This window comes from Somniosus microcephalus, chromosome 22 (assembly GCF_052327205.1).
Source record: "Somniosus microcephalus isolate GS21.2 chromosome 22, FLI_Smic_1.0, whole genome shotgun sequence".
Lineage (NCBI taxonomy): Eukaryota > Metazoa > Chordata > Chondrichthyes > Squaliformes > Somniosidae > Somniosus > Somniosus microcephalus.
Window position 1 is genome coordinate 2,441,397 of NC_141008.1, and position 71,348 is coordinate 2,512,744.

General features: G+C 51.2%; 1 protein-coding gene across 1 annotated transcript; it reads right to left on the bottom strand.

Moving 5' to 3' along the window:
- Positions 1-26,494: 26,494 nt before the first annotated feature.
- LOC147101990 (uncharacterized) lies at positions 26,495-55,044 on the bottom strand. The gene is made up of 16 exons (XM_085965063.1): positions 54,818-55,044; positions 54,111-54,289; positions 53,831-53,928; positions 53,622-53,755; positions 53,350-53,539; positions 52,974-53,121; positions 52,752-52,824; positions 52,002-52,115; positions 32,640-32,818; positions 29,370-29,467; positions 29,161-29,294; positions 28,889-29,078; positions 28,522-28,669; positions 28,290-28,362; positions 27,539-27,649; positions 26,495-27,466 (listed from the first exon to the last, which is right to left on the bottom strand). Exons 1-16 carry the CDS (start codon positions 55,038-55,040, stop codon positions 27,315-27,317), a joined length of 2,244 nt encoding a protein of 747 aa, XP_085821189.1. The 5' UTR covers positions 55,041-55,044; the 3' UTR covers positions 26,495-27,314.
- Positions 55,045-71,348: the final 16,304 nt, after the last annotated feature.

Below are 71,348 nucleotides of genomic sequence, written 5' to 3' on the forward strand. Positions count from 1 at the left end.
CGTATAAATACAACTTCTGTATTTCCTTGCCGTTGTATACAACATGCACACTTATTTTCCCTCTGGGGTATACTTTCTGCCCCGTATATGTCTTCAAGATAATGGATGTGTCTTTCAAAGGTATATGCGGAAATAGCCGCTCGTAATCCCGTTGACTCATGACGGTCAGAGCTGATCCTGTATCTAGCTCCATTTTGACTGGGGACCCCGCTATCGTGAGGGTAACCCAAATGGTCATGTAATCTTCTTTGGCAATTACATTATGTAATTTGAGACAGCTTAGTCTCTTGTTTCCGGAGTCGCTATCGCTCTTCTGGTCTTCGGAGCTACTGTCCGTCATCATTTGTACCTTTCTGTACTTTTCCTTATTGACCTTTTTACTGTCAGCGGATTTCTTTCCAGATCTGCATACACGTGCAATGTGTCCCATCTTTCCGCATTGCCTGCATGCTTTGTCCTTGAACCAGCAGTCCTTCTGGTCATGGGTGGATCTGCCGCAGCGATAACATCTCTCGAAACCCCATGTCATTTCATGGGTGCCAAAGTCCTGTGGCTTTTGCTGTATCTCTGCAGCTCCTCTTGCTGCTGCTTCGTATGATACAGCCACACTGAAAGCCTTGTCCAGTGTCAAATCTTTCTCAGAAAGTAATCTTTTCTGTGTTCCTTCACTTAGGAGACCGCAGACGAATTTGTCTCGTAGAAAATCTGCCAGTCCTGCCCCGAATTGGCAGTGCTTTGACAGCTTTCGTAATTCGGTGAGGTAATCAGCGTTTCTTTCATTCTTGTGCTGATTCCTCCTGAAGAATTTGAATCGTTCCGCTATCAGCAGCGGTGTTGCGTTTAAGTGCTCCTGTAAGGTATCAACAATCTCCTTAAAATTCTTGTCCATCGGTTTGGCTGGAGTGATCAAGTTTCATAACAGCCCGTATGTCCTTGCGCCCATCAGATTTAGAAGTACCGATGCCTTTTTATCATCCGCTACTTCATTCGCCTTGCAATATACCTCCACTCTTTCCACATATGTGGTCCAATCTTCTATATCACTATCGAAAGCAGTAATATTGCCAGTCTTCGGCATCTTGAAAATCTAAAATGGTGCTTCCCGCGCTTTTCCTCCATCCCGATGGAGTTAAGATGGTGCCTCCCACGCTTTACCGCCGCTGCCGCTGCTGCCAACGCTGTTCTCCGCGGTTCCCGTTGCGACTTGCAGCTTTTCGCGGTATTTCTATTTTTTTTTTAATATATCGCTTCAATAGTTTCTCCGTTACTTGGAGAACCGTTCCCGTCGTGGAGCGGACCCTCTGGGACTTTCCCCTCCCTCTGCTCGGTCTGAACACCGACCTGCTTTGCAGCACCGGCCGCGCCCTTAGTGCTCCACCCTCTCTCTCTCTTTGCTTCTGCTTCCCGACACGCTGCCCGGCCCCATTGCAGAGCCACCCGATCGAGCTCGAGCCCGCCACAGCCCAGGAAGGATCAGTGCACTACCTGCCACCAGCACGTTTAGCTGGTGAAACCACAGTTTTGTTTTTTTTCTTGCTTCTGGCTTCGACCTTCGTCTGAGGAATCGATCTCCTTGAGGTGCTGCCGAATTGCAGGTAAGTTCGTTTCTAACTCGTCGCCACTGTTAGATCTGTGTGTTAATGGAGACACGGAATGCAGGAGTTGATTTAACAAGTGTTTACTGAACAAAGTCTGGAGGTGAACTAACTACACAAGATGCTATACAGGCTTATATACCCAAGTGGTCACTACTGGTACTACAGTATACAGGGGCTTCAAAAACATAGTTCCTCTTAAAGTTACATACACTACACTTTCACCCTTATTTTTCCTTTGGGGTAGACTTTTTGCCCCGTATATGTCTTCAAGACAATCTGTGTAGCTTTCAAGGGTATGTGTGAAAATAGCCGCTTGTAGTCTCTTTGATTTATGACTGTTAGAGCTGACCCTGTGTCCAATTCCATTTCCACTTGGACTCCATCTATCTTGAGTGTAACCCAGATAGTCTGGTGATCCTCCATTTCGGTTACATTATGTAGTTTCAGACAACCCAGCTCCTTGCTTCCAGAGTCTGTGTCACTTTTCTGTTCGTCTGAACCACTGTCCATCACCTGGTGTACCTTTTTATATTTCTCCTGTGGAGATTTCTTACTGTTGGTTTTCTTCCCAGACCTGCAGACTCTTGCTATGTGTCCTGCTTTCCCACACTGTCTGCACACTTGGTCCTTAACCAATAATCTTTCTGGTCATGTGTTGTTCTGCCGGTACTACAGTATACAGGAGCTGTAAAACGTAGTTCTGACTTGAAGCACATACACTACAACATCCACCTGTAGATGTTCAGAAAGATGTTCTCCTTCCCTCCTTCCAAACAGTTGGTTGTTTTCTGTTAATGGTGGTTTCTCTCCCCTCGCTCCCTCTCCTGAAGTGGAGGCCAATTTGGGGAGGCAGTGATGGAAAAGGCCTGTCCCCTGGTTGATGATGTTTGTTGGCCTCCTTTCTCCTTCTCCTCCTCTGTCCTCTCTCTCCAGGCACCCCAGTTGTTACGATGATGATGGTGGAGTTGGTGGTGGTGGTCTTTCATTGTCCTCCTCTTCCTGGTCAGGAGACCACCACTTTCCACTCTCCTCCTTCTCCTGGTCTGGCTTCTCCTTCTCCTTCTGCTTGCTGAGGCAGCTGCACAGCCAGCAATGCTGAGAATGAGGTCTGAACAGGAGGGCTACGTCAGACTCAAATACAGAAGCCTGCTAGGGCCTTTTATACAGGGGTGGTCACTGCCGGTACTGCAGTCTTAGCCAGTTCTTCCCTTAAAGGTACATACACAACACGTCCCAACTGGTCTGTGCCGGGGTTTGTGCTCCACACGAGCCTCCTCCCACCTTCCTTCCTCTAACCCTATCAACAGATCCTTCTGCTCCTTCCACCCTCGGCTACTTATCCAGCTTCCCCTTAAATGCATCAAAGAGTTGGGAAGACCAATGCAGGGGTTTTCCCATCCTAGAAGCTATCCTGCTTTATTCATTGCCCTTCTGAGAAGATGAAAGAGTTTGGTGAGAGTACGCGATGCTGGGAATAGTACCTGACCAATCCTTCCACCAACTGTGGTGAGGGGCACTGATTGCATTGTTTGTTCTCTCCACAGGATGGCGCTGCTTCACCTGTTGCCAGTCACCTGTCTCTCTGGGATATTGTCCATTGGATGGGCTGCAGGTGGCTCTTTGGTCCTTGTTGATAGTTTCCTTGTTACACAAGATCAGATCAGCAATCATTTTACACTTCAAAAAGAAAACGAAAGTCTTGTGTTTCTACAGCAGTTTTCAAGGCCTCAGGACGTCCCAAAGCGCTTTACAGCCAATGAAGTACATTTGAAGTGTAGTCACTGTTGTAATGTAAGAAACGCGGCAGCCCATTGTGCACAGCAAGATCCCCCAAACAGCATCGAGATAATAAGCAGATAAAGGGGGTGAAATTCGGTGCCTTTGTGCCGTCTGTTAGCGCAAACTACATGACCATTTGACAATGCAGCACTCACTCAGTACTGTCCCTCTGACAATGCAGCGCTCCCTCAGTACTGTCCCTCTGACAATGCAGCGCTCCCACAGTACTGCCGCTCATAGTGCGGCAGTCCCTCATTACTGCCCCTCCAACAGTGCAGAGATTCCTCAGTACTGCCCCTCACAGTGCGGCAGTCCCTCAGTACTGCCCCTCCGACAGTGCAGCGCTCCCTCAGTACTGCCCCTCCGACAGTGCTGCACTCACTCACTACTGCCCCTCTGACAGTGCTCCCTCAGTACTGCCCCTCCGAGAGTGCAGCGCTCCCTCAGTACTGCCCCTCCGACAGTGCTGCACTCACTCACTACTGCCCCTCTGACAGTGCTCCCTCAGTACTGCCCCTCCGACAGTGCAGCACTCCCTCAGTACTGCCCCTCCGACAGTGCTGCACTCACTCACTACTGCCCCTCTGACAGTGCTCCCTCAGTACTGCCCCTCCGAAAGTGCAGCGCTCCCTCAGTACTGCCCCTCACAGTGCAGCAGTCCCTCAGTACTGCCCCTCCGACAGTGCAGCGCTCCCACAGTACAGCCCCTCCGACAGTTCTGCACTCACTCACTACTGCCCCCCTGACAGTGCTCCCTCAGTAGTGCCCCTCCGACAGTGCAGCGCTCCCTCAGTACTGGCCATCCGACAGTGCAGTGCTCCCTCAGTACTGATCCTCCCATAGTGCAGCTCTCCCTCGGTACTGCCCCTCCGACCGTGTAGCGCTCCCTCAGTATTGGCCATCCGACAGTGCAGCGCTCCCGCGGTACTGCCCCTCCGACAGTGCAGTGCTCACTCAGTACTACCCCTCAGACAGTGCGGCCATCCATCAGTACTGCCCCTCCGACAGTGCAGCACTCACTCGGTACTGCCCCTCTGACAGTGCAGCGCTCCCTCAGTACTGCCCCTCCAACAGTGCAGCATTCCCTCAGTACTGCCGCTCCGACAGTGCAGCGCTCCCTCAGTACTGCCGCTCCGACAGTGCAGCACTCCCTCCGTACTGGCCCTCCAACAGTGCAGCGCCCCCTCAGTACTGCCCCTTCGAAAGTGCAGTGCTCCCTCAGTACTGCCCCTCCGACAGTGCAGCGCTCCCTCAGTACTGCCCCTCATAGTGCGGCAGTCCCTCAGTACTGCCCTTCCAACAGTACAGCGATCCCTCAGTACTGCCCCTCACAGTGCGGCAGTCCCTCAGTACTGCCCCTCCGACAGTGCAGCGCTCCCTCAGTACTGCCCCTCTGACAGTGCTGCACTCACTCACTACTGCCCCTCTGACAGTGCTCCCTCAGTACTGCCCCTCCGAAAGTGCAGCGCTCCCTCATTACTGCCCCTCACAGTGCGGCAGTCCCTCAGTACTGCCCCTCCGACAGTGCAGCGCTCCCACAGTACAGCCCCTCCGACAGTGCTGCACTCACTCACTACTGCCCCTCTGACAGTGCTCCCTCAGTACTGCCCCTCCGACAGTGCAGCACTTCCTCAGTACTGGCCATCCGACAGTGCAGTGCTCCCTCAGTACTGATCCTCCCACAGTGCAGCTCTCCATCGGTACTGTCCCTCCGACCGTATAGCGCTCCCTCAGTATTGGCCATCCGACAGTGCAGCGCTCCCGCGGTACTGCCCCTCTGACACTGCAGTGCTCACTCAGTACTGCCCCTCCGACAGTGCAGTGCTCCCTCAGTACTGCCGCTCTGACAGTGCAGCGCACCCTCAGTACTGCCCCTCCAACAGTGCAGCACTCCCTCAGTGCTGCCCCTCCGACAGTGCAGCGCTCCCTCAGTACTGCCGCTCTGACAGTGCAGCACTCCCTCCGTACTGGCCCTCCAACATTGCAGCGCCCCCTCAGTTCTGCCCCTTCGAAACTGCAGTGCTCCCTCAATACTGCCCCTCCAACAGTACAGCGATCCCTCAGTACTGCCCCTCACAGTGCGGCAGTCCCTCAGTACTGCCCCTCCGACAGAGCAGCGCTCCCTCAGTACTGTCCCACCGACAGTGCTGCACTCATTCACTACTGCCCCTCTGACAGTGCTCCCTCAGTACTGCCCCTCCAAAAGTGCAGCGCTCCCTCAGTACTGCCCCTCACAGTGCGGCAGTCCCTCAGTACTGCCCCTCCGACAGTGCAGCGCTCCCTCAGAACTGCCCCTCTGACAGTGCTGCACTCACTCACTACTGCCCCTCTGGCAGTGCTCGCTCAGTACAGCCCCTCCGACAGTGCAGAGCTCCCTCAGTACTGGCCCTCCGACAGTGCAGTGCTCCCTCAGTACTGATCCTCCCACAGTGCAGCTCTCCCTCGGTACTGCCCCTCCGACCGTGCAGCGCTCCCTCAGTATTGGCCATCCGACAGTGCAGCGCTCCCGCAGTACTGCCCCTCCGACACTGCAGTGCTCACTCAGTACTGCCCCTCCGACAATGCGGCCCTCCATCAGTACTGCCCCTCCAACAGTGCAGCACTCACTCAGTACTGACCCTCTGACAGTGCAGCGCTCCCTCAGTACTGCCCCTCCGACAGTGCAGCACTCCCTCCGTACTGGCCCTCCAACAGTGCAGCGCTCCCTCAGTACTGCCCATCCGACTGTGCTGCGCTCCTCAGTACTGCGCCTCCTACAGTGCAGCGCTCCCTCAGTACTGCCCCTCTGACAGTGGAGTGTTGTCTGGTGAAGGGATGTCTGGGGAAGGGGGGACTGGTGAAGTGGGATCTGGAAACTTAGAAACATAGAAAATAGGAGTAGGAGTAGGCCATTCCGCCCCTCGAGCCCGACTGCGGAGGAATGCAAGGTCGATTTATCAACATCATCCGGCCCGGAAAGAAGCAGCGTCTGACCCTGTGTGAGGTGGAGGTCTTTGGCCAGCCTCTCTTTATAATACAGGCCTGTTAAAGGCAGCTACATCCCCCATGATGACTATCGAACACTCCCTCAGTGCCTGACCTCAAATCACAAATAATCTCCATGTGATAAATCTTGTTCCTGTCAAAGTTCTCCATTGTAGATTCTTACATCCACATAGATTCATAGCATCACAGAATGATACGGAGCAGGAGGAGGCCACTCGGCCCATCGTGCCTGTGCCAGCTCTTTGAAAGATCGATCCAATTCATCCCACTGCCCTGCTCTTTCCCCAGAGCACTGCAGATTTCTCCTTTTCAAGTACTTATCCAATTCCCTTTTGAAAGTTACTATTATACATTGATTACAGTTAGAATGGACGTTTCCTAAGTAAACACGTCACGCTATAGAAACATAGAAACATAGAAGATAGGAGCAGGAGTAGGCCATTCGGCCCCTCGAGCCTGCTCCACCATTCAATGAGATCATGGCTGATCATCCAAACTCAGTACCCTGTCCCTGCTTTCTCCCCATACCCCTTGATCCCGTTAGCCTCAAAAAATATATCCAACTCCTTCTTGAATATATTTAATGAATTGGCCTCTACTGCCTTCTGTGGTAGAGAATTCCACAGGTTCACTACTCTCTGGGTGAAGAAATTCCTCCACATCTCAGTCCTAAATGGCTTACCAGTTATCCTTAGACTGTGACCCCTGGTTCTGGACTCCCCAACCATCGGGAACATCCTTCCTGCATCTAGTCTGTCTAGTCCTGTTAGAATTTTATAAGTTTCAATGAGATCCCCTCTCATTCTTCTAAACTCCAGCAAATATAAGCCCAATCGACCCAATCTCTCCTCATACTTCATTCCTGCCATCCCAGGTATCCGTCTGCTAAATCTTCGCTGCACTCTGTCCATGGCAAGAACATTCTTCTTCAGATACGGCGACCAAAACTGCACACAATATTCAAGGTGTGGTCTCACCAAGGCCCTGTACAACTGCAGCAAGACATCCTTGATCCTGTACTCAAATGCTCTCACTACAAAGGCCAACATACCATTTGCCTTCTTAACCGCCTGCTGCACCTGCATGCTTACCTTCAGCGACTGGTGCACAAGGACACCCAGGTCTCGTTGCACTTCCCCTTCTCCCAATCTATTGCCGTTCAGATAATAATTTTGCAACTAAAGTGGATAACCTCGCATTCAGCCACATTATATTGCATCTGCCATGCATCTGCACAATCACCCTGGTCCAAATCATACTGGTGTTTCTCTGCATCCTCCTCACAGCACACACGCCCACCCAGCTTTGTGTCATCTGCAAACTTGAAGATATTACATCCAGTTCCCTCGTCTAGATCATTTAATATATATTATGAATAGCTGGGGTCCTAGGACTGATCCCTGCGGTACCCCACTAGTCACTACCAGTCACTCAGAAAAAGACCCGTTTATTCCAACTCTTTGCTTCCTGTCTGCCAACCAGTTCTCTATCCAAGTAAGTACCTTACCACCAATCCCGTGTGCTTTAACTTTACATGCTAATCTCTTATGCGGGACCTTATCGAAAGGGGAGGGAGTCCTGGTGGAGTGGGTCTGTGGGAGGGGGTCTGGGGGAGGGTGTCTGGGGGAGGGGATCTGGGGAGGGGGGCCTGGGGAGGGGGGTCTGGGGGAGGGGGTCTGTGTAGGGGGTCTGGGGGAAGGGGGTCTGGTGGAAGGGGTTCTCGGGAGGGGATTCGGGGGAGGGGGTCTGGGGAAGGGGGTCTGGTGGAAGGGGGTCTGAGGAGGGGTTTCGGGGGAGGGGGTCAGGGGAAGGGGGTCTGGGGAGGGGGTCTGGTGATGGGGTCTGGTGGAGGGTGTCTGGGGACGGGGTCTGGGGAGGGGGTCTGGGGAGGGGGTCTGGGCGCTAGGGGAGGGTTCTGGAGCAGGGGACGGTTCTCAAGTGGACCATCTGGTGGAGGGGGTGGATTCTGTTTCCACTGTCTGGATGGTGGAGACTGTAATGAAGGTTCCCCTTGCTTCAGGCGGCCTGACCAGAGGACAGAGCAGGAATTTGGTAGAAATCAGCTCCGCCATATTTCCCAGCCTCTATCGCTCCGCTAGTGCCACAAATCAGGGAGTTGCAAGATGGAAATCTATCTATCTATCTAATCTACTAAAAAAGATGTGTGGCCCAGTTCCTTGAAGGGTTAACCTGAGATTTAATCCTGCTGTTGAGGGGAATTTAGTGTTCCTGTACAGGTGTCCTTGTACAGGAGACACAGAACGCTAGCATGCAGGTACAACAAGCAATAAGAAAGGCAAATGGCACGTTGGCCTTTATTGCAAGGGGGTTGGAGTACAAGAGGAAGGAAGTCTTACTTCAATTGTACAGGGCCTCGGTGAGACCACACCTGGAGTACTGGGCACAGTTTTGGTCTCCTTATCGAAGGACGGATATACATGCTTTAGAGGCGGTGCAATGAATGTTCACTAGATTGATTCCTGGGATGAGAGGGCTGTCCTATGAGGAGAGATTGTGTAGAATGGGCCGATACGTTCTGGAGTTTAGAAGAATGAGAGGTGATCTCATTGAAACATACAAGATTCTGAGGGGGTGGACAGGGTAAATGCTGAGAGGTTGTTTCCCCCTGTTATCGTTCACAACCGTTCACTATTGTTACACTGTTGTTATCATTGTTTACACTGTTGTTATCACTACACAAGGTTACCTCTTGCCACGCACACTGTTATACCTGGGCTGACCTCAGCTGACTCCGCCCATGGCTCCGCCTGCTTGCCCAGGTATAAAGGTGACCGCTTGGCTAGTATTCTTCCTTGTTGGAACCGATCACCCACGAGGGTGGGCTCTGTTATTTAGCCAATAAAAACCTATAGTTACTACCTTAACTCATCGCTTTTCATGGACTGAATTGATAGGTATATCAGGGGGATTGACAGGGTGGATGCTGAGAGATTGTTTCCCCTGGCTGGAGTGTCTAGAACTAGGGGTCACAGTCTCAGGATAAGGGGTCAGCCATTTTAGACTGAGATGAGGAGGAATTTCTTCACTCAGAGGGTTGTGAATCTTTGGAATTCTCTGCCCCAGAGGGCTGTGGATGCTGAGTCTTTGAGTATATTCAAGGCTGAGATGATAGATTTTTGGACTCATGGGGAATCCAGGGATATGGGGATCGGGGGGGAAAGTGGAGTTGAGGTTGAAGATCAGCCATGATCTTATTGAATGGCAGAGCAGGCTCGAGTGGCCGAAGGGCCGACTCCTGCTCCTAATTCTTATGTTCTTATGTTTTCCCACAGAAGAAAATGTGGCCCTGAGGGGGACTGCGACCCAATCTGGCACAGCTCACTCCGGAGAGGCATCTCGAGCCATTGACGGCCATGTAGCCATGGATTGGAGTAAGGATTCGTGCTCACACACCCCAGAAATGGTTGCCCCGTGGTGGAGACTGGATTTAAAGCAGAAGTACCTGGTGTCTTCAGTTATCATCACTAACAGAGCAGACTGCTGCTCGGGACGGCTCTCAGGAGCCCAGATTCACATCGTCAACTCGCTGGAGGAGAAAGGAAATTCCACCACACTGTAACTATCCCGCAGCGAGCGCCGGGACTGTTAAAGCTGGGCATTAGTGGAATGTGTTGTATGGTTGTTCAGGAAGTTTAATCGTGACTGATGTATTGAAGAGTCCATATCCCGTTCCAGGAGCCCGTTGTGTTATTACATCGATCGATCTCTGAAACTCAAATTTTAGCTGGAATCTGTATTGTAAACTCCCAGACCCTGTCTACGGCAAAATGCATTTTAAATCTACTGTAGTAACAGCTTGCATTTGTATAGCACCTGTAACATCGCAAAACCTCCCAAAGCACTTCACAGGAGCGATTATCAAACAATGTAGGTGAGCGAGTACAGGGGCGATGGGTGAACGGGACTTGGTGCGAGTTGCGACATGGGGAAGCAGAGTGTTGGATGAGCTGAAGTTTACAGAGAATGGGAGTGCGGACAGGAGAGCGGAGGAATAGTCACATCTGGAGTTAACACAGACAGCAGATGAACTGAGGCAGCTTCTTAATACGAGGTACAGCTGTAGGTGCTACTGATAGATCTGACAGTACAGTATGTCAAATAACGTTAGTTTAGAAAACAGTTACCGCAGATATGGGCTTTATGAGGGGAGGGGGAGAGGAGAAAGTGAGGAAGTGGAGGATGACAGAAAAAATCAGGGGAGAGAGAGAGAAAGGTTTAGGGGAGCGAGGGGGAGAGAGGGTAGAGGACGAGCGAGGGGGAGAGAGGGAAGAGGATGAGCAAGGGGGAGAGAGGGAAGAGGACGAGCGAGGGGGAGAGAGGGGAGAGGACGAGCGAGGGGGAGAGAGGGAAGAGGACGAGCGAGGGGGAGAGAGGGAAGAGGACGAGCGAGGGGGAGAGAGAGAAGAGGAGGAGTGAGGGGGAGAGAGGGAAGAGGGCGAGTGAGGGGGAGAGAGGGGAGAGGACGAGCGAGGGGGAGAGAGGGGAGAGGACGAGCGAGGGGGAGAGAGGGGACAGGACGAGCGAGGGGGAGAGAGGGGAGAGGATGAGCGAGGGGGAGAGAGGGTAGAGAACGAGCGAGGGGGAGAGAGGGAAGAGGACGAGCGAGGGGGAGAGAGGGAAGAGGACGAGCGAGGGGGAGAGAGGGAAGAGGACGAGCGAGGGGGAGAGAGGGAAGAGGACGAGCGAGGGGAAAGAGGGAAGACGATGAGCGAGGGGGAGAGAGGGAAGAGGACAGGCGAGGGGGAGAGAGGGAAGAGGTTGAGCGAGGGGAAGAGAGGGAAGAGGACGAGCGAGCGAGAGAGAGGGAAGAGGACGAGCGAGGGCGAGAGAGGGAAGAGGACGAGCGAGGGGGAGGGAAGAGGACGAGTGAGGGGGAGAGAGGGAAGAGGACGAGCGAGGGGGAGAGGGGGAAGTGGACGAGCGAGGGGGAGAGAGGGAAGAGGATGAGCAAGGGGGGAGAGGGAAGAGGAAGATCAAGGGGGAGAGAGGGAAGAGGACGAGCGAGGGGGAGAGAGGGAAGAGGACGAGCGAGGGGGAGAGACGGAAGAGGACAAGCGAGGGGGAGAGAGGGAAGAGGACGAGCAAGCGGGAGAGAGGGAAGAGGACGAGCTAGGGCGAGAGAGGGAAGAGGACGAGCGAGGGAGAGAGAGGGAAGAGGTTGAGCGAGGGGAAGAGAGGGAAGAGGACGAGCGAGCGGGAGAGAGGGAAGAGGACGAGCGAGGGCGAGAGAGGGAAGAGGACGAGCGAGGGGGAGGGAAGAGGACGAGTGAGGGGGAGAGAGGGAAGAGGACAAGCGAGGGGGAGAGGGGGAAGAGGACGAGCGAGGGGGAGAGAGGGAAGAGGATGAGCGAGGGGGGGAGAGGGAAGAGGACGATCAAGGGGGAGAGAGGGAAGAGGACGAGCGAGGGGGAGAGAGGGAAGAGGACGAGCGAGGGAGAGAGAGGGAAGAGGACGAGCGAGGGGGAGAGAGGGAAGAGGACGAGCAAGCGGGAGAGAGGGAAGAGGACGAGCTAGGGCGAGAGAGGGAAGAGGACGAGCGAGGGGGAGAGAGTGAAGAGGATGAGCGAGGGGGAGAGAGGGAAGAGGACGAGCGAGGGGGAGAGGGGGAAGAGGACGAGCGAGGGGGAGAAGGGGAAGAGGACGAGTTGGCGAGCATGAGAAGGGGAGAGAGGGAGGGGAGGAGATGAAGTGAGAGTTTCCATCAACATAATCTCTCAATGGAGGGAAGGAATTTTCTCAATGCTGCTGGGAGACAGGTCAGGGCGAAGAGCAGTGGAGCAGTAATATTTTTTGGGGTCGGGGTGGGCGTGTGGACAGTAGGGCTCGGTAGAAAGAGTAAAAACACTTAGTTACTCTCCTTTACCAAGGTGTCCAGCATAATCCAGCAAATGTATTGGAGCAGTGCCACCCTGGGGCAAATATTGAAACTGCCGGGAAACTTCGAATAAACAGGGTATCATCAGTTGATTGACGGGCAAGTAAGGTTGGGCGGGGGGAGGGCACTTTAATGAGTCACATCACGTTACCCTTAGAGTAACACCTACAGGCGCAATGCCAATAGAATGCTGTGGCCACCTGTTTTTGTTCATAGATTAGATCGATAGTTAGATTTCCATCTTCCAACATTTGGGGCACTAGCAGGACGATAGAGGGTGGGAAATCTGCCTTAACTGATTTATATCAAACTCCTGCTCTGTCCTCTGGTCATACCGTACCAACTCTTCTGCCAGTGGAAACAGTTTCTCCCTATTTACTCTATCTAAACCCTTCAAGGTTTTGATGCGCTATCAATTCTAATAAGAGGCTGAGCAGAGTTCAGAACGACAGGCTTTTATTAACTACTGAATTGCACTTCAGACAGATCAGGACTATGCCTCTAGTGGACGACCGAATGCCAGGAGCTGCCATGTGGCCGTCCTTATACTCGGTAGCCGGGGGCGGAGTCAGCTGAGGCATAGTCAGGCATAACAGTGAAACAAGAGTGAACGACAGCAACAACAACAACAACAACAAGTGAACACAGTGAACTACAGTGGTTTACCACATTCACCACTCGTTTAAAATTAAGTCCGGCGGGGTGAAGTGTATCAAAAGTTCGAGTAGGCGAGTCTGTCGGGAGGCCTCGTTTGCCGTCGAGATCTTCGTGGTGACGGTTGCGATGGTACAGCTTCCAACGACGTGTCTTGAGCGGGGTCGGGCACCGGTGTATCGTCCCCTTTGGTGTCGGGTGGGCGAGCGGTCTCCGGCTGGTCCTGGGGTCGCGGCATGCCATCTACTGGGGTGGAATGGACAGGGGTGAGAATTTGGTCAACTGAGTTTTGGGCCGTGTCGAAGGGGGTCGTGGTGGAGGGCAATGGTGACGGGTCAGTGGACCCCGAGGGTGCCAGATCTCTAATGGAGACTATCCTCCCGCCCGTCCAAGTATGCCACGTAGGCGTACTGGGGACTGGCATGGAGGAGGTGAACCTTTTCTACCAGGGGAGCCGTTTTGTGGGACCTTACATGCTTCCTCAGCAGGACGGGCCCTGGGGACATCAGCCAGTGTGGTAGTGAGGTACCGGATGTGGACCTCCGGGGAAAAACGAACATTCGCTCATGGGGAGTGGTGTTGGTGGCCGTACACAGCAGTGACCGGATGGAGTGGAGCGCATCAGGTAGGACATCCTGCCAACGGGAGGTCGGAAGGCCCCTAGATTTTAAGGACCTTCCAGACCGTCGCGTTCTCTCTTTCAACCTGTCCGTTCCCCCGGGGGTTGTAGCTGGTGGTCCGGCTTGAGGCAATACCTCTCATGAGCAGGTACTGACGGAGTTCGTCGCTCATGAAGGACGAGCCCCGGTCGCTATGAATATAGCTGGGAAAACCGAACAGAGCAAAGAGGTTGTGCAGGCACTTAATGACCGTAGCGGTGGTCGTGTCCGGGCAGGGGTTGGCGAAAGGGAAACGGGAGTACTCATCAACTATGTTGAGGAAGTACACATTACGGTCAGAGGAGGGGAGGGGCCCTTTAAAGTCGACACTCAGGCGCTCTAAAGGGCGGGTGGCCTTGATCAGGTTTGCTCTGTCAGGCGTATAGAAGCGCGGCTTGCACTCTGCACAGACTGGGCAGCTCCTGCTCATGGTCCTGTCCTCCTCGATGGAGTAAGGCAGGTTGCGGCCTTTAATGAAATGGAAGAACCTGGTGACCCCCGGGTGGCAGAGGTCGTTGTGGAGGTCCCGTAGTCTATCGATCTGCGCGGTGGCGCATGTGCCTCGCGATAGAGCGTCTGAGGGTTCGTTGAGTTTCCCGGGCCGGTACAAGATGTCGTAATTGTAGGTGGAAAGTTCGATTCTCCACCTCAAAATCTTGTCATTTTTGATTTTGCCCCTCTGCTTGTTGTTGAACATGAAAGCGACTGAACGTTGGTCAGTAAGCAGGGTAAATCGTTTTCTAGCCAGGTAGTGCTGCCAGTGGCGCAGCGCCTCCACAATGGCCTGGGCCTCTTTTTCCACAGAGGAGTGTCTGAGTTCGGAGCCCTGGAGGGTTCGTGAAAAAAAGGCCACGGATCTTCCCGCCTGGTTAAGGGTAGCGGCCAGGGCAAAGTCGGATGCATCGCTCTCCACCTGGAAGGGGATGGACTCGTCTACCGAGTGCATGGTGGCCTTGGCAATGTCATCCTTTATACGGTGAAAGGCTGAGCGGGCCTCCGCCGTCAGGGGGAAGGAAGTGGACTTGATAAGTGGACGGGCTTTGTCCGCATAATGAGGGACCCACTGGGCGTAATAGGAAAAGAAGCCCAGGCACCTTTTGAGGGCCTTGAGACAGTGGGGCAGGGGAAGTTCCATCAATGGGCGCATCCGGTCAGGGTCAGGGCCGATGACTCCGTGTTCCACCACGCAACCAAGGATAACGAGGCGGGCTGTGCGGAATATGCACTTTTCCTTGTTGTACGTGAGGTTTAGGAGTTGGGCCGTGCGAAGGAACTTATCAAGATTGGCGTCATGGTCCTGCAGGTCATGGCCGCAGATGGTCACGTTGTCCAGGTAGGGAAACGTGGCCTGTAACGCATTCTCGTCGACCATCCGGTCCATCTCCCTCTGGAAGACGGAGACACCGTTGGTGACGCCGAAAGGAACCCTGAGGAAGTGAAAAAGACGGCCATTTGCCTCGAAGGCTGTGTACTGGCGGTCCTCAGGGCGGATAGGGATTTGGTGGTATGCTGCCTTGAGGTCAATGGTCGAGAAAACGCGGTATTGTGCTATCTTATTAACCATGTCGGCTATGCGGGGGAGAGGGTATGCGTCCAACTGGGTGTACTTGTTGATAGTCTGGCTGTAGTCGATGACCAGGCGCTGCTTGTTGCCAGTCTTAGCGACTACCACCTGAGCTCGCCAGGGGCTGGTACTATCCTCAATAATCCCCTCTTTCAGGAGCCGCGTCACCTCAGATCTTATGAAGGATCTGTCCCCGGTGCTGTATCAACTGCTCTTTGTGGCGATAGGCTTGCAGTCGCGGGTGAGGTTGGCGAACAGAGGGGGGGGTGTGATTTTGAGGGTGGAGAGACTACAGGTGGGGCGCGGCGGGCAATTTAAAAACTGCTGGTTGCAGACAGTGAGCGGGGGAAGAGGTCCACCGTATGTCAAGGTGATACTCTTAAAGTGACAATGAAAGTCCAACCCCAGCAGAATGGCAGTGCAGAGCTGTGGCAGGACGAATAGCTTTACATTTTTATAAACGCAGCCCTTCACCGAGAGGGTCACTACGCAGTAGCCGCCGACGTCTGCTGAGTGAGATTTTGAGGCCATGGAGATCCGATGGCGCGTTGGCCGGACCGAGAGGGAATAATGCCGTACCGTATCAGGGTGTATGAAGCTCTCCGTGCTCCCGGAATCAAAAAGGCAAGTTGTGGCGCGGCCATTTACCTGGATGTCCATCTTGGACCTGGCTAGCTGATGGGGTCTGGATTGATCCAGCATAATGGAGGCCGCTGTGGAGTCGGGAGCGTCGCTGTAGGTGGGTGAGTCGGGGGCCCGTTGGCAAAATGGCGGCGTCAGAGAGGAAGGGCAAAATGGCGGCGCCCATGACGATCCCGATCCCCACGAGGCTGGAGGAAGGCAAGATGGCCGCTCCCACGAATCGCACGCGACGCTGCTGGAGGTAGGGGTCTTCTGACTTCTGCAGACGCCAGCGTAGTGTCCCTTCTTACCGCAGGCAGAGCAGACCGCGTTTTTCGCCGGGCAGCGCGCCCTGGGGTGTTTGGTTTGGCCACAGAAGTAACATTTCTGGCTCGGGTGGGACATCGCTGCAGCAGTTGAGGCCGGGGCCCGTGGCGGCGCCGCGTCCCTAGATGGCGGCGGCTGCGGCGTCCATGAAGCGGCCGCGCGGTCCGGGGAGTAGGCCTCCATGTTCCGGTGGGCTACGTCCAACAAAAGGGTGAGTGAAATCGCCTTCTTCAGGTCGAGCTCGCTACTTTCCAGCAGTCGCTGCCGCGTGTGAGTGGACCTGAGGCCCGCAACGAGGGCGTCACGGATGAGCTCCTCCGTATGTTCCGTGGCTGATACTTGCTTGCATTCGCAGGCTCGGCCGAGTTCCTTCAGCGCCCGTATGTATGCTTCTGTGGGTTCCCCGGGCTGTTGTTTGCGGGACCCCAGGAGATGTCTTGCGTAAACATAGTTGACCGGGCGTGCATATTGCTCCTTCAACATGTCGAGAGCCCCCGGTAGCTCGTAGCGTCCCGGATAAGGGCAAAAGCTCGGTGGTTTATTTTAGAATTCAGCACCCTGAGCTTGTCGGCGTCGGTGGCGACGGTCGCGCCGGATGCAGCCAGAAAGGACTCGAAACAGTTCAGCCAGTGCGAGAACTTAGCAGTCGAGTCCGGTTCTTGCGGGTCGAGTTCCAGGCACTTGATCTTAAGTATCTGCAGCATCGTTATTTTTTTTTTTCAGTAGTTAATAAAATTGATGCGCTATCAATTCTAATAAGAGGCTGAGCAGAGTTCAGAACGACAGGCTTTTATTAACTACTGAATAGCACTTCAGACAGATCAGGACTATGCCTCTAGTGGACGACCGAATGCCAGGAGCTGCCATGTGGCCGTCCTTATACTCGGTAGCCGGGGGCGGAGTCAGCTGAGGCATAGTCAGGCATAACAGTGAAACAAGAGTGAACGACAACAACAACAACAACAACAAGTGAACACAGTGAACTACAGTGGTTTACCACAGTTTGGAACACCTCTATTAAATTTCCCTTTAACCTTCTGTGCACTAGTGAGAACAATCCCAGATTCTCCACATAACTGACGTTCCTCATTCCTGGTACCATTCTAGTAAATCTCCTCCACACCTTCTCCAAGACCTGGACATCATTCCTAAAATGTGGTCCCCACTATGTTTATTGACTTTCCCCGAGCTCCCTTTATTAGGACCAGAGGGTTTGTTACCAGGAATCCTTTGCAGCCACAGGCCAGGACTAATAATCCAGAGGGCGTGAGCTCAAATACCACCGTGACACTGAGAATTTGAATTAAATTTGAAATAAAAAGCTGGGATCAGTAAAAGTGACCATGAAACTGTCGGATTGTCATAAAAACGCAACTGGTTCACTAATGTCCTTTAGGGAAGGGAACCTGCCGTCCTTACCCGGTCTGGGCCTTCGTGTGATTCCAGTACCACACCAACATGGTTAACTCTCCCACTCACTGCCTCCCCAGCCCCGCTCTCCACTCACCGCCTCCCCAGGCCTGCTCTCCGCCCACTGCCTCCCCAGCCCCGCTCTCCACTCACCGCCTCCCCAGCCCCGCTCTCCACTCACTGCCTCCCTAGCCCTGCTCCCCACTCACTGCCTCCCCAGCCCCGCTCTCCACTCACTGCCTCCCCAACCCCGCTCTCCACTCACTGCCTCCCCAGCCCCGCTCTCCACTCACTGCCTCCCCAGCCCCGCTCTCCACTCACTGCCTCCCCAGCCCCGCTCCCCACTCACTGCCTCCCCAGCCCCGCTCCCCACTCACTGCCTCCCCAGCCCAGCTCTCCACTCACTGCCTCCCCAGCCCCGCTCTCCACTCACTGCCTCCCCAGGCCCGCTCTCCACTCACTGCCTCCCCAGCCCCGCTCTCCACTCACTGCCTCCCCAGCCCCGCTCTCCACTCACTGCCTCCCCAGCCCCGCTCTCCACTCACTGCCTCCCCAGCCCCGCTCTCCGCTCACTGCCTCCCCAGCCCCGCTCCCCACTCACTGCCTCCCCAGCCCCGCTCTCCACTCACTGCCTCCCCAGCCCCGCTCTCCACTCACTGCCTCCCCAGCCCCGCTCCCCACTCACTGCCTCCCCAGCCCCGCTCTCCACTCACTGCCTCCCCAGCCCCGCTCTCCACTCACTGCCTCCCCAGCCCCGCTCTCCGCTCACTGCCTCCCCAGCCCCGCTCTCCACTCACTGCCTCCCCAGCCCCGCTCTCCACTCACTGCCTCCCCAGCCCCGCTCTCCGATCACTGCCTCCCCAGCCCCGCTCTCCAATCACCGCCTCCCCAGCCCCGCTCTCCACTCACTGCCTCCCCAGCCCCGCTCTCCACTCACTGCCTCCCCAGCCCCGCTCTCCACTCACTGCCTCCCCAGCCCCGCTCTCCACTCACCGCCTCCCCAGCCCCGCTCTCCACTCACCGCCTCCCCAGCCCCGCTCTCCACTCACTGCCTCCCCAGCCCCGCTCTCCACTCACTGCCTCCCCAGCCCCGCTCTCCACTCACTGCCTCCCCAGCCCCGCTCTCCACTCACCGCCTCCCCAGCCCCGCTCTCCACTCACTGCCTCCCCAGCCCCGCACCCCACTCACTGCCTCCCCAGCCCTGCTCTCCACTCACTGACTCCCCAGCCCCGCTCTCCACTCACTGCCTCCCCAGCCCCGCTCTCCACTCACTGCCTCCCCAGCCCTGCTCTCCACTCACTGCCTCCCCAGCCCCGCTCTCCACTCACCGCCTCCCCAGCCCCGCTCTCCACTCACTGCCTCCCCAGCCCCGCTCTCCACTCACCGCCTCCCCAGCCCCGCTCTCCACTCACTGCCTCCCCAGCCCTGCTCTCCACTCACTGCCTCCCCAGCCCTGCTCTCCACTCACTGCCTCCGCAGCCCTGCTCTCCACTCACTGCCTCCCCAGCCCTGCTCTCCACTCACTGCCTCCCCAGCCCCGCTCTCCACTCAGTGCCTCCCCAGCCCTGCTCTCCACTCACTGCCTCCCCAGCCCTGCTCTCCACTCACTGCCTCCCCAGCCCTGCTCTCCACTCACTGCCTCCCCAGCCCTGCTCTCCACTCACTGCCTCCCCAGCCCCGCTCCCCACTCACTGCCTCCAAATCAAAGGTGTTGCCATGGGTACCAGCATGGTTCCTAGCTATGCCCGCCTTTTCATGGGATATGTGGAACACTCTTTGTTCCAGTCCGACTCGGGTCCCCTCCCTCACCTCTTTTTCCAGTACATTGATGACTGTATCGTTGCTGTTTCCTGCTCTCGCCCTGAACTAGATAATTTCATTCACTTTGCTTCCAATTTCCACCCTTCCCTCACCTTCACATGGTCCATCTCCGACTCTTCCCTTCCCTTCCTCGACTTCTCCGTCTCCATCTCTGGGGATAGGCTACTGACAAACATTCACTATAAGCCCACTGACTCCCACAGCTACCTGGACTACACTTCCTCCCACCCCGCTTCCTTTAAGGACTCTATTCCATTCTCCCAGTTTCTCCGTCTCTGCCGCATCTGCTCTGACGATGCCACCTTCCATACCAGTGCTTCTGACATGTCTTCCTTTTACCTCTACTGAGGATTCCCCTCTACAGTGGTTGACACGGCCCTTCACCGTGACCGTTCTGTCTCCCACACTTCTGCCTTCACCCCTGCCCCTCCCTCCCAGAACCACGATAGAGTTCCCCTTGTCCTCACCTTTCACCCCACCAGCCTCCACATTCAACGGATCATCCTCCACCATTTCCGCCACCTCCAGCATGATCCCACCGCCAAATGCATCTTCTGCTCACCTCCCCTTTCAGAATTCTGCAGGGACCACTCCATCTGTGACACCCTAGTCCACTCCTCTATCACCCCCCAACACCCCTTCACCCGGCACCTTCCCGTGCAAGCGCAGGAGATGCAACACATGCCCTGATACCTCCGCCCTTCCCACTGTCCAGGGCCCCAAACACCCCTTCCAGGTGAAGCAGCGATTTAGTTGTACTTCTTGCCATTTAGTGAACTGTATTCGCTGCTCACAATGTGGTCTCCTCTGCATTGGGGAGACCAAACGCAGATTGGGTGACCGCATTGGGGAACACCTCCGTTCAGTCCGTAAGGGTGACCCCGAGCTTCCGGTCGCCTGTCACTTTAATTCACTGCCCCACTCCCACTCAGACCTCACCGTCCTCGGCCTCTTGCATTGTTCCACGGAAGCTCAGCGTAAGCTCGAGGAACAGCACCTCATCTTCCGATTAGGCACTTTACAACCTTCCGGACTCAACATCGAGTTCAACAATTTCAGATCATAACCCCAGCCCCGATCATATATATATTTATTATCCACACTTTTTGTTTGTGCCTCCTGTTCTTCTCTCCCACATGGCCGCTGTCTTTCATTCTACCAGCGCAATTTATACTTCATCTCGAGCCATCCTTTGTTTCTTAACCTGCCCCATTACCATCTCCTCTTGCCTTGAATATCTCTGAATGTCTCTTAACCTCTCCGGCCTTCTATCCTATCACAGACATTCCCTTTTGTTCTTTCATCCCCTCCCCCATTTCCCAGCCCCTCCCCTTGCTTAAAAATCTGTTCCATTTCCTGCTTTTTTCCAGTTCTGACGAAAGGTCATCGACCTGAAACATTAACTCTGTTTCTCTCTTCACAGATGCTGCCTGACCTGCTGAGTATCTCATAGATACATAGATACATAGAAGATAGGAGCAGGAGTAGGCCATTCGGCCCTTCGTGCCTGCTCCGCCATTCGATGAGATCATGGCTGATCCTTTAATTCAGTATCCCGTCCCCGCCTTCTCTCCGTAACCCTTAAACCCTTTTGCCCGTAGAAATATATCTAATTCCCTCTTAAATATATTTAATGAGCTGGCGTACACTGCCCTCTGTGGCAATGAGTTCCACAGGTTCACCACTCTCTGAGTGAAGAAATTCCCCTTCATCTCTGTCCTAAATGGTTTAGCCCTTATCCTTAAATTATGTCCTCTAGTTCTGTTCTCACCCGCCAAGGGAAACATTCCTTCTGCATCCAGTCTGTCTAGACCTGTCAGAATTTTATACACTTCTATGAGGTCCCCTCTCAATCTTCTAAACTCCAGTGTGTACATCCCTAAACTACATAGTCTCTCCTCATAGGTCATTCCCGCCATTCCTGGTATCAGCCTGGTGAATCGCCGCTGCACCCCCTCCATGGCAAGAACATCCTTCCTCAGATGAGGCGACCAAAACTGTACACAGTACTCGAGGTGTGGTCTCACCAGTGCCCTGTACAGCTGCAGCAAGGTATCCCTGTTCCTGTATTCTAACCCTTTTGCTATGAAGGCCAGCATACCGTTTGCCTTCTTGACCGCCTGTTGCACCTGCATGCTCGCCTTCAGTGACTGGTGTACAAGAACACCCAGGTCTCTCTGTACTTCCCCTTCTCCCAATCTATTGCCATTTAAATAATAATTTGCCCTCCCGTTCCTGCACCCAAGGTGTATAACTTCGCACTTGTCCACATTATAGTGCATCTGCCATTTATCCGCCCAATCGCCCAGTCTGTCCAAATCGCTCTGGAGCTTCCTGGTCTCTTCCTCTGAGCCCACCCCACCTCCTAGTTTAGTGTCGTCTGCAAATTTGGAAATGCTGCATCCGACTCCCTGATCCAGGTCATTAATGTAAATTGTGAACAGCTGGGGGCCCAGGACAGATCCCTGTGGTACCCCACTTGTTACTGCCTGCCATTCAGAAAATGAGCCGTTTATTCCAACTCTCTGTTTTCTATCTGACAGCCAGTTCCCTATCCACGCCAAAACTTTCCCCTTTATCCCATGAGCCTCAATTTTCCATGCTAATCTTTTATGTGGGACCTTATCGAAGGCCTTTTGGAAGTCCAGGTACACCACATCTACTGGCTCTCCCCCATCTATTCTACCAGTTACTCCCTCAAAAAATTCCAATAGATTAGTCAAGCACGATTTACCCTTTGTAAATCCATGTTGACTCTGTCCTATCCTGTCCCCATTTGCTAAGTGCTCCGCTATTTCATCCTTAATGATGGACTCCAGCATTTTGCCCACAACTGATGTAAGGCTTACAGGTCTGTAATTACCTGCTTTTTCCCTACCCCCCTTTTTGAATAGTGGGGTAACGTTAGCTACCCTCCAATCCATCGGCACTGTTCCCGAGTCTAATGAATTCTGAAAAATCATCCTTAGTGCATCCGCTATCTCTAGGGCCACCTCCTTCAGTACCCTAGGATGCATGTTATCAGGCCCTGGGGATTTGTCCACCTTCAATCCCTTTAGCTTCCTTAACACCATATCCTTAGAGATATTGATTTGCGTCAGTTCCTCCTTTGCCAATGTCCCTATTTTTCCCGATATCCCAGGGAGGTTTTTTGTGTCTTCCTTCGTAAAGACTGACCCAAAGTATGCATTTAGTTGATCTGCCATTTCCTTATTTCCCATTATATATTCCCCCGTATCTGACTGCAATGGACCAACTTTGGTTTTCACCAGTCTTTTCCTTTTGATATATTTATAAAAGCTTTTGGAGTTAGTTTTTATATTTTCCGCCAGCTTGTTTTCGTAAGCTATTTTGCCCCTCTTGATCATGCCCTTTGCCCTCCTTTGCTCTATCTTAAACTGTTCCCAATCTTCCGCTCTGGCGCTTTTTTTGGCTATTTTATACGCCCTATCTTTGGATTTTATGCTGTCTCTAATTTCCCCTGTTATCCACGGTTGAGTCACCTTTTTAGATTTCCTTTTATGCCAGATTGGTATAAACAATTTTTGCAATTTTGTCATTCTATCTTTAAATGTTTGCCATTGTTTATCTACCTCCAGTCCTCTCAGGAACGTTGTCCAATCAGACCTACTCAGTTCCCGTCTCATGGCATCATAATTCCCCTTGTTTAAATTCAGGACCTTAGTCTCTGAGTCAATTTCTTCGCTCTCCATTTCGAGTGAGAAATCGATCATGTTATGATCGCTCTGACCCAAGGGTCCCCGTACAACAAGATTACTGATTAGTCCCTTCTCATTGCACAGTACCCAGTCCAATATAGCCTGTTCCCGAGTTGGTTCCTCGACATATTGATCCAGATAACCATCCCTTAAACACTCAAGGAATTCCTCCTCCTCATTATTTTTACTGATTAGGCTAGTCCAATCTATATGTAAGTTAAACTCACCTATGATGACAGCTGTGCTCTTATTGCACGCTTCTCTAATTTCCCTCGTGATGCCCTCCCTAACCTCTATTTTACTATTTGGAGGCCTATATACCACTCCTATTAATGTTTTTCGCCCCTCGCTATTTCTTAGCTCCACCCATATAGATTCTGTATTAACTGAGTTAATATCCTTCCTTTCAATTGCATTTATCCCCTCTTTTACTAGCAATGCTACCTCTCCTCCCTTTCTTTTTTGTCGATCCTTCCTAAATACTGAATACCCCTGTATGTTAAGCTCCCAGCCCTGCTCACCCTGCAACCATGTTTCCGTAATCCCAATTAGATCATAATTATTAACCTCTATTTCCACAGCTAATTCATCTACCTTGTTCCTGATGCTTCTCGCATTAAGGTATAAAACCCTCAGGCTTTTTTTATGCTCACATTTTTTATGAATTAGTTTGGCCCTTTGTTTTTTGTTCCTCACCCTTTTACCATTTATTTCTGTCTGCCTTTCACTTTCCTCTATTTCACTACATAGCTTTCTAGCCCCCTGCCATACTAGTTTAAATGCTCCCGAACTGCTTTATCAAAAATTACCCCGAGAACATCAGTTCCATCTCTGCACAGGTGTAGACCGTCCCTTTTGTATAGCTCACACCTACCACAAAACTGGTTCCAATACCTCAAAAATTTAAAACCCTCCCTCTTACACCACTGCTCAAGCCACGTATTTAGCCTAACTATCCTGTTCTCTGTACTCTTACTAGCACGTGGCACTGGTAGTAATCCAGAGATTACTACCTTCGAGGTCCTACTTTTTAGCTTGGCTCCTAACTCCCTAAATTCTACTTGTAGGACCTCTTCCCTTTTTTTATCTCCAGCATTGTCTGTTTTTATTTCAGATTTCCAGCATCTGCAGTATTTTCTTTTTGTCTGGTTGACTCTTAACTGCCCTCTGAAGTAGCCCAGCGAGCCCTCAGTTTGGATCAAACTGCACAGCAATGGTTCAAGAAGAAGGCCCACCGCCACCTTCTCAGGACAAGGGACGGCCAATAAACATCGGCCTTGCCAGTGACGCCCACAGCCAGAGAATGGATTTTCTTAAAAATCTGGAACGCCAGGTGCATTTGACTGCTGATAGTGCTTAACGTCATCTCTTTCAGATGTGGAACGATCGGCTCAAGTTTACATATAAAAACATTCTCTTTTTCCTGCAATGGAATGGAGGGTCAATATGTGTTTATCGTCATCCCACGAAATAGAAAAATTCTGACCCTTTGTGAGGTTGAGGTCTATGGGTCGAAGGTCCCAGTGAGCGGACATTGTTAAAGTGAATCATTTCTGGTACGTCCCATTTTTATTGTTCATCGTATTACATTTATCCTTTGTGTCCAATTCAACAACTTGCCTTGATATAGTGCCTTTAATGAAGATAATCATCCCATGGCTCATTGCAGAATCAAACCAATGTTCACTTAGCCAAAGTAGATCATATTAGGAGGGGGACTGAAAGCTTGGTCAAAGAGGTAAAGTATCAGATTGCCTCAGTCTTCAGCACCTCAGTCAGAAGGTCGTGGATTCAAGTCCCACTCCAGAGTCGAGAGCCCATAATACAAGCTAACACATCAGTACAGTACTGAGGGAGCACCGCACTGTCAGATGGTCAGTACAGAGGGAGTGCCGCACTGTCGGCGAGTCAGTACAGAGGGAGCGCCGCACTGTGGGAAGGGGCAGCACTGAGGGAATGCTGCATTGTCGGAAGGGGGAATACAGAGGGAGTGCCGCACTGTCGGCGAGTCAGTACTGAGGGAGTGCTGCACTGTCGGAGGTTCAGTACAGAGGGAGCGCCGCACTGTGGGAAGGGGCAGCACTGAGGGAATGCTGCATTGTCGGAAGGGGGAATACAGAGGGAGTGCCGCACTGTCGGCGAGTCAGTACTGAGGGAGTGCTGCACTGTTGGAGGGTCAGTACAGAGGGAGCGCCACACTGTCGGCGAGTCAGCACTGAGGGAGCGCTGCACTTCCGGAAGGGGCAATACTGAGGGAGTGCTGCATTGTCGGAGGGTCAGTACTGAGGGACTGCTGCATTGTCGGAGGTGCTATCTCTTTGATGAGACCGTAGCCGAAGGTTCCATTTATGGTTCAGGTAAAGGACACTATTGGAAGGATAGGGAACATTCTGCTCTCCACTACCGCAAAACAAATACAGACCAACTGGTTTTACATCCCGTTGTTAACTTTAGGATCTTGCTGTGCACCAATGACTGCCAGGTTTAACTGCACCAGTGTAAATACTTCAAAAGTGAGCCAGTGGTTGCGATGTTGGGCTATGATGGTGAAATCCTGCATCACGGCACGTCTGTTCTTTCTGCTGGAATTGAGGAAGCCAATTCTAACGCTCTTTATTTGTTCATTTCAGATCTCGGGGTGCGATTTCTCACAGGCAGCTGATTGGCTTGTGTAGGAAAGACCATTAACAGCAGCTGCATTTACTGATACATTGCAATAATTTAGTGTAACACTGACTGTAACTCTAAACTAATCCAAAATAAACTTCTTGAATGTGCTGTACCAGACCAATCGTGTCCTAATCAGTTTATCATTAAGTCTATAAAGGTTCAAATATCCACAAAGGAACACTTTCCCCTGGTATAATCCCATCGAGTCCCAAGTACCCCTATTGTCAGCCTTGGCTCAGTGAGTAGCTCTCTCACCCCTGAGTCAGAGTGTTGTGGGTTCAAGCCCCACTCCAGAGACTGAAGCCTATAATCCAGACTAACACTTCAGGGCAGTACTGAGGGGGTGCTGCACTGTGGGAGGGGCCATCTCTCTAATGGTGCCCTCTCAGGTGGGCATACAAGATCCCAGGGCACTGTTTCAACCAAAAGCAGGGGAGTTCACCCAGGTGCGCTGGCCCCACATTTACCCCCTCGACCTACATTGTGAAAGCAGATTCTCTCATTGCTGTGTGTGGCAGCTTGCTGTGCACAAATTGGCAGCTGTGTTACCTACACTTCAACAGTGACAACACTTGTAAAATAAAAGTACTTCTCTTGGCTGTAAATCACTTGGGACATTGTGAAAGGTGCTACAGAAATGTAAGTCTGCCCCTTTCCTGCAAGGACCCTTATTGTTTGCCAGTCAGTGCGACCAGCATCAGTCCTTCACCCTGCAGCCTCCGGTAGCCCCAGTCTGGGGGCTCCAGCAGGAACTTGGATGGTCAGTAGCCTGGGGGGGGGGGTTAGGGAGCAGTGGGCAGGGTGGCGGTCAATGAGTTAGCACACCTAGCTTTCTCTTATGGGGCCCAGGACACTCAGCACCAGAGCTCTGAGGGAATTGGTTCCTGAATTATACGGCAGTGAGGCTGAAGCCCCTTCACCTGGACAAACACTGAAGGTCAAATTCTCAGCTTGAACTTTTAAATTTCATACAAACATTGTGCTTTAACAGCATTCTCTCTGCGCTTCTCACAAGAGCTTCCCCCTTGCCCATGGTGTAGCTTCTCTCCACTACTTACACTGGTCCCATGAGAAAGATTAGGGATTTTGAGCCTGTCCCAATGGGTGCAGCAAAAACCTGGTGGCACTACAATCCTCCCTTAGGGAGACTACTAGGAACGCTGGTGTGGGAAATGGAAAATAGGGTAGATGATGCTGAAGAGGGAGCTTTAAAAGCAGATTCCCATCCACTGGACAGCAAGTCCAAGGTACAAAGCCCTGTGCCATACTCGACCTGGAAGTGACTGATGGGACAGTGTAGAGGTTATTGTGCTGAAACTGGTGTACTGTGGCTGCAGTGTGTACCATCCACAAGATGCACTGCAGCAACTCGCCAAGGCTTCCTTGACAGCACCTCCCAAACCCGCGACCTCTTCCACATAGAAGGACAAGGGCAGCAGGCACAGTTTTGGGAGGCACAATTGTTGAGGCAGCTGTGAGAAGCGGCCCAATAGATTCTCAAAACAGACACCCAATTAACACAGGAAAGGACAGTGAAATCTACCCAGAATTTGGAACATAACGAGATCAGGTTTCATGTATAACAGGAGTTTATTGTCCAACAGACACATCTACAGTTCCATGGAGCTGCACTCGGAGCCCACCCTGCGGCGATGGTCCATTTTCCACATGGCAACAGTCCCGACCAACAGGGCCACGGAGAGCAGAGCTACCCCAACCGCTACTCCAGGAAGAACACGGGAGGGGGAATCAGCAGCAGCATCTGTGGGGAGAAGGGAGGGTTAGATAGGCACCAGTTACTCCATCACTAGACAGTAGCAGGGGCCTCCTTTACCTTTCTCTTCCTGGTGGATCCCAGCAGCCAATCTCTCATCTTCCAGGAAAGTGATGGCTCCATCAGCAGTCACCAAGGACCCAGCCCGGTCATCGGCACTTCTTCGCCTCTCTGGGGGAGACAGAGACAAGAGTTCAAGGTGGGCGATTCAATGTTCAGCTGTCTGAAGCCCCAAAATCAGATGGTCAATCCGATGGCCCAATGCAAAAACCCTCAGCCAGTGAGTACCAGAGAGAGATTGGACTGCAGTTAAATACGGTGCCCGCACTGTCAGACTAAGATTCACTCCCTATGCTCAGAAGGACCCGCTTCAACCCAGCAAGGTTTGCAGTCGTTGAGGTGCAAAGGTCAGTCTGGTCTGCTGGGGGTGGGGGGGGGCTGGTAGAGACCCGTTTTAAGCACTAGTTTCACCAGTGGTTACTCTGGACATACACACATTGGTGGCGGGGGAGACCTGGGCAGATATCAGTTCGGTTCCACCATGGAACTCCCGGTGACAGCAGGATGCTGGATCAAAGTTCAAGGCCAGAGGTGGATTCCATTCAGAACCAGTGGAAGATGTGCTCAGAGCTGCTGAGCCAGATTACTATTCTGCTGTAGACTGTAACTGGGATAGAATTGAGCGGGCAGATTGAGGACACTGCTCCTGTGCCCAGTGTTGGGCCCTTGCTGAGTGAGCCCAGTGTCCAGATGCCCCACACCCACCCCTCCCCATCAAGGTACAGTTTCTAGTCAGATCCCAGCTACTTACTGGGGCTGCAGGGAGCTGTGCAGTTCTCTCGGGTGGAAGGGAAGCAAACCTCAGCACTGCAGTGGAAGTGAACCTGGAAAGAGACAGTGCGGTCTGGTCAGTGCCACAGCTCCCAGTCAAGAGATTCATGCTTCTACAGTCTAAGGGTCAGCAGGGGCCTCCTCACTGTGAGCAAGACCCAGGGAACAAGTTCAACCAAGAGAGCCAGAGAGAAAGACTGAAGGAAACTCACCTCCCCGCTCAGAGCCCGGCCCGAAACTCGGTCCCAGAAAGCGAAAGTGCTGACTACAAACCGATTATGGCGAGTTGGGAATGGCGAATGGGAAGCGGCGTCTACCAGGAGGAGGCGGGTTTTGTCATTGTCACCAGGAAAGGGGCACCTGGAACAGAGAAAGAGCGGGTTTTATGGAGAGGACACCTGGAACTCCCAACTACAGAGTTACAGTGGCACATCAAAGCAAAGTCCCAAGATTAGAAGTCACCAATCGTCAACCTGGAGCTCAGATTGGTTTGATTATCGGCCGTTCCTTCACCCAGTCCATGTCGCCCCCCCTCCCCAATCACCAGCCTGCCCCAAGGTCCCTCACTCGCTGCCTTACCTGCCCACCAGGAGGTCCCATCGGAGCCCCGAATGCGGCTCGGGGGTGGGGGTCGCCCAGCAGTCATTGAGCACCAGCACAAGGGACGGATCGTTCCGGTTCAGGACTCGAACCTCCACAAACACGGGGTCCCGGAGCACACTCAGGATCGGGTAGTCACTGGCCACGTACCAGCTCCGGTAGCCACCATCTGGAAAGAGAAAGATGAAGGACGGCCACTATTTGGAGAGAGAGCCTGAAGTTGGACACTAACCATCAGCAGCACTCGCTACCTCTCGCTATTCTCAGCTCCAGAACCAGGATCCCGGCCTCAGTGGCAGGCAGTGGCGGAGAAAGGCTGTAAACTCGGGGCTTCACCTGCAGTTCAGACTCCTGGCTCCCCTTGTAACTGCACTGGACATGGAGCCTGCAAGAGAACGGACACGGCTGGAGAATTCAGCTCCTCACCTTCTCTACCCGCTCCATGTGCTCCCAGTCTCACCTGAAGGGGCTGTCCCGGGTCACCGATCCCAAAGCTCCATCCAAGATCTCAAACTGACCCAACACATCCGTTTCATAGACGACGTTCACCCCGTCCAGCTACAAGAGACAGAAGACCATCATTACAGAGGAACAGGAGTAGACTGATTGCATAGAAATTGAGCAAGTCTGCCATTGCCTGATCACATGTAGGGCTGGATATTCAAGTGTTAGCGCCAGTCTTTAGCGCCAAAATTACGGCGCTAGCAGCTTAGCACCCGTTCAGCGCCGGTTATGCGCCTACGCCGAAATTCACCTGTGTTTTAGCGCCGGCGCTAACTGTTAGCGCCCGTTCAGCTGCGCGCGCAACTTATGACGTCATCTGCGTGCGCAACGCTGTTTGAGCGCCCCAAACCGGAAATTCAGCCGCGCCCGTCCCATTCTGGCGTGGCGCTGTTAGGAAGTGTTAAATGCAACTCAACACAGGCCGTGTGGGATGCGGGGAGCGCTAATTAAAGGGCACATCCACTCAACCATCAAAGCCAGCCACTTCGCAGCAATGACGAGACTGCTCTGCATTTCTGGACAGATAGCAAGCCACAGACAAAACGGATTTCGGACACCATAGGAAAGGTATTTGTGGCTGCTAGCCACTGTTTTGACATTTGGATCCCTGTGAATGGTGTGCTGGAAAAGTTGTTATGGGGCCTGCATGGGGGGTCAACCCTCACTACCGAGATGCTTTGGAAAGGGCGCGCGGACGAATTGAGATAGGGCCAGGCATGGCTAGACGCCGAGGGGACATTCGGCGTGGCAAACCCCGGTTAACACAGCACACTTTTCAATCATGACACCTACACATGGTGATTAAATCAACATATCTATTGTGAAAACCCCCGGCCCTTCCCACACGAGCATCAGATCACAAAAGAAGTGCAAAAAACACACACGACCTTGTGTCACACACTCAACCTGGGGAGGAGCATCCCAGACAACAGAAACAAGTTGCCACAACATTCGGGTAACAGAAACAAGGAAGCCCCCCAACACAAGCACCCCCATATCACTAAGGAGCACCATGCCCCCCAGAGCCGGATAAATCGCTTGTCACAGCCCCTTGGCGAGAGGCTGAGTCTGGGGCCATGCGTCTTTGTCCCCGGCCCGTCCTGCTGCTGCGCCTCAAGCTGACCCCTGAGTCTGTGGGGAGGCTTGGGGAAGGGTCAGCAGGCCGGGAGGTCGTGTCGCCGGAAGCCCTGGCGGGTCGGCCTGCACGAGGGCGTCCCGGACGTGCAGCTATCGGGCCAATCTGGTGTTCGGCAGCCCGGTGTGCGGCAGCATGCTGGCGGCTGGCCTGTCGCTGCATCCGCGCCAGGGCAAGGGTGGCAGATGCGAGATTCCCCACTGCTCGGCCATGTGCACGCAAGTGCCGTGCCACAGTCTGGCCCACACCTCTCAGCTGGCGACTGGCCTGCTCTGCGGCTTCAAATTGATGGAGCAGCCTCTCCTGCGAGGCAAGAAGGAGCTCCTGCCCCCTGGCGTGTTCGGCGGAGAATTGCTCCATCAGCCTCGCCTGGGATTCCCCAAATGCCGCCACGCTTCTTGCAAGGTTGTCCACGGAGTCAGGCATGTGCAAGAACACCTGCATGAATTGCTCATGCTGGCGCTCCGACGCCGCACACATCTCGGTCAGGACGCGAACCTCCTGGCCGACGTCACAATCGTGGCTCGAATGAGCCTCCCCCATCTGCGGAGAAGGCTGCCGTGCCGGCCGAGCCCTGCCCCATGCGTCCATTCCACTAGGTCCAGCCTGGGGGCTCCCCTCCCCCTCCTCCCGCTGGCTCTCCGGAACGGCACAAGTCTCCCCCTCAGTGGCTTCTGCTGCTGGTGTTGCTGGTGCCGGCGAGGTGTCGCCATCTTCTTGCCCCGCGACGTCCTCCTCCTCCGAGGCCCTGGCTGCGTGGCCTTCAGGGAGCACATCCTCCTCAGCAGCAGCTGAAAGCAGCAAGGCACAAGTGTCGCATTACAGTGACCACAGGCCTACAAGGAGGGAGGGTGAACGGATGATTTATGCGCTTTTTGCGGACAGTGGGGAAGGATGAACATGTGGTTGCGCAAGGGCAAGGAGAGACGTGCACCCAGTCAAGTCCTTACCAGTGGGTTGTAAGATAGGGTCTGCATCTCCTATCGCCACAGGCTCAATGACAGGGTGACGCATGAGGCGCACCACCCTCTCGTCCAGTGCTGTCAGCTCCCGGTAGTCCCGACGGCCTCCGCCAGTGGCACGCAGGCTCCTGGCGTTCATCGCCAGCTTTCCCTGCAAGAGAAAGGAGGCCGGCTAAGTACAGTGAGGTCCCCTGTTAGTGTGTGTGCGAGCCCTCCCATGGTGGAGAAGCTTGGAGAGTGAGGTCCCTGTTAGTGTGTGTGCGAGCCCTCCCATGGTGGAATAGCTTGGAGAGTGTGAGAAGTCCAGAAAGAGCTGCTGATTAACATGCAAGTGCGTTTGGAGCGGGGGGAGCCCTGGCCATTAGACCTTTGAGTTCCCTTTGGGCCTAATGGGAGGTGCAGATGCAAGAATGAGGGGGACAGTGCAAATGGTACTCACCTTCACCAGTCGGCAGAGGTCGTTAAACTTCTTGCGGCACTGGTCCGCACTCCTGGGCACATCGGTGTTGGACGACACCCTCCGCGCGATCTTTGTCCAGGCATCCCTGAACTGGCTCCTGGGAGCCTTCCTTCCATTAGCCGGGCAGAAGATGCGGCGTCTCTTCCGCACTGCGCGAAGGAGCACATCCAGCGCTTCCTCAGAGGACCGCTGGCTTCTTTCGCGGGCCCCCTCCATCAGCTGCAGCAGTAGGTTTCTCTAAGATTCAGTGCAAAGGCCTACTTCCACGGCTGCAGCATGCAAGGTGTGGCTGCAGGCAAAGTTCACCCTTCCCCCTTTAAGAGCTCTACAGCATGTGCCTGTCTGCTGACACTCTCACATGATCGCGCCTGCGCTGCGCCGGAAAACAGCGCTAAAACGCAGCATCGCTGGAATAGTGCCTGAACAGAGGCGCCAACGCCTATTTCAGCGCTCGCCAGAAAAGTGGCCAGAAAAAACTGAATATCGGCGAGCTGGGCTGCTAATTCCGGCGGGCGCTAAAGTTTCCCAGCGCCGGAGTTCAACGCCGGAACTGCGCCGGAACTCAATATACAGCCCGTAGTGTCTTTAAGGGCCCCCATTGCCCTTTAGACCCCCTCTTTCCCACCCGACTGACAGCCATTGATGGGGCTCCCAGCCCACAATACCTACCCGCTGAGTAGTGCCACACTCACTGACTGCGAACTGAAAGAGCACAGTGTCTGCAGAGGCCACGGTCGGACTGCACTCCGCTCCATGTCCATCCTTCAGATGGACCGTTGTCAGGTCTACAGGAGGCAGCGTCAAATCCTTGGAGATGGCGATCAGGACCCGCCCATCCTTGGTGCACACTGCAAGAGAGTCAATGAAAGGCGGTTAGTTGCTGCACGGGGAATGGCAAGGGAACCGTTACCGGGAGGGGGAGAAACTCCGCCCAGCTCAGCACCAGCTTCTAGTTTCCTTCTCTCCCCATCCACTCCCCAATTCTCCATCTAATGGAGACGGTTCACCAACTCCATCCCTACTGGACTGGTTACACAAGACCTGCATCAAATCCACAGCCTGTCTGGTCAGTGCCAGCCAGGGACTGATCTTCACTCTGCCCTCCTATCCTGGGGCGCAATTCAACCATCAGAAGTCCCAAGTCGCATAGAGAAGGAAGGAGAGATCGTGGGTCAGGATCTCAATGATCAGACTTTCAAAACTGTAGAACTGAACACAGTTCTTAAACCCGCCAGCTCCCGGACTGGAGAGGTTGGAGACTCCAGCTGATGTTTCAGGACAGGAGGAGAGAGGCTACTGTCCAGGGAATCCCCAGTGCAGTTGGATTGCGGCTGGTTCTGGGAAGCCCTGGCCCAGAATATAGGCGAGCCGAGAATACACCCACCTGGCAGATTGTGGAGTGAATAGAAACACGGCGGCACATCCCGGCTCCCGGCATCAAAGCAGCAGCCTCTCCGCACACACTCACTGCCTTCAATTCCCCCAAACCCGCAGTCTTGGCGGAATTTGGGAGACAGCCAACATTGATCGGCGGGGAGAAGGAGAGAGGGCGGCTGAGATGAACAGATTGTAAGAAAGAACAAGCCCAGAACCCGCAGCCCCTCCATTCTAACAAGCGAGGCTCCCAGGTAAGTGAGGCTGTAGAGCCGACTCCCCCTTTTTATCCCCTGTTTAACCCGCAGTAAATGAATGGTCTGATTGGCCCACGGGCTCCCCATGTGAACCCGCATTCCCACGGGGCACACGGAGATATTGGGGCCTTGTGTTTTCTGCTTCTTGAGTGGAGGGAACTGTGTTTTAACAAAATATAGATGTGTATTTATTTGAAGTTGTAAAGTATGATTAAATTTACATCGGTTGAACAAAATGTCTGTTCTTTAAGAATCTGTACATGTTTCTTTCCTTATATTCTGTTTCAGTTCATCAATAAAGAAACGCTGAACTTGTCTCGTTCCCACAGACCCAGATTGTCCATGTTTATACCGAGTGTGAGAGGTTGCAGCCTCTCTTCCATTATTTGAAGGGGCTGATCCTCGATTTTTGGCTGCACTTCAGTCCCACTCTCCTGATCTACGGCCACCCGGTGCGGAGGGGAGCGGGCAGGTCGGGGACCTCCTTGTGGGACTGCTCCTGGGCCTGTCCAAAGTGCCCATTAACTGGTCCAGGCAGCGGGCGGTCCAGGGGGTCATTCGGCCCACCTCTCTTCCGCGGCCATGTTCACCCCTGGGTGGCCCTGGAGATGGAGCACGCGGTGTCTGCCGGCACGCTCGAGGCCTTCCGAGACCGGTGGGCACCGCAGGGACTGGAGTGCTGCATCACCATAAGGAACAGTACTTTAATTTAATTTGTTCAATTTCCTTTTAACCTTTTTTAAAGTTACAGCACATGGTCATAGAATCATCGAATCATAGAATGGTTACAGCAGGGAAGGAGGCCATTCGGCCCGTCGAGCCCGTGCCGGCTCTCTGCAAGAGCACTTCAGCCAGTCCCACTCCCCCGCCCTTTCCCCGTAGCCCTGCACATTTCTTCCCTTCAGATACTTATCCAACTCCCTTTTCAAAGCTGTGATTGAATCTGCCTCCACCGCCCTTTCAGGGAGAACATTCCAAATCCTAACCACTCGCTGCGTAAAAAAGTCTTTCTTTCGTGGCCTTTGGTTCTTTTGCCAATCACCTTAAATCTCTGTCCTCCGGTTCTCCACCCTTCTGCCAATGGGAACAGTTTCTCTCTATCTACTCTGTCCACACCCCTCATGGATTTGAACACCTCTATCAAATCTCCTCTCAATTTTCTCTGCTCCAAGGAGAACAACACCAGCTTCTTCAGTCTTTCAACATAACTGTACTCCAGACTGGGGAATGAGGTTGGTCAGGTGGAGCAAGTTTCAATAGGTGAACATTTAGGGAACAGTAATCATAGTATCATAATGTTTTGGTTAGCTATGAAAAAGGACAGGGAGCAATCTAGAGTAAAAATGTTTAACAGGGGGAAATGCAATTTCAGTGTGATGGCCCGGGTAAACTGGAATCAAAGATTGGCAGGCAAAACTGTAATGAACAATAGGCTGCCTTTAAAGAGGAAATAGTTCAGGTGCAGTTGAGGTACTTTCCAACGAGGGGGAAAGGCAGGGCAACTAAAGTCAGGGCTCGCTGGATGATGAAAGAGATAGAGAATATGATGAAGCAGAAAAAGAGCAATTATGACAGATGTCAAGTTGCAAATGCATCTGAGAATCAGGCTACATATAGAAAGGTCAGAGGAGAAGTGAAAAATCAAATAAGACGGGCAAAGAGAGGGTATGAGAATAGAATTGCAGCCAACATAAAAGGTAATCCAAAAGTCTTCTTTAGGCATATAAATAGTAAAAGGGTAGTAAGAGGAGGGATGGGGCCGATTAGGGACCAAAAAGGAGACCTATTCATGGAGGCAGAGGGTATGGCTGAGGTACTAAATGAGTATTTTGCATCAGTCTTCACCAAGGAAGAGGATGCTGCCATAGACATAGTAAAGGAGGCGGTAGTGGATATACTTGATAGGATAAAAATTGATAAAAAGAGGTATTAGGAAGGCTGGCTGTATTTAAAGTACATAAATCACCAGGAGCGGATGGGATGCATCCTACGATGCTGCGGGAATTTAGGGAAGAAATCGCGGTGACACTGGCCATAATCTTCCAATCCTCCTTAGATACAGGGGTGGTGCCAGAGGACTGGAGAACTGCAAATATTATTCCCTTGTTCAAAAAAGTGTGTAAAGATAAACCCAGCAACTACAGGCCATTCAGTTTGACCTCGGTAGTGGGGAAGCTTTTAGAAACAGTAATCAGGGACAAAATTAACAGTCGCTTGGAAAGTGTGGTTTAATTAAGGAAAGCCAGCACGGATTTGTTAAAGGCAAATCGTGTTTAACTAACTTGTTTGAGTTTTTTGATGAGGTAACAGGGAGGATTGATGAGGATAATGCAGTTGACGTAGTGAACATGGATTTCAAAAAGGTGTTCGACAAAGTGCCACATAATATGCTTGCCAGCAAAGTTGAAGCCCATGGAATAAAAGGGACAGTGGACATGGATACGGAATTGGCTGAGTGACAGGAAACAGAGAGTAGTGGTGAACGGTTGTTTTTTGGACTGGAGCAAGGTATACAGTGGTGTTCCTAAGGGGTCGGTTCTAGGACCACTGCTTTTCTTGATACATATTAATGACTTGGACATGGGTGTACAGGGCACAATTTCAAAATTTGTAGATGAGACAAAACTTGGAAGTATAGTGAACAGTGAGGAGGAAAGTGACAGAAGTCAGGAAGACATAGACAGGCAGGTGAAATGGGCGGACACGTGACAGATGAAATTTAGCACGGAAAATTGTGAAGTGATAGGTTTTGGTAGAAAGAATGAGGAGAGGACACATAAACTAAATGGTCCAATCCTGAAGTGGGTGCAGGAACAGAGCGACCTGGGGGTATGTGTGCACAAATCATTGAAGGTGGAAGGACAGGTTGAGAAAGCAGTTAAAAAGGCTTACGGGATTCTGGGCTTCATAAATAGAAGTATAGAGTACAAAAGTGTGGAAATTGTAGTTGACTTTAAATTGACAATTGAGAAGAGTCAGCTCCACAAGTGTCCCTCTTAAGGAGGCAGCACCAATAGAATTTAGACACCAAGACCTAGAAATTCAGTATAGCCACATTTGGGGCGCTACAGCATGGCGTTCGCTAACTTTTGCGCCCGGCGCAACTTAGCACCACCTTCGCCGATATTCAGTTGCATCGCCCCAAGAGGTTACTGCTGCGCTAAAGCAGGCGATGCACGACTATCATTAGGCGCTAAGCCGGCGATCCAGGGCGCAAACACCGAGGGCGGGTGCAGCGCAGGTGCGGCGAGTTGCTCATTGAGGGCAGACAGTCAGGCGCCGGTCAGCACTTAAAGGGGGAGGGTGGACTTGCTTGGCTGCCACACCCTGCACGCTGCAGCCCTAAGGCAAGGCCTGAACACTGCTTCTGGAACAGCTCCATGCCCAGGAGAATGGAGAAGGCCAGGGAGAGAGTGCAGCTCTTCGGCGAGGGTGACCTGAGGGTGCTGGTTGGTGCAGTGGACCGCAGGCGCCATATCCTCTTCCCTGAGGGTGGCAGGAGGCCGCTGCCCGCCGAATATCGGAAAGCATGGAGGGATGTGGCAAACAAGGTCATGTCCAACAGCGTGGTTGGCAGGACACCAACCCAGTGCTGGAAAAATTTCAACGTCCTCACTCGGGTTGTCAGGGTGAGTACCCTTTCCAGTATCCTCCTCATCCCTGCATGTGCACCTCACTTTATAGCCAAACGAGTCTGAAAGCTCTAATGGCCAGCCCTCATCCAGCAGCTATGGGACTGTCATGAAAAGCACTTGCACATTCAGGACTTTAGACACTGTCAGGGCTATTCGACCATGGGAGGCAGTGCGGGCAATATCAGGGCTTGACACTGTACTTAGAGGCGGTCCTTTCTCTTGCAGTCCAAGCTGGCGCATAACAGAAGACAGCAGCGACAGACCGGGGGAGGCCGTCCTGACCTGAAACAGCTGAGCGACCTCGAGCAGAGAGTGGAGCAGATCATGGCAGGCCGGCTGAGTGGCCCCGTCGCCACTGGAGATGCTGACCCTGTTCTGGGCACCAATGGTAAGGTCATCACCTTTTTGACCTCTCCCTTTCCACTTGCGCCTCACACCAGCATCCTTTGCCACTATCGAACCAATGCAGTGCACAGCAGCACTCATGCCTCCCTCGCTGCCGCCCTGTCCTCACAATAAAGCAACTCTTGTGCCTCCCTGCTTTCAGATGGTGACTCACCAGGTGAGAAGGCGGCCCCTCAAGCTGACACTGTGTCTGAGTCAGACATAGAGGAGGAGGAAGAGGTGATTGGGCAAAAGCATGGCAGATGCAGTATAATGTGGATAAATGCGAGGTTATCCACTTTGGTGGCAAAAACAGGAAGGCAGATTATTATCTGAACGGCAATAGATTGGGAGAAGGGGAAGTGCAATGAGACCTGGGTGTCCTTGTGCACCAGTTGCTGAAGGTAAGCATGCAGGTGCAGCAGACGGTTAAGAAGGCAAATGGTATGTTGGCCTTCATAGTGAGAGGGTTCGAGTACAGGAACAAGGATGTCTTGCTGCAGTTGTACAGGGCCTTGGTGAGACCACACCTTGAGTATTGTGTGCAGTTTTGGTCGCCTTATCTGAGGGAGGATGTTCTTGCCATGGAGGGAGTGCAGTGAATATTCACCAGACTGATACCTGGGATGGCAGGAATGACATATGAGGAGAGATTGGGTCGATTGGGCTTATACTCGCTGGAGTTTAGAAGAATGAGAGGGGATCTCATTGAAACTTATAAAATGATGACACGACTAGACAGACTAGATGCAGGAAGGATGTTCCCGATGGCCGGGGAGTCCAGAACCAGGGGTCTCAGTCTAAGGATAAGGGGTAAGCCATTTAGGACAGAGATGAGGAGGAATTTCGTCACCCAGAGAGTGGTGAACCTGTGGAATTCTCTACCAGAGAAGGCAGTGGAGGCCAATTCATTAAATATATTCAAGAAGGATTTAGATATATTTCTTAAGGCTAAAGGGATCACGGGATATGGGGAGAAGGAAGGGACAGGGTCACAACCTGAGAACTGTTTAAAATTAAGAATGTTTAAAACTAATATTGAAAGTAGCAAATGTAATACAAAGACTGTATAAAATTAATATTGTTTATAAGTAATACTGTATTTAACCAACAAATATCAAAAGAATATTTAGAAAACTGTAATTTTTTACTATGTTAGCTTTGGCAATATGTTTCTCTGTAAACTCTCATGCCAATAAAGCATTTAAATTGGAAATTGGGTACTGAATTTGGATGATTAGCCATGATCTCATTGAATGGCGGAGAAGGCTCGAAGGGCCGAATGGCCTACTCCTGCTCCTATCTTCTATGTTTCGGCGACTGTCTGCGAGGGGCGCTGCTGTAGATGAGGCTGCGGTACCGGCGACTGTCTGCGAGGGGCGCTGCTGTAGATGAGGCTGCGGTACCGGCGACTGTCTGCGAGGGGCGCTGCTGTAGATGAGGCTGCGGTACCGGATACTGTCTGCGAGGGGCGCTGCTGTAGATGAGGCTGCGGTACCGGCGACTGTCTGCGAGGGGCGCTGCTGTAGATGAGGCTGCGGTACCGGCGACTGTCTGCGAGGGGCGCTGCTGTAGATGAGGCTGCAGTACCAGTGACTGTCTGCGAGGGGCGCTGCTGTAGATGAGGCTGCAGTACCAGTGACTGTCTGCGAGGGGCGCTGCTGTAGATGAGGCTGCGGTACCGGCGACTGTCTGCGAGGGGCGCTGCTGTAGAAGAGGCTGCGGTACTGGTTTATTTCTGATAGCAAAATACTGCGGATGCTGGAAATCCGAAATAACAACAGAAAATGGTGGAAAAACTCAGCAGGCCAGGCAACATCCATAGCGAGAGAAACAGAGTCAACGTTTCAGATCAAAACCCTTCGACAGGACTCAGAAAAAACACAGGAAATGAAACAAATTAAAAGGCCAGTTTGGAGGCTGGGAAATGGGGATAAAGAACAAAAGAGAAGTGAAGAGACATTAAGAGATATTTAAAACCAGACGAAATGGTGTTGGGACCAGTAAAGAGACAAAAGACGGCTCTAGATTAAGACATGTCGGAAGCACTGGTGTGGAAGGTGGCATCGTCGGAGCAGATGCTGCGGAGACGGAGAAACTGGGAGAATGGAATAGAGTCCTTACAGGAGGCAGGGTGGGTGGAAGTGTAGTCCAGGTAGCTGTGGGAGTCAATGGGCTTATAGTGAATGTTGGTCAATAACCTATCCCCAGAGATGGAGACGGAGAAGTCGAGGAAGGGAAGGGAAGAGTCAGAGATGAACCATGTGAAGGTGAGGGAAGGGTGGAAATTGGGGACAAAGTGAATGAAATTGTCTAGTTCAGGGCGAGAGCAGGAAACGGCACCAATACAGTCATCAATGTACTGGAAAAAGAGGTGAGGGAGGGGACCCAAGTACGACTGGAACAAAGAGTGTTTCACATATCCCACGAAAAGGCAGGCATAGCTAGGACCCATGCTGGTACCCATGGCAACACCTTTGATTTGGAGGAAATGAGTGGAGTCAAAGGAGAAGTTGTTCAATGTGAGAACAAGTTCAGCCAGGCAGAGGAGGGTGGTGGTGGATGGGGACTGGTTGGGCCTCTGTTCAAGGAAGAAGCGGAGCGCCCTCAGGCCATCCTGGTGGGGGATGGAGGTGTAGAGGGATTGTACGTCCATGATGAAAAGGAAGCGGTTGGGGCCAGGAAAGTGGAAACTGTTAAAGTGGCGGAGGGTGTCAGAAGAGTCGCGGATGTAGCTGGGAAGAGACTGGACAAGGGGAGAAAAGATAGAGTCGAGATAGGAAGAGATAAGTTCCATGGGGCAAAAACAGGCTGAAACGATGGGTCTACCGGGGCAGTCCTGTTTGTGGATATTGGGAAGGAGGTAGAAGCGGGTTGTGTGGGGTTGGGGAACTATGAGGTTGGTGGCCACGGGGGGAAGATCTGAGGGAGTGCCGCACTGTCGGAGGATCAGTACTGAGGGAGTGCTGCACTGTCGGCAGGTCAGTACTGAGGGAGCGCTGCACTGTCGACGGGTCAGTACTGAGGGAGCACTGCACTGTCGGAGGGGCAGTACTGAGGGAGCGCTGCACTGTCGGCGGGTCAGTACTGAGGGAGCGCCACACTGTCGACGGGTCAGTACTGAGGGAGCGCCGCACTGTCGGAGGGGCAGTACTGAGGGAGCGCCACACTGTCGGCGGGTCAGTACTGAGGGAGCACTGCACTGTCGGCGGGTCAGTACTGAGGGAGCACTGCACTGTCGGCGGCTCAGTACTGAGGGAGCGCTGCATTGTCGGAGGGTCATTACTGAGGGAGCGCTGCACTGTTGACGGGTCATTACTGAGGGAGCGCTGCACTGTCGACGGGTCAGTACTGAGGGAGTGCTGCATTGTCAGAGGTGCTATCTCTTTGATGAGCCCGTAGCCGAAGGTTCCATTTATGGGTCAGGTAAAGGACACTATTGGAAGGATAGGGAACATTCTGCTCTCCACTACCACCAAACAAATACAGACCAACTGGTTTTACATCCCATTGTTGTCTGTGGGATCTTGCTGTACACCAATGACTGCCATGTTTAACTGCACCAGTGTCAATACTTCAAAAGTGAGCCAGTGGTTGCGATGTTGGGCTATGCTGGTGAAATCCTGGATCACTGCACATCTGTTCTTTCTTCTGGAATTGAGGAAGCCAATTCTAACGCTCTTTATTTGTTCATTTCAGATCTCGGGGTGCGATTTCTCAAAGGCAGCTGATTGGCTTGTGTTGGAAAGACCATTAACAGCAGCTGCATTTACTGATGCATCGCAATGATTTAGTGTAACACTGACTAACTCTAAACTAATCCAAAATAAACTTCTTGAATGTGCTGTACACAGACCAATCGTGTCCTAATAGTTTTATCATTAAGTCTATAATGGTTCAAAACCGCAAACAAAGGAACACTTTTCCCTGGTATAAGCCCATCGAGTCCCAAGTACCCCTATTGTCAGCCTTGGTTCAGTGAGTAGCTCTCTCACCCCTGAGTCAGAGTGTTGTGGGTTCAAGCCCCACTCCAGAGACTGAAGCCTATAATCCAGACTAACACTTCAGGGCAGTACTGAGGGGGTGCTGCACTGTGGGAGGGGCCATCTCTCTGATGGTGCCCTCTCAGGTGGGCATACAAGATCCCAGGGCACTGTCAACCAAAAGCAGGGGAGTTCACCCAGGTGTGCTGGCCACACATTTACCCCCTCGACCTACATTGTGAAAGCAGATTCTCTCATTGCTGTGTGTGGCAGCTTGCTGTGCACAAATTGGCAGCTGTGTTACCTACACTTCAACAGTGACAACACTTGAAAAATAAAAGTACTTCTCTTGGCTGAAAATCACTTGGGACATTGTGAAAGGTGCTACAGAAATGTAAGTCTGCCCGGGGGTCAATGAGTTTGCGCACCTAGCTTTCTCTTATGGGGCCCAGGACACTCAGCACCAGAGCTCTGAGGGAATTGGTTCCAGAATTATACAGCAGTGAGGCTGAAGCCCCTTCACATGGGCAAACACTGAAGGTCAAATTCTCAGCTTGAACTTTTAAATTTCATACAGGCATTCTGTGCATTAACAGCATTCTCTCTGCGCTTCTCACAAGAGCTCCCCCTTGCCCACGTGTAGGAGTGTGTAGCTTCTCTCCACTACTTACACAGGTCCCATGAGAAAGATCAGGGATTTTGAGCCTGTCCCAATGGGTGCAGCAAAAACCTGGTGGCACTACAATCCTCCTTTAGGGAGACCACTAGGAACGCTGGTGTGGGAAATGAAAAGGAGGGTAGATGATGCTGAAGAGGGAGCATTAAATCAGATTTCCCATCCACTGGACACGAAATGGACAGCAAGTCCAAGGTACAAAGCCCTGTGCCATACTTGACCTGGAAGAGACTGATGGGACAGTGTAGAGAGGTTATTGGGCTGAAAGTGGCGTACTGTGGCTGCAGTGTGTACCATCTACAAGATGCACTGCAGCAACTCGCCAAGGCTTCTTTGACAGCACCTCCCAAACCCACGACCTCTTCCACCTAGAAGGAGAAGGGCAGCAGGCGCATGGGAACACCACCACCTCCAAATTCCCCTCCAAGTTACACTATCCTGACTTGGAAATATATTGTCGATCCTTCATCGTCACTGGGTCAAAGTCCTGGAACACCCTAATAGCACTGTGGGAGCACTTTCACCACACGGACTGCAGTGGTTCAAGACGGCAGCTCACCACCTCCTCAAGGGCAATTAGGGATGGGCAATAAATGCCAGCCTTGCCAGTGACACCCACATCTCAAACACATTTTTAAAAACTGACCCGAGAATGCTGGCCATCAGTGTCATTTGCCATCGTCTCTCCGGCCCGTGTTCCAGTGCACCATCAGGAACCAATTAGAAATTAGTTTGCATTCCCTTCCTGGGTCCCTCTCAAGTTAGATATTTCATCAGTTTTGCACCAAAAGAGCAAATTGTATCAGTGAGTGAACACTGAACCGAGCCCATTCGATTTATATCCCTCGTTACCAGAGTTAAACCTGAAGCTCAACCTTGGCCATTCCAATTGTCCTAACATTCGCAGCCCTGGGGGCATTGGAGGAAAGAAAGTTCAATGGCCTAGAAATTCAGTATCGCCACGTTTGGGGCGCTACAGCCGGGCGTTCGCTAAATTTAGCGTCCGGCGCAACTTAGCGCCACCTTCGCCGAAATTGAGTTGCATCGCCCCAAGAGGTTGCTGCTGCGCTAAAGCAGGCGATGCACGACTATCATAAGGCGCTAAGCCGGCGAGCCGAGGCGCTAACACCGAGGGCGGGCGCAGCGCAGGTGCGGCAAGTTGCTGATTGAAGGCAGACACGCTGGCGCCGGTCAGCTCTTAAAGGGGGAGGGTCGATTTGTTTGGCTGCCACGCCCTGCACACTGCAGCCCTGAAGCAAGGCCTGACCATTGTTGGTTCAACAGTTCAATGCCCAGGACAATGGAGATGGCTAGGAAGCGAGCGGAGCGCTTCAGCGAGGGTGCCGAGGCTACTGGTTGGCGCAGTGGAGTGCAGGCGACCTGTCCTCTTCCCTGACAGTGGGAGGAGGCTGCTTCCCAGCAAGTACCGAAAAGCCTGGAGGAAGGTGGCAAACAGGGTGACCACCAACAGCATGGTTGCCAGGACTCCAGTTCAAAGCAGAAAAAATTTCAACGACCTCACTCGGGTTGTCAGGGTGAGTACCCTTTCCACTATCCTCTTCATCCCGGCATGTGCACCTAAGTTTCTGGCCAAAGGGACCTGAAAACCCCAATGCCCAGCCCTCATCCAAGAGCTATGGGACTCTCATGAAAACCACTTGCACATTCAGCACTTTACACACTGTCAGAGCTATTCCACCATGGGAGGCAGTGCAGGCAAGATGAGGGCTTGACACTGTCAGGGCTATTCCACCATGGGAGGCAGTGCAGGCACGATCAGGGCTTGACACTGTCAGGGCTATTCCACCATGGGAGGCAGTGCAGGCAAGATCAGGGCTTGACATTGTGCTCAGAGGCCGTCCTTTCTCCTGCAGGGCAAGCTGGCCCACAATCCCAGGCAGCAGCTACCGACTGGGGGAGGCCATCCTGACTTCAAACAACTCAGCGACCTGGAGCAGCGTGTGGAGCGCATTATGGCAGGCCGGCTGATTGGCAGCACAGGCTAGGAGTCAGCAGGACTTCGCTGCATCACAGGCGGCTTCCAGCCAAGTGCTCAGTCATGCCGTGCATTCACTGGCTGGTCTGATGCAGACACAGATCAGGGCCACACGGGCACTAACTGTGGCACCCTCACTGGATCGTCCAGGCCCTCGCCATGCCGCAGAAGCCCAGCAGTCTGTGCTTCAGCAGATTGCTGCGCATGCTGCAGTGCTGGCCCGTGCGAATGCCAGTGTATCAGCCGACCAGGGAGTGCCTGTGCTCTGTCAGGTTGGCAGCATTCCTCCTCCACTGCAGCTGCCATCACCCGTAGGACAGACTGCTGCCGCCCAAGCAGAGTTGGAGCAGACAGCAGCCGGGCCCTCCAAGCCCAGAGCTGGTCCAGGCCGTCCCCCAAGTGCATCTGCCGTCTCACCATCTGACCCTCAGCAGCCTTCCCCCAGCCTTGCTGCAGCCACTGGGGTCCCATTGAGGAGGAGCTGCAGGGCGGAAAGGGGCCACTCACGGAAGTGAGGCAGATCACCCTCGCAGAGAAAAAAGTAGGTGTGGCCAAATGTTGTGTTTACATATGAAGGCCGCGAATGTTTTTTTTATATATGAAGGCTGAGACTGTTGGGTTTGTTTTTTATATGAGGGCCAGGAATGTTGTGTTTGTTTTTTATATGCGGGGCAGGAATGTTTGTTTTTTATATGAAGGCCAAGGATCATGGTCATTTTTGTTTAACTGTTTTTTTGATTTTCTGAAGGTTGTGAGAGCCAGTTATGTCTCTGACTGTTTTTTGGGGGTTTTATCTGAATTAGTTTGTCATGCAGGAAGGGCACAGAGTTTACACAATAAAAAATTCCCTTTATTCACATTGTCCATGTTTGCACTTTGAACTAGTTGTTGCCTTAACCGGCTGAGGGCTTGCGGAGCGGCTCCATTCATGTTCTTTCATTGGCACAAGCCATTCCCGGAAAGGGGGCCTAGAACCCAGTTGCAATAAGCCACTGACGGACGGCCCTTGCACTTTGTGCCTCCCTGCCGCCTTGGTTCTCCTCCTCTGGTGGTCCTCCAATGTCTGCTGGCAGTGGCTGAGTCCTGAGGATAGCCAGGTTGTGCAGCATGCATCACACTACAATAAAATGGGAGACTCACTCAGGCGAGTATGGTAGGGCTCCTGTGGCACATAGAAGATAGGAGCAGGCCATTCGGCCCTTTGAGCCTGCTCCACCATTCAATGAGATCATGGCTGATCATCCAAATTCAGTACCCTGTCCCAGCCTTCTCCTCATATCCCTTTAGCCTGAATATATACAACTACTTCTTGAATATATTTAATGAACTGGCCTCCACCGCCCTCTGTGGCAGAGAATTCCACAGGTTCACCACTCTCTGGGTGAAGAAATTCCTCCTCATTTCAGTCCTAAATGGCTTTCCCCTTATCCTTAGACTATGACCCCTGGTTCTGGACTCCCCAGCCATCGGGAACATCCTTCCTGCATCTAGTCTATCCAGGCCTGACAGAATTTATAGGTATCAATGAGATCCCCTCTCAATCTTCTAAGCTCCAGTGAGTATAAGCCCAATCGACACAATCTCTCCTCATAAGTCATTCCTGCCACCCCAGGTATCATCCTGGTGAATCTTCGCTGCACTCCTTCCATGGCAGGAACAGTCTAGACAGTGGAACCGTTACTTGAGCATAGCGAGTGTGTGCTCAATGATGTTCCTGGTAGCTTGATGGCTGTCATTGTATCGCTCTTCAGCAGGGGTGCTAGGCGCAGGAAGCGGGGTCATCAGGCAGGTGCACAAAGGATAGCCCTTGTCCCCGAGAAGCCATCCTCATGGGTGAGCCTGGGCTTCGAAAATGTATGCCACAGAAGTCTGGCGCAGGATGAAGGCATCGTGGCTTCTGCCTGGAAAGCAGGCATTGACAGCTAGTATGAGCTGCCTGTGGTCACACACCAACTGGACGTTGAGCAAATGGCAGCCCTTGCGGTTGCGGTAATCCTCGGCATGCTGTAGAGGTGCCCGTCAAGCCACATGCGTGCAGTCAATGGCGCCCTGCACCACGGGGAAACCCGCTATTCTCCCAAATCCCACTGCACGCTCTTGCTGCTTGTCCAGGGTCATGGGGAAGGACATAAGAAGTAGGAGCAGGAGTAGGGCATACGGCCCTTCGGGCCTGCTCCGCCGTTCAATAGGATCATGGCTGATCCGAATCTAGATTCACATCCACTTCCCTGCCCTCTCCCCGGAACCCCTAATTCCCTTATCTGCTAGGAAATTGTCTATCGCCATTTTTAATTTATGTAATGTTGCAGCTTCCACAGCTCTCTGGGGTAGCAAATTCCATAGATTTACTACCCTGAGTGAAGAAGTTTCTCCTCATCTCAGTTTTGAAAGCGCAGCCCCTTATTCTTAGATTATTCCCCCTAGTTCTAGTCTCACCCATCAGTGGAAACATCCTCCTCGCATCCACCCGATCAAGCCCCCTCACAATCTTATATGTTTTGATAAGATCGCCTCTCATTCTTCTGAACTCCAATGAGTAGAGTCCCAACCTACTCAACCTTTCCTCATACGTCAACCCCCTCATCTCCGGAATCAACCGAATGAACCTTCTCTGAACCGCCTCGAGAGCAAGTATATCTTTTCTTAAATATGGAAACCAAAACTGCACGCAGTATTCCAGGTGTGGCCTCAACAATACCCTGTATAACTGCAGCAAGACTTCCCTGTTTTTATACTCCATCCCCCTTGCAATAAAAGCCAAGATTCCATTGGCCTTCCTGATCACCTGCATACTAACTTTTTGTGTTTCATGCACCAGGACCCCCAGATCCCTTTGTACTGTAGCACTTTGCAGTTTCTCTCCATTTAGATAATAACTTGCTCTTTGATTTTTTCTGCCAAAGTGCATAACCTCACACTTTCCAACATCATATTGCATCTGCCAAATCTCTGCCCACTCACTTAGCCTGTCTATGTCCTTTTGCAGGTTTTTTATGTCCTCCGCACTCATTGCTTTCCCTCACATCTTTGTATCGTCGGCAAACTTGGATATGTTGCACTCGGTCCCTTCCTCCAAATCGTTAATATAGATTGTAAAGAGTTGGGGTCCCAGCACTGACCCCTGCAGAACACCACTAGTTACCGATTGCCAGCCCGAGAATGAACCATTTATCCCAACTCTTTGTTTTCTGTTAGATAGCCAATCTTCCACCTATGCCAGTATATTACCCCCAATCCCATGATTTCTTATCTTGATCAGTAACCTTGTGTGGAACCTTGTCAAATGCCTTTTGGAAGTCCAAATGAACTACATCCACTGGTTCTCCTTTATCCACCCTGTATGTTACATCCTCAAAGAATACGAGCAAATTTGTCAAACATGACTTCTGTAATGAAATGTGTTTGGCTTGCCTGTATTCGTTTTGCACTCATGTATATTACCCTCCCCCACACGGTGTATAGTTTCACTTCCTCTTTCCTGACTAACCTGGAATGTTCCAGGTCTTGGCTCTTGGCTCCGCCCCTGACTTCTCTTACATAAAGATCCCAGGATCTGTATGACTCATTCCTGCGAGCCAGTCAGTCAGTGTGTTGAGATGTTAGCTCTGATCTTAGTGATTAAAAGCCAACTTGTTAAAGTCTAAAACTTCTAGTTTTGTGGTTATTGAAGGCACATCAACTTCCCCTTCATAAAACCATGCTGACTCTGTCCTATTAAATTATGTTTATCCAAATGCTCGGTTACAGTTTCCTTAATAATGGACTCCAACATTTTGCCAACCACAGATGTTAGGCTAACTGGTCTATAGTTTCCAGCTTTTTGGTCTACTTCCCTTCTTAAATAAGGGTGTTACATTAGCAGTTTTCCAATCTGCCAGGACCTTTCCTGAGTCCAGGGAGTTCTGGAAAATAATCACCAATGCATCCACAATCCCTACCGCCACTTCTCTCAAAACCCTAGGATGTAGGCCATCAGGTCCGGGGGATTTATCCGCCTTAAGTCCCATTATTTTACTGAATATCATCTCCTTAGTGATTTTAATCGTGTTTAGCTCCTCTCTCCCCCCTCATTGCCCCCTGTTTGTCCAGTGTTGGGATATTTTTAGTGTCCTCCACCATAAAGACTGATACAAAATATTTGTTCAGCATCTTTGCCATCTCCATGTTCCCCACCAGTAGTGTCCCGGTCCCATCCTCTAAGGGACCAACGTTCACTTTAGCCACCCTTTTCCTTTTTTAAAAAAAAAAATATAGCCGTAGAATCTCTTGCTATCTGTTTTTATATTTGTTGCTAGTTTACTTTCATAATCTATCTTCCCTTTCGTAATTAATCTTTGTTATTGTTTGCTGGCTTTTAAATGCTTCCCAATCTTCTATCCTCCCACTAGATTTGGCTACTTTATATGCCCTTGTTTTCAGTTGGATACTATCCTTTATTACTTTACTAAGCCACAGATGGCTGTCTTTTCTTTTACTCCCTTTTTCCTCAGTGGAATATATTTATCTTGAAAGATGTGAAATATCTCCTTGAATGTAGACCACTGCTCTTGTACCGTCTTACACTTGAATCTGTTTTCCCAGTCCACTTTAGTCAATTCTACTCTCATACCTTCATAGTCTCCTTTATTTAAGCTCAGTATGCTGGTTTGAGATCCAACTCACCCTCAAACAGAATTTGGAATTCAACCATATTATGGTCACTCATTCCAAGGGAATCCTTTACTAGGACATTTTTTATTAATCCGGTCTCATTACACAGGACCAGATCTAAGATTGCCTACCCCCTGGTTGGTTGTTACATACTGCTCAAGGAACCCATCCCTAATACTCTCGATGAACTCTTCCTCAAGGCTGCCATGCCCAATTTGATTAGTCCAGTCCATATGAAAGTTAAAATCCCCCATGATTATAGCTGTTCCCTTATTACAAGCCCCAACTATTTCCTGATTTATAATCCGACCGAGTTACAACTGTTAGGAGGCCTATAGACTACGCCCACTAGTGACTTTCCCCCCCCTTCTTATTCCTCCTCATCTCCACCCAAACTATTTCACTACCCTGATCCTTTGACCAAATATCATTTCTGACTATTGCAGTGATTCCATCCTTGATTAACATAGCAACCCCACCTCCCTTTCCTTCCTGTCTGTCCTTCCTAATTGTCAAATACCCTTGTATGTTTAGTTCCCAGTCATGATTATCTTGCAGCTATGTTTCCGTAATGGCCACCAGATCATACGCATGTGTAGTTATTTGTACCATCAACTCAGCTCAATTTTGTTACGAATGCTGCGTGCATTCAGATAAAGAACTTTAATATCTTTTGGCAATTTATTCCTGCTTTTACCCCTTTTACTACTTTACCTTTATTATACATTCTGTCCCTTCCTGACACACTCTGGTTTTTAATTCCCCCACTGCTACCTTGCTCTATTGCCTTCTCTGCTGTCATTTTTCGCTCTTCAACCCTCCCCACCCCCCCTAATTAGTTTAAAGCCCTCTCTACAGCCCTAGTTATTCGATTCGCCAGCACTCTCGTCCCAGCACTGGCCAAGTGAAGTGCATCCCAACAGAACAGCTCTCTCCTGTCCCAGTACTGATGCCAGTGTCCAAGGAAGCAAAACCCATTTCTCCCTCACCAGGCTTTGGAGCCACGTATTTAACTAATTTTATTTACCCTAGCCAAATTTGCATGTGGCTCAGGTAGTAATCCAGAGATTATTACCCTTGTGGTTCTGCTTTTTAATTTGACCCCTAGCTGCTCAAACTCACTCAGCAGAACCTCTCTTCTGAAAAGGGCATTGGTCACCTGCTGGATGCAGCAATGTACCGCGAACTGGGAGATATTGGCAATGTCCCCAATAGCAGATTGGAAGGAGCCAGTGACATAGAAGTTGAGCCACCATCACCTTCACTGCCACCGACAGACATCCTGCTCCTCATCTGTGGCTGCAGATCTCTGCAAAGCAGGTGGCAGATCTCAGTGACCACCTCCCTTCTGCATCACAGCCTCCGAACACACTACCCCTCAGACATGTTCAGATATGAGAACTGCTGGCGGTATAGCCTGGGTAGGCAAGGCCTCCTGTGCCAACACCTGTTGGCCCTTCTGACTGGCCACGATTGGCACTCACGGCATTGGAGTCGTTTGAATGCAATGCAGAAAGCCAACGTTTCCACCCATTGCAGCCCCTATTAGATGTGGCGACTCTAGGCTGTGGCACTGAAAGTTAAATCCAAGTACAAAGCTCTGGCCTGAAGCCAGAAGTACCTGTGCGAGCACTGAGTCAAAGCAGAAAGCTCTCCCCTTGTCTCTCCCAGAAGGATTGGCACAAAATGGCTGCCACTTATAATGCAGGAAGAGTCCCCTTTAAATAGCACCCCCCACAGCAACTGGGAACAGTTCCCCCTACCAGTCGCTGGGGGCGCCAGGCGCACAGAGGGGGTGCCACTGAAGTTCCAGATCAGGGCGCACCAAGGGCGTTGCACCATGAAATGACTTCAGGATTTGTGCGCGCTTCTGAGTGGGCACTGCAGTTTTGCGCTGCCGCTAAATCTTGACTGAAGTTCACGAGAGGCGCAGATCGCGCCATGCCTGGGTGCTAGCTGCTTCGCGCCCCACTTCTCTGGCGCTAACAACTGAATTTCTAGCCCAATGTTTCCACTGCCGCTTTAGTGAGGCCCAACCCAACCATTTATTGTAGTTTATCTGTAGAGAATGCCAGTCACATGTACCCACATCACCCCTGACCAGTGAAACAATGGGAGCCTGGAGACCTGTATCTCTGCCAGGCTGCAGTCACAGATCCAGTAATCTCCAAGCATCTGGACTTCAAGACTAAGTGTGATGGAATACTCTCCACTTGCCTGGATGAGTACAGATCCAACACCACTTGAAGCACTACTCCATCCAGGACAAAGCAGCCTGCTTGATTGGCACCGCATCCACCATCTTACACATTCACTGCCCCACCGGTGCACTGTGGACCATCTACAAGATGCACTGCAGCAACTCGCCAAGGCTGCTCCAGCAGCACCTCCCAAACCGGTGACCTCTTCCACCTAGAATGACAAGGGCAGCAAGTGCATGGGAACACCACCACCGACAAATCACAACATCCTGACTTGGTAATATCGCCATTCCTTCATCACTGGGTCAAAATCCTGAAACTCCCTCCCGAACAGCACTGGGAGTGTATCTTCACCACAGACTGCAGCAGTTCAAGAAGGCACCTCACCACCACCACCACCACAAGGGCAATAAACGCTGCCCTTGCAGTGACACCCACATCCCAGGAACGAATAGAAAACTGCTCCGGAACTCAAATTTGGCTGATTTTTTGGGGGCAGGCACAATTGTTAAGGCAGCTGAGAGAAGCGGCCCAATAGATTCTCAAAACAGGCTACCAATTAACATAAGGACAGTAAAATCCAGCCAGAATTTGGAATATAACGAGATCAGGTTTCATGTATAACAGGGGTTTATTATCCGACAGACACATCTACAGTTCCATGGAGCTGCACTCGGAGCCCACCCTGCGGCGATGGTCCATTTTCCACATGGCAACAGTCCCAACCAACAGGGCCACGGAGAGCAGAGCTACCCCAACCGCAACTCCAGGAAGAACACGGGAGGGGGAATCAGCAGCAGCATCTGTGGGGAGAAGGGAGGGTTAGATGGGCACCAGTTACTCCATCACTAGACAGCGGCAGGGGCCTCCTTTACCTTTCTCTTCCTGGTGGATCCCAGCAGCCAATCTCTCCTCATCTTCCAGGAAAATGATGGCTCCATCAGCAGTCACCAGGGACCCAGCCCGAACATCGGCGCTTCTTCGCCTCTCTGGGGGAGACAAGAGACAGAGACAAGAGTTCAAGGTGGGCGATTCAATGTGCAGCTGTCTGAAGCCCCAAATCAGGTGGTCAATCCGATGGCCCAATACAAAAACCCTCGGGCAGTGAGCACCGGAGTGAGATTGGACTAGTTAAATACGGTTCCCTCACTGTCAGACTAAGATTCACTCCCTATTCTCAGAAAGACCCGCTTCAACCCAGCAAAGTTTGCAGTCGTTGACGGGTCCAATGGCCAGTCTGGTCTCCTGGGGGCGGGGGAGGGAAAGAGACCCGTTTTGAAGCATTAGTTTGACCAGCGGCTACACTGGACATACACACATTGCCCAGGTCTCCCCCAGATATCGGTTCGGTGCCACCCTGGAACTCCCGGTGACAGCAGGATGCTAGATCAATGTTCAACGCCAGAGGTGGGTTCCATTCAGAACCAGTGCAAGATGAGCTCAGAGCCGCTGAGCCAGATTGCTATTCTGCAATAGACTAACTGGGATAGAGTTGAGCGGGCAGATTGAGGACACTGCTCCTGTGCCCAGTGTTGGGCCCTTGCTGAGTGAGGCCAGTGTCCAGATGCCCCACACCCACCCCACCCCATCAGGGTTCTGTTTCTATTCAGATCCCAGCTACTTACTGGGGCTGCAGGGAGCCGTGCAGATCTCTCGGGTGGAAGGGAAGCAAACTTCAGCACTGCAGTGGAAGTGAACCTGGAAAGAGACAGTGCGGTCTGGTCAGTGCCACAGCTCCCAGTCAGGAGATTCATGCTTCTACAGTCAAAGGGTCAACAGGGGCCTCCTCACTGTGAGCAAGACCCAGGGAACAAGTTCAACCAAGAGAAAGACTGAAGGAAACTCACCTCCCCGCTCAGAGCCCGGCCCGAAACTCGGTCCCAGAAAGCGAAAGTGCTGACTACAAACCGATTATGGTGACTTGGGAACGACGAATGGGAAGCGGCGTCTACCGGGAGGAGGCGGGTTTTGTAATTGTCTCCAGTAAAGGGGCACCTGGAACAGAGAAAGAGCGGGTTATATGGAGAGGGCACCTGGAACTCCCAACTGCAGAGTTACAGCGGCACATCAAAGCAAAGTCCCGAGATTAGACTAGATAAAGAAACCAGTCTATTCAAGTCACCAATCATCAACCTGGAGCTCAGATTGGTTCCTTCACCCAGTCCATGTCGCCCCCCTCCCCAATCACCAGCCTGCCCCAAGGTCCCTCACTCGCTGCCTTACCTGCCCACCAGGAGGTCCCATCGGAGCCCCGAATGCGGCTCGGGGGTGGGGGTCGCCCAGCAGTCATTGAGCACCAGCACAAGGGACGGATCGTTCCGGTTCAGGACTCGAACCTCCACAAACACGGGGTCCCGGAGCACACTCAGGATCGGGTAGTCACTGGCCACGTACCAGCTCCGGTAGCCACCATCTGGAAAGAGAAAGATGAAGGACGGCCACTATTTGGAGAGAGAGCCTGAAGTTGGACACTAACCATCAGCAGCACTCGCTACCTCTCGCTATTCTCAGCTCCAGAACCAGGATCCCGGCCTCAGTGGCAGGCAGTGGCGGAGAAAGGCTATAAACTCGGGGCTTCACCTGCAGTTCAGACTCCTGGCTCCCCTTGTAACTGCACTGGACATGGAGCCTGCAAGAGAACGGACACGGCTGGAGAATTCAGCTCCTCACCTTCTCTACCCGCTCCATGTGCTCCCAGTCTCACCTGAAGGGGCTGTCCCGGGTCACCGATCCCAAAGCTCCATCCAAGATCTCAAACTGACCCAACACATCCGTTTCATAGACAGCGTTCACCCCGTCCAGCTACAAGAGACAGAAGACCATCATTACAGAGGACCAGGAGTAGACCGATTGCAGAGAAATTGAGCAAGTCTGCCATTGCCTTATCACATGTAGTGACTTTAAGGGCCACCATTGCCCTTTAGACCCCCTCTTTCCCACCCGACTGACAGCCATTGATGGGGCTCCCAGCCCACAGTACCTACCCGCTGAGTAGTGCCACACTCAGTGACTGCGAACTGAAAGAGCAAAGTGTCTGCAGAGGCCACGGTCGGACTGCACTCCGCTCCGTGTCCATCCTTCAGATGGACCGTTGTCAGGTCTACAGGAGGCAGCGTCAAATCCTTGGAGATGGCGATCAGGACCCGCCCATCCTTGGTGCACACTGCAAGAGAGTCAATGAAAGGCGGTTAGTTGCTGCACGGGGAATGGCAAGGGAACCGTTACCGGGAGGGGGAGAAACTCCGCCCAGCTCAGCACCAGCTTCTAGTTTCCTTCTCTCCCCGTCCACTCCCCAATTCTCCATCTAATGGAGACGGTTCTCCAACTCCATCCCTACTGGACTGGTTACACAAGACCTGCATCAAATCCACAGCCTGTCCGGTCAGTGCCAGCCAGGGACTGATCTTCACTCTGCCCTCCTATCCTGGGGCGCAATTCAACCATCAGAAGTCGCATAGAGAAGGAAGGAGAGATCCTGGGTCAGGATCTCAATGATGAGACTTTCAAACTGTAGAACTGAACACAGTTCCTAAACCCGCCAGCTCCCGGACTGGAGAGGTTGGAGACTCCAGCTGATGTTTCAGGACAGGAGGAGAGAGGCTACTGTCCAGGGAATCCCCAGTGCAGTTGGATTGCGGCTGGTCCTGGGAAGCCCTGGCCCAGAATATAGGCGAGCCGAGAATACACCCACCTGGCAGATTGTGGAGTGAATAGAAACACGGCGGCACATCCCGGCTCCCGGCATCAAAGCAGCAGCCTCTCCGCACACACTCACTGCCTTCAATTCCCCCAAAGCCGCAGTCTTGGCGGAATTTGGGAGACAGCCAACATTGATCGGCGGGGAGAAGGAGAGAGGGCGGCTGAGATGAACAGATTGTAAGAAAGAACAAGCCCAGAACCCGCAGCCCCTCCATTCTAACAAGCAAGGCTCCCAGGTAAGTGAGGCTGTAGAACCGACTCCCCCTTTTTATCCCCTGTTTAACCCGCAGTAAATGAATGGTCTGATTGGCCCACGGGCTCCCCATGTGAACCCGCATTCCCACGGGGCACACGGAGATATTGGGGCCTTGTTTAAACTTATTTTTTTCTTTTTTTGTGTCACTCTTTTATTTAAATCTAGTAATACTTGTTACAATACATCAACTTCATAATAAATCCATTACATTCATTAGCCGCAATAAAACAAAGCCTTAAAAATAGCTTTAGGACTAACAGTACAAATGCAGTGGTAAATTTTACAGACAAAACAACAATATTAACAGTACAGGTACCCATAGTGAAAAACAATTTTACACCAGTCCTATTGGCAATCTAGTAACTCTTCATTTTTGCTTGGTATTACCTGCTGTCCTTTTTTTAAATTTTAATATTCATGTACAACATTACTTATACAACTCATCAGTTACATAGTAAATCCATTACATTCATTGACCACAATAAAAAGGATAAAGCCTCGAAAACAGCTTAATGGTCAACAATATAAATACAATAATACATTTTTACAGGTAATTCAATAATGTTTACAGTACAAACTGCCACTGTTTAATAAACCAAGAAAAGAAAGAACCCGTATTCGCCAGTCCTACTGGCATCGTTGAATCATTCAATCATTCATTCCTCTGTTCATTCGCTCAAGTGTAAATTCCATTGTGAATGTCTGCGTGCGTGCGTGTCATTTGTCTCCCTGCGTGCATGCGTGCATTCGTTCATCCGTCCAGACAGGCCTCACGCTCACCCAATAGGATGCCGACCTTCATCCTGGGCAGCAAATTTGAAGGGGCTGCTCCTCGATTTTTGGCTGCACTTCAGTCCCACGCTCCTGATCTTCGGTCGCCCGGTGCGGAAGGGAGCGGGCAGGTCGGGGGACCTCCTCGTGGGACTGCTCCTGGGCCTGGCCAAAGTGGCCATTAACTGGTCCAGGCAGCGCGGTCCAGGGGGTTGTTCGGCCCGACTGCCTGCCTCTCTTCCGCGGCCACGTTCACCCCTGGCTGGCCCTGGCGATGGAGCACACGGTGTCCGCCGGCACGCTCGAGGCCTTTCGAGACCGATGGGCACCGCAGGGACTGGAGTGCTGCATCACCATAAGGAACAGTACTTTAATTTAATTTCTTCAATTTCCTTTTAACCTTTTTTAAAGTTACAGCACATGGTCATAGAACCATCGAATCATAGAAAGGTTACAGCGGGGAAGGAGGCCATTCGGCCCGTCGAGCCCGTGCCGGCTCTCTGCAAGAGCACTTCAGCCAGTCCCACTCCCCCGCCCTTTCCCCGTAGCCCTGCACATTTCTTCCCTTCAGATACTTATCCAACTCCCTTTTGAAAGCTGTGATTGCATCTGCCTCCACCGCCCTTTCAGGGAGAACATTCCAAATCCTAACCACTCGCTGCGTAAAAAAGTCTTTCTTTCGTGGCCTTTGGTTCTTTTGCCAATCACCTTAAATCTCTGTCCTCCGGTTCTCCACCCTTCTGCCAATGGGAACAGTTTCTCTCTATCTACTCTGTCCACACCCCTCATGGATTTGAACACCTCTATCAAATCTCCTCTCAATTTTCTCTGCTCCAAGGAGAATAACGCCAGCTTCTTCAGTCTTTCAACATAACTGTACTCCAGACTGGGGAATGAGGTTGGTCAGCTGGAGCAAGTTTCAATAGGTGAACATTTAGGGAACAGTAATCATAGTATCATAATGTTTTGTTTAGCTATGAAAAAGGACAGGGAGCAATCCAGAGTAAAAATGTTTAACAGGGGGAAATGCAATTTCAGTGGGATGGCCCGGGTAAACTGGAATCAAAGATTGGCAGGCAAAACTGTAATGAACAATAGGCTGCCTTTAAAGAGGAAATAGTTCAGGTGCAGTTGAGGTACTTTCCAACGAGGGGGAAAGGCAGGGCAACTAAAGTCAGGGCTCGCTGGATGATGAAAGAGATAGAGAATATGATGAAGCAGAAAAGAGCGCGTATGACAGATTTCAAGTTGCAAATGCATCTGAGAATCAGGCTATATATAGAAAGGTCAGAGGAGAAGTGAAAAATCAAATAAGACGGGCAAAGAGAGGGTATGAGAATAGAATTGCAGCCAACATAAAAGGTAATCCAAAAGTCTTCTTTAGGCATATAAATAGTAAAAGGGTAGTAAGAGGAGGGGCGGGATCGATTAGGGACCAAAAAGGAGACCTATTCATGGAGGCAGAGGGTATGGCTGAGGTACTAAATGAGTACTTTGCATCAGTCTTCACCAAGGAAGAGGATGCTGCCATAGACATAGTCAAGGAGGAGGTAGTGGAGATACTTGATAGGATAAAAATTGATAAAAAGAGGTATTATGAAGGCTGGCTGTATTTAAAGTAGATAAATCACCAGGAGCGGATGGGATGCATCCTAGGATGCTGCGGGAATTTAGGGAAGAAATCGCGGTGATACTGGCCATAATCTTCCAATCCTCCTTAGATACGGGGGTGGTGCCAGAGGACTGAAGAACTGCAAATATTATTCCCTTTTTCAAAAAAGTGTGTAAAGATAAACCCAGCAACTACAGGCCATTCAATTTGACCTCGGTAGTGGGGAAGCTTTTAGAAACAGTAATCAGGGACAAAATTAACAGTCGCTTGGAAAGTGTGGTTTAATTAAGGAAAGCCAGCATGGATTTGTTAAAGGCAAATCGTGTTTAACTAACTTGTTTGAGTTTTTTGATGAGGTAACAGGGAGGATTGATGAGGATAATGCAGTTGACGTAGTGAACATGGATTTCAAAAAGTCCTTCGACAAAGTGCCACATAATATGCTTGCCAGCAAAGTTGAAGCCCATGGAATAAAAGGGACAGTGGACATGATACAGAATTGGCTGAGTGACAGGAAACAGAGAGTAGTGGTGAACGGTTATTTTTTGGACTGGAGGAAGGTATACAGTGGTGTTCCTAAGGGGTCGGTTCTAGGACCACTGCTTTTCTTGATACATATTAATGACTTGGACATGGGTGTACAGAGCACAATTTCAAAATATGCAGATGAGACTAAACTTGGAAGTATAGTAAACAGTGAGGAGGAGAGTGATAGAAGTCAGGAAGACATAGACAGGCAGGTGAAATGGGCGGACACGTGGCAGATGAAATTTAACGCAGAAAAGTGTGAAGTGATACATTTTGTTAGAAAGAATGAGGAGAGGACATATAAACTAACTGGTACAATCCTGAAGGGGGTGCAGGAACAGAGAGACCTGGGGGTATGTGTGCACAAATCATTGAAGGTGGAAGGACAGGTTGAGAAAGCAGTTAAAAAGGCTTACGGGATTCTGGGCTTCATAAATAGAAGTATAGAGTACAAAAGTGTGGAAATTGTAGTTGACTTTAAATTGACAATTGCCAGTAATAAGAAGAGTCAGCTCCACAAGTGTCCCTCTTAAGGAGGCAGCACCAATAGAATTTAGACACCAAGACCTAGAAATTCAGTATAGCCACATTTGGGGCGCTACAGCATGGCGTTCGCTAACTTTTGCGCCCGGCGCAACTTAGCACCACCTTCGCCGATATTCAGTTGCATCGCCCCAAGAGGTTGCTGCTGCGCTAAAGCAAGCGATGCACGACTATCATTAGGCGCTAAGCCGGCGATCCAGGGCGCAAACACCGAGGGCGGGCGCAGCGCAGGTGCGGCGAGTTGCTCATTGAGGGCAGACAGTCAGGCGCCGGTCAGCACTTAAAGGGGGAGGGTGGAATTGCTTGGCTGCCACGCCCTGCACGCTGCAGCCCTAAGGCAAGGCCTGAACACTGCTTCTGGAACAGCTCCATGCCCAGGAGAATGGAGAAGGCCAGGGAGAGAGTGCAGAGCTTCGGCGAGGGTGGCCTGAGGCTGCTGGTTGGTGCAGTGGACCGCAGGCGCCATATCCTCTTCCCTGAGGGTGGCAGGAGGCCGCTGCCCGCCGAATATCGGAAAGCATGGAGGGATGTGGCAAACAAGGTCATGTCCAACAGCGTGGTTGGCAGGACACCAACCCAGTGCCGGAAAAAATTCAACGTCCTCACTCGGGTTGTCAGGGTGAGTACCCTTTCCAGTATCCTCCTCATCCCTGCATGTGCACCTCACTTTATGGCCAAACGAGTCTGAAAGCTCTAATGGCCAGCCCTCATCCAGCAGCTATGGGACTGTCATGAAAAGCACTTGCACATTCAGGACTTTAGACACTGTCAGGGCTATTCGACCATGGGAGGCAGTGCGGGCAATATCAGGGCTTGACACTGTACTTAGAGGCGGTCCTTTTCTTGCAGTCCAAGCTGGCGCATAACAGAAGACAGCAGCGACAGACCGGGGGAGGCCGTCCTGACCTGAAACAGCTGAGCGACCTCGAGCAGAGAGTGGAGCAGATCATGGCAGGCCGGCTGAGTGGCCCCGTCGCCACTGGAGATGCTGACCCTGTTCTGGGCACCAATGGTAAGGTCATCACCTTTTTGACCTCTCCCTTTCCACTTGCGCCTCACACCAGCATCCTTTGCCACTATCGAACCAATGCAGTGCACAGCAGCACTCATGCCTCCCTCGCTGCCGCCCTGTCCTCACTCTAAAGCAACTCTTGTGCCTCCCTGCTTTCAGATGGTGACTCGCCAGGTGAGGAGGCGGCCCCTCAAGCTGACACTGTGTCCGAGTCAGACATAGAGGAGGAGGAAGAGGTGATTGGGCAAAAGCATGGCAGATGCAGTATAATGTGGATAAATGCGAGGTTATCCACTTTGGTGACAAAATCAGGAAGGCAGATTATTATCTGAACGGCAATAGATTGGGAGAAGGGGAAGTGCAGCGAGACCGGCGACTGTCTGCGAGGGGCGCTGCTGTAGATGAGGCTGCCAGGACTCAGAAAAAACACAGGAAATGAAACAGATTAAAAGGCCAGTTTGGAGGCTGGGAAATGGGGATAAAGAACAAAAGAGAAGTGAAGAGACATTAAGAGATATTCAAAACCAGACGAGATGGTGATGGGACCAGTAAAGAGACAAAAGACGGCTCTAGATTAAGACATGTCGGAAGCACTGGTGTGGAAGGTGGCATCGTCGGAGCAGATGCTGCGGAGACGGAGAAACTGGGAGAATGGAATAGAGTCCTTACAGGAGGCGGGGTGGGTGGAAGTGTAGTCCAGGTAGCTGTGGGAGTCAATGGGCTTATAGTGAATGTTGGTCAATAACCTATCCCCAGAGATGGAGACGGAGAAGTCGAGGAAGGGAAGGGAAGAGTCAGAGATGAACCATGTGAAGGTGAGGGAAGGGTGGAAATTGGGGACAAAGTGAATGAAATTGTCGAGTTCAGGGCGAGAGAAGGAAACGGCACCAATACAGTCATCAATGTACCGGAAAAAGAGGTGAGGGAGGGGACCCGAGTAGGACTGGAACAAAGAGTGTTCCACATATCCCACAAAAAGGCAGGCATAGCTAGGACCCATGCTGGTACCCATGGCAACACCTTTGATTTGGAGGAAATGAGTGGAGTCAAAGGAGAAGTTGTTCAATGTGAGAAGAAGTTCAGCCAGGCAGAGGAGGGTGGTGGTGGATGGGGACTGGTTGGGCCTCTGTTCAAGGAAGAAGCGGAGCGCCCTCAGGCCATCCTGGTGGGGGATGGAGGTGTAGAGGGATTGTACGTCCATGGTGAAAAGGAAGCGGTTGGGGCCAGGAAAGTGGAAACTGTTAAAGTGGCGGAGGGTGTCAGAAGAGTCGCGGATGTAGGTGGGAAGAGACTGGACAAGGGGAGAAAAGATAGAGTCGAGATAGGAAGAGATAAGTTCCTTGGGGCAAAAACAGGCTGAAACGATGGGTCTACCGGGGCAGTCCTGTTTGTGGATCTTGGGAAGGAGGTAGAAGCGGGTTGTGTGGGGTTGGGGAACTATGAGGTTGGTGGCCACGGGGGGAAGATCTGAGGGAGTGCCGCACTGTCGGAAGATCAGTACTGAGGGAGTGCTGCACTGTCGGCAGGTCAGTACTGAGGGAGCGCCACACTGTCGGCGGGTCAGTACTGAGGGAGCACTGCACTGTCGGCGGGGCAGTACTGAGGGAGCGCCGCACTGTCGGAGGGACAGTACTGAGGGAGCGCCACACTGTCGGCGGGTCAGTACTGAGGGAGCACTGCACTGTCGGCGGGTCAGTACTGAGGGAGCACTGCACTGTCAGAGGGGCAGTACTGAGGGAGCGCCGCACTGTCGGAGGGACAGTACTGAGGGAGCGCTGCATTGTCGGAGGGTCATTACTGAGGGAGCGCTGCACTGTTGACGGGTCATTACTGAGGGAGCGCTGCACTGTCGATGCGTCAGTACTGAGGGAGTGCTGCATTGTCAGAGGTGCTATCTCTTTGATGAGACCGTAGCCGAAGGTTCCATTTATGGGTCAGGTAAAGGACACTATTGGAAGGATAGGGAACATTCTGCTCTCCACTACCACCAAACAAATATAGACCAACTGGTTTTACATCCCATTGTTGTCTGTGGGATCTTGCTGTACACCAATGACTGCCATGTTTAACTGCACCAGTGTCAATACTTCAAAAGTGAGCCAGTGGTTGCGATGTTGGGCTATGCTGGTGAAATCCTGGATCACTGCACATCTGTTCTTCCTTCTGGAATTGAGGAAGCCAATTCTAACTCTCTTTATTTGTTCATTTCAGATCTCGGGGTGCGATTTCTCAAAGGCAGCTGATTGGCTTGTGTTGGAAAGACCATTAACAGCAGCTGCATTTACTGATGCATCGCAATGATTTAGTGTAACACTGACTAACTCTAAACTAATCCAAAATAAACTTCTTGAATGTGCTGTACGCAGACCAATCGTGTCCTAATAGTTTTATCATTAAATCTATAATGGTTCAAAACCGCAAACAAAGGAACACTTTTCCCTGGTATAAGCCCATCGAGTCCCAAGTACCCCTATTGTCAGCCTTGGTTCAGTGAGTAGCTCTCTCACCCCTGAGTCAGAGTGTTGTGGGTTCAAGCCCCACTCCAGAGACTGAAGCCTATAATCCAGACTAACACTTCAGGGCAGTACTGAGGGGGTGCTGCACTGTGGGAGGGGCCATCTCTCTAATGGTGCCCTCTCAGGTGGGCATACAAGATCCCAGGGCACTGTCAACCAAAAGCAGGGGAGTTTAGCCAGGTGTGCTGGCCACACATTTACCCCCTCGACCTACATTGTGAAAGCAGATTCTCTCATTGCTGTGTGTGGCAGCTTGCTGTGCACAAATTGGCAGCTGTGTTACCTACACTTCAACAGTGACAACACTTAAAAAATAAAAGTACTTCTCTTGGCTGTAAATCACTTGGGACATTGTGAAAGGAGCTACAGAAATGTAAGTCTGCCCCTTTCCTGCAAGGACCCTTATTGTTTGCCAGTCAGTGAGACCAGCATCAGTCCTTCACCCTGCAGCCTCAGGTAGCCCCAGTCTGGGGGCTCCAGCAGTAACTTGGATGGTCAGCAGACTTTGTGGGGGGGGGGTGGTTAGGGAGCAGCGGGCAGGGCGGGGGTCAATGAGTTTGCGCACCTAGCTTTCTCTTATGGGGCCCAGGACACTCAGCACCAGAGCTCTGAGGGAATTGGTTCCAGAATTATACAGCAGTGAGGCTGAAGCCCCTTCACATGGGCAAACACTGAAGGTCAAATTCTCAGCTTGAACTTTTAAATTTCATACAGGCATTCTGTGCATTAACAGCATTCTCTCTGCGCTTCTCACAAGAGCTCCCCCTTGCCCACGTGTAGGGGCGTGTAGCTTCTATCCACTACTTACACAGGTCCCATGAGAAAGATCAGGGATTTTGAGCCTGTCCCAATGGGTGCAGCAAAAACCTGGTGGCACTACAATCCTCCCTTAGGGAGACCATTAGGAACGCTGGTGTGGGAAAAGAAAAGGAGGGTAGATGATGCTGAAGAGGGAGCATTAAATCAGATTTCCCATCCACTGGACACGAAATGGACAGCAAGTCCAAGGTACAAAGCCCTGTGCCATACTTGACCTGGAAGAGACTGATGGGACAGTGCAGAGAGGTTATTGGGCTGAAAGTGGCGTACTGTGGCTGCAGTGTGTACCATCTACAAGATGCACTGCAGCAACTCGCCAAGGCTTCTTTGACAGCACCTCCCAAACCCACGACCTCTTCCACCTAGAAGGACAAGGGCAGCAGGCGCATGGGAACACCACCACCTCCAAATTCCCCTCCAAGTTACACTTGGAAATATATTGTCGATCCTTCATCGTCACTGGGTCAAAGTCCTGGAACTCCCTAATAGCACTGTGGGAGCACTTTCACCACACGGACTGCAGTGGTTCAAGACGGCAGCTCACCACCTCCTCAAGGGCAATTAGGGATGGGCAATAAATGCCAGCCTTGCCAGTGACACCCACATCTCAAACACATTTTTAAAAACTGACCCGAGAATGCTGGCCATCAGTGTCATTTGCCATCGTCTCTCCGGCCCGTGTTCCAGTGCACCATCAGGAACCAATTAGAAATTAGTTTGCATTCCCTTCCTGGGTCACTCTCAAGTTAGATATTTCATCAGTTTTGCACCAAAAGAGCAAATTGTATCAGTGAGTGAACACTGAACCGAGCCCATTCGATTTATATCCCTCATTACCAGAGTTAAACCTGAAGCTCAACCTTGGCCATTCCAATTGTCCTAACATTCGCAGCCCTGGGGGCATTGGAGGAAAGAAAGTTCAATGGCCTAGAAATTCAGTATCGCCACGTTTGGGGCGCTACAGCCGGGCGTTCGCTAAATTTAGCGTCCGGCGCAACTTAGCGCCACCTTCGCCGAAATTGAGTTGCATCGCCCCAAGAGGTTGCTGCTGCGCTAAAGCAGGCGATGCACGACTATCATAAGGCGCTAAGCCGGCGAGCCGAGGCGCTAACACCGAGGGCGGGCGCAGCGCAGGTGCAGCAAGTTGCTGATTGAAGGCAGACACGCTGGCGCCGGTCAGCTCTTAAAGGGGGAGGGTCGATTTGTTTGGCTGCCACGCCCTGCACACTGCAGCCCTGAAGCAAGGCCTGACCATTGCTGGTTCAACAGTTCAATGCCCAGGACAATGGAGATGGCTAGGAAGCGAGCGGAGCGCTTCAGCGAGGGTGCCGAGGCTACTGGTTGGTGCAGTGGAGCGCAGGCGACCTGTCCTCTTCCCTGACAGTGGGAGGAGGCTGCTTCCCAGCAAGTACTGAAAAGCCTGGAGGAAGGTGGCAAACAGGGTGACCACCAACAGCATGGTTGCCAGGACTCCAGTTTGGAGTCACATATAGGCCAGACCGGGTAAGGACAGCAGATTTCCTTCCCTAAAGGACATTAGTGAACAAGGTGGGATTTTAGCGCAATCCAATAGTTTCATGTCATCATTACTGATGGTAGCTTTTTATTCCAGATTTATTTAAGTGACTGAATTTAAATTCCCCAGCTGCCATGTGGTGGGATTTGAACTCATGTCTCACAGATTGTTTAATCTAAGTCTGTCCCTGGATTGCTAGTACTGGTAATATAACCACTGTGCTACCATTCCCAATTGCAGCTGTGAGCAAACCTGGGATAAAAGTCAACAGGGCATTAAAGAAAATGATTTTTCTCCCCATTTTCTTTCACCACTTTCATTCATTTATAAAAATATTGGAAACGGGGGAAAAAGGCGGTTGGATCCAGCAGGTCACATGATGAAAGCACCAGGAATACGTCCAATCAGAGATGGCGACCCGTGTTGTGTGACTCATGCGATTTATATACCACGACAAAATAAAATAATAGCACGCGTTGATAATTGTGGGTGGCACCAAGACACACACGTGCAGAATGTGAAACCTGTTGAATAATCACTGACCACTGAGGCACAAGTGGGTCTAAATAACACTTTAAAAAACAGAATGGCCGCACATTAATGGCACAGTAATTAACTTGTGATATAATAGGCTTTATTTTGGAAGTACTTAACTCCCAAACTCATTACCACACGGCTTGCCAAGAAACAACTGGATCTTCTTTCAATCACAGGTGTTAGAACTCACAACCAATCAGCACAGTGTTAACCCTTCGCTCCCCGGAAGTTTAAAGAACTTTCATTTTCAATTGACATTGAGAATGACTATTTTGGGAACTGCCTCCCCGGTTTAGCACCAGGATTCTCCCCAGATAACCTGGGTTTATAACACACTGTTCACATGGTTAGTGCCCCGAGGCACTTTAGAGAGTAGAATGAGATGCCAAAATAGTAATACTAAGAAAGAAGCAATGGACACAATTCAAATCAAATCAAATCAAATCAAATCAACTTTTATTGTCATTGTTAGTGCACAAGTGCAGTACAACGAAATGTAGGCTTGCGGCTCCCGAGAGTGTACAATTTGGATTAGGACACTTAAATATTTCAACATACATTTGTACATATATCTTAGCATAAATATGACCATAATAAAGTGCATCGGCAGATGTGCAGGCTTTAGAGTTTATTTGTGGAGTTCAGTAGGATGACAGCCCTGGGAAAGAAGCTGTTCCTAAATCTGGTCGTACGGGTGCGAATGCATCTGTAGCGTCTTCCAGATGGTAGGAGGGCGAACAGACTGTGGCTGGGGTGGGTCGGGTCTTTGATGATGGACCGTGCCCTCCGTAGGCAGCGTTTCTGATATATATGTTCTATGGTCGGTAGCCGGGTGCCGGTAATGCGTTGGGCAGTTTTGACTACCCGCTGCAGGGCTTTCCGGTCATGGGAGCTACAGCTGCCGTACCATACCGTGATACAGTTTGTCAGGATGCTCTCTATAGTGCAGCGGTAGAAGTTAGAGAGGATCGGGGGTGACAGATTACATCCCTTCAGCCTCCTCAAGAAATATAGGCGCTGCTGGGCCTTCTTCACCAGAGAGGAGGTGTTGAGGGACCAGGAGAGGTCTTCCGTGATGTGGACTCCGAGGAACTTAAAGCTGGCCACCCTTTCCACCTCCGCCCCATTGATGTGGATGGGGGTGTGACTTCCGCCTTTGGACTTCCTGAAGTCCACGATTATTTCCTTTGTTTTCTTGGTGTTAAGGGCCAGGTTGTTGTCGGCGCACCACTTCACGAGATGCTGGACCTCCTCCCTGTTGGCTGACTCATCGTTGTTGGTGATCTGGCCTACTACCGTGGTGTCATCTGCAAACTTGATGATGGTGTTGGAACCATTAACAGCCACACAGTCGTGGGTGAAGAGGGAGTAGAGGAGGGGGCTCAGCACACATCCTTGTGGGGCCCCTGTGATCAGGGTCAGGGGGTGGGAGGTGTGGTTACCTAATTTGACAGACTGGGGTCTGTTTGTTAGGAAGTCCAGGGTCCAGTTGCAGAGGGAAGTGTTCAGGCCAAGAGTTTGGAGTTTGGTGGCCAGCTTGTTGGGGACGATAGTGTTGAATGCTGAGCTGTAGTCTATAAACAACATTCTGATGTAGGTCTCCTTACCATCTAGGTGATTCAGTGCCGAGTGTAGAGCAGTTGTGATTGCATCCTCCGTTGATCTGTTTGCCCGATAGGCAAACTGGTGTTGGTCAAGGGAGGCAGGAACACTGGCTTTGATGTGGGCTAAGACCAGTCTCTCGAAACACTTCATTATGATGGGTGTGAGTGCGACAGGTCGATAGTCGTTCAGACATGTCACAGCCGCTTGTTTAGGCACAGGAATGATGGTGGCGGTCTTGAAGCATGTAGGGACTACTGCCTGGGCCAATGAGAGGTTGAAGATGGCGGTGAAGACATCAGCCAGCTGATCAGCACATTCCTTGAGTACCCGTCCAGTGATGCTATCCGGTCCAGTAGCCTTTCGTGTGTTCACTCTGCGTAGAGCGCCCCTTACGTCGGAGGTCGACAGAGTGAGCACCTGGTCTTCCGGGGGTGGCAAGGCTTTGGTAGCCGTCTCCTTGTTGTCCCTGTCGAAGCGAGCGTAGAAGTTGTTAAGCTCCTCCGGAAGGGAGGCGTCGTTGACCGGGGGACTGGTGTTTTTGCCCTTGTAGTCAGTGATGGACTGGATGCCTTGCCACATGCGCCGGGGGTCCGAGTTGTTGCGGAAGTGATCCTCTATCTGCAGTGTCTGTTTCCATTTGGCAGTCATGATACCCTTTTTTAGGTTGGTCCTAGCTGCTCTGTAAGCCGCCGCGTCGCCAGATTTAAATGCTGCGTCGCGTGCTTTCAACAGTGAGCGGACCTCTCCGTTCATCCAGGGTTTCAATTAACACTGCACCTTCACTGGACAGCTGCTGAAGATAACCTTCAATCCGCCCTCACAACAGATGTCAAGCCAGCTCCCTCTTCAAGGTGAGAAATGACCCTGGATGATAATCCTGATATTTATTCTCCTTTTTGATTCTTATCCGGCTCCCGACATTAAATTACTTGGTTTAATTACCCCATTGTCTTCTATTTGCAAACGTGAGCTACTGGAGCTTGATAGACAAACATGCTCACCACACGTGTCGCCTAGAAACACAAACACATTGATTTTTTTAAAACAGTGAGGATATTGCACCGTGAGATCCAATCCATGTGCTGCCATCCAAAATGGGTGAATAGTTTAGGGTCTGGTCATTACAAGGACAATGTTGAAGGATAAAGGACCGACTGAAAGGTTGGTGCTGAATTTAGCAAAGACCAACTTTCCAATGTTGATACCAGGTAAACAATAGTACAAGGCAATTCTGATTTACACGCTCCAATTTCTCAGTGGTGCATCAAGAACTTGCATTGATAGACCTTTCACAACATCAGGACATCCCAAATCACTTTTCAGCCAATGAAGCACTTCCTTAAAGTGTAATCGCTGCTGCAATGTAGGAAACGCAGCAGCCAATTTGCGCACAGCAAGCTCCCACAAATAGCGATGAAATAATGACCAGATAATCTGTTTTTTTTAGTGATGTTGGTTGAGGGATAAATGTTGGCCCAGGAGAACTCCCCTACCCTTCTTCAAAATACTGGCCATGGGATCTTTTAAGTCCACCTGAGAGGATAGATGGAGCCTCGTTTTATCGTCTCATCCGAAAGACGGCACCTCCGACAGTGCCGCACTCCCTCAGTATGGCACTGAAGTGTCAGCTTAGAGTACGTGCTACCACTGGGCCATGCAGGCACCTAAATCAAACAGCTAGATGATTTTAAAAGCACGGGATAATGGAACAAGAAACCTGAATGGGTTTCAAGAAGGAACTAGACAGGTTCTTATCAACAAATGGGATTCAGGGTTATTAGAAACACACCAAGGGAATACAGTGGATAGGTGGGCTCATCAGAACATAGGAACATAAGATGTAGGAGCTGGAGTAGGTCATTTGGCCCCTCGAGCCTGCTCCACTGTTCAATATGATCATAACTGATCTGATCTTGGCCTCAACTCCACTTCCCTGCCGACTCCCCATAACGCTCGACTCCCTTATCGTTCAAAAATCTGTCTATCTCCACCTTCAATATATTCAATGACCCAGCCTCCACAGCTCTCTGGGGAAGAGAATTCCAAAGATTCACGACTCTCTGAGAGAAGAAATTCCTCCTCATTTCCGGTTTAAAAGGGTGCCCCCTTATTCTGAAATTATGCCCCCTAGTTCTAGATTCCCCCACGAGGGGAAACATCCTCTCTGCATCTACTCTGTCAAGCCCCTTCAGAATCCTATGTTTCAATAAGATCCCCTCTCATTCTTCTAAACTCCAATGAGTATAGGCCCAACCTGCTCAACCTTTCTTCATAAGACACCCCCTCCTTCATAGAAACATAGAAACATAGAAGATAGGAGTAAGAGGAGGCCATTCGGCCCCTCGAGCCTGCTCCACCATTCAATGAGATCATGGCTGATCATCCAAGTTCAGTACCCTGTCCCTGCCTTCTCCCCGTATCCCTTTAGCCTTAAGAAATATATCTAACTCATTCTTGAATATATTTAATGAATTGGCCTCAACTGCCTTCTGTGCTAGAGAATTCCACAGGTTCACCACTCTCTGGGTGAAGAAATTCCTCCTCATCTCAGTCCTAAATAGAAGCAAGGAGCAGGAGTGGACCATTCGGCCCTTCGAGCCTGCTCCACCATTCAATGAGATCATGGCTGATCATCCAAATTCAGTACCCTGTCTCTGCCTTCTCCCCATATCCCTTTAGCCTTAAGAAATATATCCAACTCTTTTTTGAATATATTTAATGAACTGGCCTCCACCGCCCTCTGTGGCAGAGAATTCCACAGGTTCACCACTCTCTGGGTGAAGAAATTCCTCCTCATTTCAGTCCTAAATGGCTTACCCCTTATCCTTAGACTATGACCCCTGGTTCTGGACTCCCCGGTCATCAGAAACATCCTTTCTGCATCTAGTCTGTCCAGACCTGACAGAATTTTATAGGTTTCGATGAGATCCCCTCTCAATCTTCTAAACTCCAGTGAATATAAGCCGAATCGACACAATCTCTCCTCATACGTCATTCCTGCCATCCCAGGTATCAGCCTGGTGAATCTTCGCTGCACTCCTTCCATGGCAAGAACGTCCTTCCTCAGGTAAGGCGACCAAAACTGCACACAATACTCAAGGTGCGGTCTCACCAAGGCCCTGTACAACTGTAGCAAGACATCTCTGTTCCTGTACTCGAACCCTCTTGCTACGAAGGCCAACATACCATTTGCCTTCTTAACCGCCTGCTGCACCTGCATGCTTACCTTCAGCGACTGGTGCACAAGAACACCCAGGTCTCTTTGCACTTCCCCTTCTCCCAATCTATTGCCATTCAAATAATAATCTGCCTTCCTGTTTTTGCCACCAAAGTGGATAACCTCACATTTATCCACATTATAGTCCATTTGCCATGTTTCTGCCCAATCACCCAATCTGTCCAAATCGTACTGGAGTTTCACGACATCCTCCTCACAGCTTACCCTCCCACCCAGCTTTGTGTCGTCTGCAAATTTGGAGATATTACATCCAATTCCCTCGTCCAGATCATTAATATATATTGTGAACAGCTGGGGTCCTAGGACCGATCCTTGTGGTACCCCACTCGTCACTGCCTGCCACTCGGAAAATGACCCGTTTATTCCAACTCTTTGCTTTCTGTCTGCCAACCAGTTCTCTATCCAAGTCAATACCTTGCCCCCAATCCCATGTGCCTTAATTTTGCATGCTAATCTCTTATGTGAGACCTTATCGAAAGCCTTCTGAAAGTCCAAATACACCACATCCACTGATTCTCCCTTATCTATTTTACCAGTTACATCCTCAAAAAATTCCAGTAGATTAGTTAAGCATGATTTACATTTTGTAAATCCATGTTGACTTTGTCCGATCCTGTCACTGCTTACCAAGTGCTCTGCTATTACATCTTTTATAATAGATTCTAGCATTTTCCGCAGTACTTATGTCAGGCTTACCGGTCTGTAATTCCCCGCTTTTTCTCTACCACCTTTTTTGAATAGTGGGGTAACATTAGCTACCCTCCAATCCATGGGTACTGTTCCAGAGTCTATCGAGTTCTGGAAGATGACCAGCAATGCATCTACTATTTCTAGGGCCACTTCCTTAAGTACCCTGGGATGTAGATTATCAGGCCCTGGGGATTTATCGGCCTTCAGTCCCATCAATTTTCCTAACACCATTTCCCTACAAATACTGATTTCTTTCAGTTCCACCCTTTCATCAGGCCCTATGTTCACCGGCATCTCTGGGAGGTTATTTGTGTCCTCCTTTGTGAAGACAGAACCAAAGTATGAATTTAGTTGGTCTGCCATTTCTTTGTTTCCCATTATAAATTCCCCTGATTCTGACTGTAAGGGACCTCTGCTTGACTTCACCAATCTTTTTCTCTTCACATATCTATAAAAGCTTTTACAGTCAGTTTTTATGTTCCCTGATAGCTTACTCTCATATTCTATTTTCCCTTTCTTAATTAATCCCTTTGTCCTCCTTTGTTGAATCCTAAACTGCTCCCAATCCTCAGGATTATTGCTTTTTCTGGCCAATTTATATGTCGTCTCCTTGGATCTTATGTTATCCATAATTTCCCTTGTTAGCCACGGTTGAGTCACCTTTTTTGTTTTATTTTTATGCCAAACTGGGATGAACAAATTCTGTAGCTCATCCATTCGGTCTTTGAATGTTTGCCATTGCCTATCCACCATCAATCCTTTGAGTGCCATTCCCCAATCAATCCTACCCAACTCGCTCCTCAGACCATCGTAGTTTCCTTTATTTAAATTGAGGACCCTAGTCATAGAGTCATAGAGTCATAGAGTTTTACAGCACAGA

Excerpts from the sequence above, each read along its gene's own strand:
- LOC147101990 (XM_085965063.1), bottom strand. The coding sequence starts at position 55,040 with ATGGAGGGGCTGCGGGTTCTGGGCTTGTTCTTTCTTACAATCTGTTCA. Across the intron at positions 32,819-52,001 it reads GATCCACCAGGAAGAGAAAG|TGTGCACCAAGGATGGGCGG; the intron begins GTAAAGGAGGCC and ends ACTCTCTTGCAG. Across the intron at positions 27,650-28,289 it reads CACAGCTCCCTGCAGCCCCA|AGAGGCGAAGAAGTGCCGAT; the intron begins GTAAGTAGCTGG and ends TGTCTCCCCCAG.